Here is a 72,089-nt window from a genome sequence, read left to right on the forward strand (position 1 = left end):
GAGCTGAGGGAGATGTTAAACTCACAATATTTTTATACTGAGAACATTTATATTGATGGTGATTTAGATTAGTACCTTTTTCAAACCCAACAACTGGCTTTAGATCCTTTTCACCTTGATAACTATTATTTAGAACTTCAGTTCCCAATATGTCCTTCATCTATACAGGATTAAAGTCTGGGGATCTGTTTGGAGGATTCATGAGTTCCATTCAGATCAAGATAAAGGATTAATCACAACAGAAGACAAAGAGAACTTGTCTTTTGCATCATGGATATTTAATTAGTTACAAAATTATGGGTAAAGTAAATATGTTTAAGAAAAGTTATTTCAAAGCATAGTAAATATATAAGAGAAGGTAAGTTCAAAATAACCATCGTTCAGGAATTTTTCCCTGTATTTGATAACTTTTAGGTGAATAAACACATTTTTGTGTCTCTATCTCTGACTTTTGTTTTGGACTGAGATTTGGATATGACCCAAATTTCAGGATGTATTTTTATCCTTTTAGTGTATCTTGTGTCATGTTCAGACCTTGTTCTGCTTTAAAATCACTTTTCCTAAAATTCTCAGGTCTTATGTAGTTGATGGAGACCAGAGAGTCAATATGCAAATGAGTCCATGGCATGGCTCTATAAGTGTAGCTGATAAAGGCTTATTGAGACACTTTCCCAAGAGCCTTAGCACCTAAAAGACACTTGGAGATAAAATGCTACATTTGTGATTACAGAATTTGTGAAAAGTGGGTCCAGAAAGTAATGGAAATCATGACCTCATAAACTACCTTTTACTTAAGTAAGCTTTAGCTTTCTTTTCTTCATTATTATACATTTATTTTCCTAATTTCTTCATCCTTTTAAAATTTCCATTTTAATTTTGTTTAGTTCTTCTTTTTTCCTGAATCTTTTTCTCTTTCAGAATCCGTTGTTTTTTATCTTCTCTGTTGCTTAGGAACTATGCAGTCTCTTTACCCATATTCCTTATATAATTGGACAAATTTTTTAAATCATCCAAATATATCTTCTTCTTTCAGCAAATATTTATTTCCTGAAATATTTACAAATTCCTATTCTGTAGCTGGTGTGGTTTTGGGATACACGGGACAACAAGACAGATGAAGTTCTTTACTCTGTGGGGGTTGCAGTAACATCAGGAAGGAGAACAAACAAACAAAAATCAATGAGTTACATTTGTGGAAAGTACTATAAAGAAATACAGTGATTTTTTTTTAAAGATTTTTTTATTCATTTGACAGACAGAGATCACAAGTAGGCAGAGAGGTGGGCAGAGAGAGAGGAGGAAGCAGGGTCCCTGCGGAGCAGAGAGCCCAATGAGGGGCTCGATCCCAGGACCCTGAGCCAAAGGCAGAGGCTTTAACCCACTGAGCCACCCAGGCGCCCCAAGAAATACAGTGATTTTTGAGAGCAAATATATTTAATCTACACAGGATGGTATTTATCTTGATCTCTAAAAGATTATGACTATTATGTCTGTTATGTGAAAGGAGATAATCATGATGTATTATTGGAATACTCTGGGAAACAAACTGAGGGTTACAGAAGGGAGGGGCATGGGAGGATGGGGTAACTGGGTGATGAGTATTAAGGAGGGCATGTATTGTGATGAGCACTGGGTGTTACATGCAACTAATGAATCATTGAACACTACATCAAAAACTAATGATGTATTATATGTTGGCTAATTGAACATAATAATAATAAAGAAATATCTTTAGATATGAAATTTTGATGCTAGTGCTGGCCAGTGCCATTTTATTTTTACATTCATTCATTTATCTCATGTGTTGAATACTATTAAGGACAAGCAAAATAAAGGGAAGTAAAATCAACATTTGCTAAATATTTACACATTGAATACATGATGGCAAATTTATCTTTACAACTTACTCGGAGAAATTAATATTAACTCAATTTCTTAGATAAACTGAGGTTCAAGGATTTAATCAACTTGCTCAATATCAATGCAATGTCTGAACCAGAGCATAACTCTTAGTTTTGTGAATCCAAAATCAATGTTCTTTCCACTATGTTATGTTGCTTCTCTAAATTAAAATCACAAGGTAATGTGATAAGTCCTTACAAAGAGGTTTGAAGAAAATACTTCTCATTGCACCATGATGCCTATGGTTTAGCCTTTTCAGATTATGTGTTCAGTATTCTTGGGCAGTTCTTCTCAAATGGCAAAGACATAAGTTCCTCTCCCCACCCCCATCCTTCATGGAGTGATAGTCTAGTAAATACAAAATTATACATCTGGGTTTTGCTGTGAAATGTGAATTTGATATGAAATTGCTAAGTTTCTTAGCACTCTCAATTTCTGTGCCTAGCATGATGAAAACTCCTAACAGTTTATGGACCTGCACTTCTGTGTGGGCCACTTCTTCATTATTTCAGGGAATCTAAGTGCAAATAAGTCATAATCTCTGCCTTCAAGGAGCTTATAGTCTTTTGGTGAGTTAGAACTATGCTTAGAATACTAAAACACAAGACATAGTAAATTAAATGCTAATGACAAAAAGCAAGATCTCACAGATATAGTTAAAATTTAATAAGCCTTGAAGATAAATATGTTCTAGAGGTGGGGAGTTAGGAGGAAGAGTCTGTTTGTCAGTGTAAGGCTTGTACTTTTGGAAGTGAATGAAATAGTGTAGAAGTGGTGAAGAGTTTTGTGTGACTGGAATCAGGCTCTATGAGTCTTAAACCAAAAATCAAAAGAATTTGGTGCTGAGGGTGCCTGGGTAGCTCATTTAGTTAAGCAACTACCTTTGACTCAGGTCAAGATCCTGGAGTCCCAGGATGGAGTCCGGCATGGGCTCCCTGCTCAGCAGGGAGTCTACTTCTCCCTCTGCCTGCCCCTCTCCCCTCTTGTGTGCTTTTCATTCTTTCTCTCCCTCAAATGTATAAATAAAATCTTAAAAAGAAAAAGAATTTGGTGCTGAATTCTTATTACCCAAGTTGACTAATCTTGTATCTCATGAAAAGCATCATAGTATCTACCCTGGGAGGAAGCAGAGAATTAAAGAGAAAACTTGGTAGCTATGCTACTAATAATAAAACAAGACTTTGTACATGTTGTAAACATTTAAGTAATATTAAAGATGAATATATTCCCTGAGTGGGGGGCTGGGATGGAAGAGAAGAAGGATCTGTCTTCCAGATAAAGCCTTATGGACTTTGAAGGGATTGCAATAGTGATTAGTTCTATGTGAATTGGGCCAGATTGTATTAGTTTTGATCCCAAAATCAAAAGTTTTGGCTCATGTTCACTATGTTATATCTCATGAGTAATCATGGCATCAACCCTGAGAGGAGGCACAGGGTATCAAATGCAGAGACAACCTGGTGGTAGAGAGCAGCTCCACATGACAGCTCTAGTTCTTCTGGGTAATCGCAGTTGAGAGGCCATGAGCATATCAGGTCGGTCCTAATGCTGTAGTAGAAACAGGCTTTCATATTTTTGACTTCTCTCCCAATCTATTAACATAATTAGTATAATTGACATTTTCTCCTATTGTCCTTCTTCAGGGAGCCGTGCCAACAAAGCCAATGGATAGAATGAATCACTCCGTGGTGTCAGAGTTTGTGTTCCTGGGACTCACCAACTCCTGGGAGATCCAACTTCTCCTCTTTGTGTTCTCCTCCACGTTTTATGTGGCAAGCATGATGGGAAACTCCCTCATCATGCTCACTGTGACTTGCGACCCTCACTTGCACTCGCCCATGTACTTTCTGTTGGCCAACCTCTCCTTCATTGACCTGGGAGTTTCTTCAGTCACTTCTCCCAAGATGATTTATGATCTTTTCAGAAAGCATAAAGTCATCTCCTTTGGTGGTTGCATCGCTCAAATCTTCTTTATCCACGTCATTGGTGGTGTGGAGATGGTGCTGCTCATTGCCATGGCCTTTGACAGATATGTTGCCATATGTAAGCCTCTCCACTACCTGACCATCATGAGCCCAGGAATGTGCATCTTCTTTTTAGTGGCTGCCTGGATGACTGGCCTCATCCACTCTGTGGTGCAGTTGGCTTTTGTGGTAAACTTGCCCTTCTGTGGTCCTAACATATTGGACAGTTTTTACTGTGACCTGCCTCGGTTCATCAAACTTGCCTGCACAGATACCTACCAACTAGAGTTTATGGTCACAGCCAATAGTGGATTCATCTCTGTTGGCTCCTTCTTCTTACTGATCATTTCCTATATCATCATCATTCTCAGTGTTCAGAAACACTCTTCAGCTGGTTCATCCAAGGCTCTGTCCACACTCTCAGCTCACATCACTGTGGTGTTCTTGTTCTTTGGTCCTTTGATATTTGTCTATATGTGGCCATCTCCCACCACACACCTGGATAAGTTTCTGGCCATCTTTGATGCTGTTCTCACTCCCTTCTTGAATCCAGTCATCTATACATTCAGGAATCAAGAAATGAAGGTGGCAATGAGGAGAGTATGCAGACAGCTAGTGAATTACAGGAAGATCTCTTAAGTGATGCCAGTATTGTCAATAGCCCTTGTTGATTCCTGATGTTCATTACTGGTGGTCAAACTCAGAGAAAAGCTCTTGTTTGTTCTACCTTGATTTGACTATACATGCTGATATTGAATCTATTTTTATGTTTCATTTAGGAGGGAAAGACATTCACTTTTGAAAATACAGAAAGAGTTACATATGAAGTATTTTAAATCTGATTATAATAATTTGGAGACTTAATTCCAAAGGAATAATATTTGTGTGAAATAATTGTTAGAAATGCAAAAGAGGGTAGACTTCTTTAAGGACTTCAGAATAGGGAGAGCTGTCTCTCTCTCTTCTTAAAGGAATCCCTACTCAATGGGGGGATTTGCTGACAGAAATGAACTAAGTCTTCTTATTGTATGCTGCAGCTTGCCCATGTTCTACCCCTTCTGTGGGTCTCTTGCCAGGGCTGTGCAAGGATGGCAGTATCTTTGAAAGCACACACACAGAATCTGAGAACACACATACTAGAGCCCAGTGGGTGAACATCTGGGTAGTAGCCATGTATTCTTAGAACAAAAGGAACTGAGAAAAGGCTCTTTCTCCTTTGTTAGTATTATACTATTCAAACCCAGGATATTCTCTTTCCCTTTTGTCTTCTACTTCTTCACTTTTCCTCAGTCACTTAGGGCCTCTTGGCTAAGATGTTCCCTAACCTCCTTCCCTCTCATTTTTCAGGCTTTCTTCCTTCTCCTTCTCCCTGTTCCATCATTGCTCCTTTGTCATGTCAAGTTGTATAAGACATGAAACCTGTGGAAGAGGCAATTTATTACAGTTATAATAGAGCCATTTAAAAGAGAGTAATGGGGGTGCCTTCCCTTTTCCCACTTCCCTTCACTTGGTGCTCTGTCCCCTTCTAATTTCCCTTACTGCTGTCCTATTAATTTATTATTTTTTCTTCTTTCTGTTATTGAGTTATAAATAAAATATAATATTGTTAGTTTTGGGCATACAAAATAATTATTCAGTATTTGTATATACTGCAAAATAATAACCACAAAAATGTAGTTAACATCTGTCACCATATATTACTATTTTATTTTTTATTTATTTTTTAAAAGATTTTATTTATTGACAGAGAGAGAGACAGCAAGAGAAGGAACACAAGCAAGGGGGTGGGAGATGGAGAGGCAGGCTTCGCTCCAAGCAGGTAGCCTGGCTCGATCCCAGGACCCTGGGAACAAGACCTGAGCCGAAGGCAGATGCTTAAAGACTGAGTCACCCAATTGCCCACAGTACTCTCTTTTAAATGGCCCTACTATAACTGTGATAAATTGCCTCTTCCACAGGTTTCATGTCTTGAGCAATTTGTTTTGCACAGAAGCTCAGCCATGGAGTGTGAATGAGAGGAGAATATCTAAGTGGCTAGGGTAGAGTCACTTAGAGCAGTGTCTTTCACACTTTTTGATAGTGACCCATAGTAGGGAATACAGTATACATTGCAGCATATATCCTGTCCCATCCCCATAAAGCACTGAAACAAAGTTTCACATAATGACATTTAATTTTGATGAAGTTTTCTGTTATTCTTTCCTTTCCTTTTCTCCTGTCTTCTATTAAAAAGCTTGTCTACAACCTACTTTGTGAACTACAGAAAATCTGCTTACTTAAAAATTAGAGAGAAGATACAGAATTACATGTACTGCTTCTGGTTGAGAACAGAATGAATACACCAAGACAAATGCTATGTTGTTCTAATAGAGAAAAATTCTAGTCTTGGTTTATTTATTTTTATTTATTATTATAATTATGAATTTTTTTAGCCATTAAATATTTTTCTACAACATGATTTTAAAAAAAGTTTTTTATTTATTTTATTTATGAGGGAGGGGGAGAGAGAGAGAATGCACACACATGAGCAGGGGAAGGGGCAGAGGGAGAATCAGATTCCCTGCAGAGCTGGATTTCCGGATACCTGTTTCATGACTTGAGCTGAAGGCAGACGCTTAACCATCTGTGCCACCCAGGCATCCTCTGGTTTTAATGTAGTATTTGATAGCAAAACATTTCTACATTTATTTAAATAAACTCATCATGCTGAGCTGTGCAAAATTTTCACATCTATCATTGCTCTTTTTTGGACTCATTATTTAAAGTTACAGACACACACATATATTTTCCTTCCAAGATTTTTAAAATTCCAGTTAGTTCACATACAGTGTAATATTATTATTTTGAAAAAAACTTCATTTATTTATTTCAGAGAGAGAGAGAGAGTGAATGAGAATGAGAAAGAATCTGAAAAAGACTGCACTGAGCACAAGGCCCAATGCAAGGCTCGATCCTACAACCAAGATATGATCTGTGCTGAAACCAAGAATTGGATGCTTAACAAACTGAGCCACCCAGGTGCCCCTACAGTGTAATATTAGTTTCAGATGTATATAGTGATTTAACATTTCCATGCAATACCTAGTGCTCATCGCAAATGCACTCCTTAATCCCCATCACTCATTTCACCCACCCTCCTCCCCCCAATCTCAGTTCTGGTAACCATCAGTTTGTTCTCTACAGTTAAGAGTTTGTTTCTTGGTTTTACTCTTTGATTTATCCCTCATTTTCATTTGTTTTGTTCCTTAAATTCCACATTTGAGTGAAATCATTTGATACTTGTCTTTATCCAACTTATTTCACCCAGCATAATCCCCTTTAGCTCCCTCCACGTTGTTACAAATGGCAAGATTTCATTCTTTTTTATAGCTGAGTAACATTCCACTGTGTATATATATTACATCTATATATAACATCTTCTTTACCCATTCATCAGTTGATGGACATTTGGGCTCTCTCCATAATTTGGCTATTGCTGATAATGCTGCTATAGACAACAGGGTGTGTATCCCTTCCAATTAGTATTTAAATAAATTAAAAATAAAGTTTTATATATAACCAAAGCTAATAAATTTATTTCCTGAAAATCATCTACAGCTTTCTGTATCTATTTGGTTTTATTTTTTACTATTTCTTTTCACATTCTGGAATAACATTTTATCATAAGGTAAATATACATTTTTCCCCCTTGATAAAACAGATTCTATTACTTGCATAGTCAGTGATACTTTTCGGTAATGTTACTTCTGTTATATTCTCAGTCAGCCATATTAATTGTGACTTTTAACCAACATAGCTAATATCTATTTTATTGAGAGTTTGAAGGTAATTGAGAATTGTCTGTCATATACAATCATTTTAGTAAACTAGCAAAGCTCATGAGCACATTAATTATAATGCCCAACACCACACATATCCTACTTATACCTTCCTATGGGCAATAAATATTATTCTTAAATGAGCACACTAACTTGGTCAAAATGTACAGATATTCTATAAAGACAAGTCACACACTGTGACCAATTGTTCAATATTTAACCTTATTTTAAAATTATCCAAAGAATATTCATTAATAACTTTACATTAAATCAAAGTATTAAAATTGCTAAGGATATTAGACATTATGTTTAGGTGGACACACTACAGAATTGTCAGAAGTGTAACAAATTGACTGGACATGTAATTTTACATTTTTTTCTCGTTTTACTTATTTATTTTTTAAATTAAATTTTTTTATTTGTTTATTTTCAGCGTAACAGTGTTCATTGTTTTTGCACCACACCCACTGTTCCATGCAGTACGTGCCCACCCTATTACCCACCACTTGGTTCCTCAACCTCTCACCCCCCCGCCCCTTCAAAACCCTCTGGTTGTTTTTCAGAATCCATAGTCTCTTATGGTAAATGCTTGTTTTATGCTCTGTACTGCAAAGATCAGGGAGAAAATGTATAGCTGTTCTGTAAAAAATATCAAATTTGTCTGTATTGTCCTAGAATTTATTTAGATTATATAATCTTATGATCTCATATAAAAATGTTTCTGAAGTTAGTATATTCTACGAAAATTTGTTTCTGAAGAAGCTAATTAATTCATTAACTAATTAGTTAATTAAGTGAGAGGAAGAGAGTGCTTACAAGCAGGGGAGGGACAGAGGAGAGGGAGAGAGGATCTAAAGCAGATTCCATACTCAGCATGGACCCCGCTGTGGAGCTCGGTCTGATGACAGCGACCATGACCTAACCGAAATTGAGAGTTGGATGCTTAGCCAACTGAGCTGCCCAGGTGACCAGAAAAAGCTAGCTTATTTAAAATAGAAATTCAGGTTTTAAAAATTCTTTGGAATATGGGGTATGTTAGATTCATGTTGGCACTTGTTAATCTCTATAAACCAATTATTACAGAATCTCTTTAGTTTTAAAGGCTTTGCATAAGTGTTATTAGAAAAACGTTTCATATTCATACAATGAGAGTGAAAGTTTTATTTATTACAGAAATATAACCATCATAAAGCTCCTAGATTCCGTTTTACCATCTTACCTACAGTCAAAATAGAATCAGATTTACCAAGATATCAAAAGTAGAGATACACAGACATAGGAGCTCAAAGAACTTTCTGTTTCCATGGAAAAAGACATATTTTTACCCAAATAGATTAAAAAACACCTTACAAATCAAATTCTCCGTCATCTCTCATCTGAGAGATCCTGTATTAATTTGCTAATGTTGCTGCAACAAAGCCCCACAAACTAGGTATCATAAACAACAGAAATTATTGCCTCACAGTTCTGGAAACCAGAAGTTCAAAATCAAGGTAGTGGCAGGGTTAGTTCCTTCTAAGAGCTGTGAGGGAAGGATCAGTTCCAAGTCTTTCTCCATGACTTGTAGATGGCTGTCCCCTCCCTGTTTTTTTCCCCACATTATTTTTCCTCTGGTCAAGTCTGCTGGTGTCCAAATTTCCCCTATTTAAAAGGACACCAGTCAAATTGGATTAGAGCTCACTCTAATCTTAACTCATTACATTTATAATGGCCTTATTTCCAAACTAAGTTCACATTCTGAATTATTGGGGGTTAAGACTTCAACATGAATTTTGGTGGGGGAGGGGGCACAATTCAATCCATGATGGATCCTCACCATCCAACAGAGATTGACAAATTATCAAATCATGAAACCAAATTTACAATCTCTGTTGTCACCAATGAGGAATAATATATTAGTCATTGCAAACCAGCTTTGGAAAAAAACTTGGCAAGAGCCAGAAACCAACCAATCAATAAACAAAAACTACCAAAGCAGAAAGATAAAGCAGAGATCAGACTCTCAGTGAAGGTAAAGTTTTCATGCTGGTTTGAATTCTCTATGAGAACTCAGAAGAGACATACCCAGGTATAAACATTTCATGAAGCACATTGCTTAGGAAACACAGTTTAGTGGCCCCAGAAGGTGAGCTAACTTAGATATCTTGGTGGGCCTCCCAAATGGTGGAAGCATAATTTTCAAAAAGTTAAGAACATGGGGAGTTAAGATGGTGGGGAAGTAGGAGGAGGCGCCGTTTCAACCTGTACCCTAAAGTCAGCTTATTACCTACCAAAGAACTCTGATCACCCATGAAATCAGCCTGAGATCAGAATTATACACGTCTAGATCTCTACAAGAGCAGAAGACACCAGTGGGCAGGTAAAGTGGAGTGGGAACATTGGACTGATATCGGAAGATAAACAAAAGGGGGAGGGAGCCACCAGAGGCGACCGATTAGAAAGTAATACCCCAACACGAGAGTGCCCTGTGTCTGGGGACCAGCATTAGCTTGGAGTCTGGTTGAAAGCACTCAAAAAAAAAAAAAAAAAAAAAAGAGCAAAGGGTTGCGGGGGGAAATTGTGGGAATTGGGGCAGTTAGGGACAGGGGCTTAAGTCCCTGGGCCCAGGACAGCCTCCCCTGGTGCTGAGCCAGAGAGAGTTTGGCGGAGAAACCAGGTCTTGGTCCCTGAGCAGCCAGCGCACCTGAGCCGCCAGCGCGTCCAAAAACACATGGGGTCCGGCTCCGGTGAGGGGCTGGGAGCCTGGCCAGACGGCATTCCCAAAACACGTGCAACCCACACCCGCCCTGGGAGAGGTGCTCACAGGCACCAACCCGGAGGTCTGGGACCCAGAAAAACCAGGCATTCCCAGCCCAGGCCAGCGGGAAAATTTCAGTGTGCGATCACTGCTTGGAACCTCTCTGGCGGTCTGGAGCGGCCCAGACAGCCGCCGCTGCAGTGGTTTTGGGTACAAGGAGGAGCTCCTGCATCCCCAGGGACTGTGACTCAGAACCGACTCTGCCAGCAGCTCTGCAGAGCCTTCAGAGGCTTCTCTCTGAGAGGGAAGTCTGGGTGCAGTTTGCTCTCCTCTAAACCTCCAAAAATCATCAAAAGCTGTCAAGGCAAGAGAAAACAGATGAACAAACATAAAAACCTCCAGAGAACAAAAGCCTGAAAAAAAATGGTTTCCTCAGAGCCCACCTCCTTGAGGGGGGCGGGACGACCTAACTCAGGGAACATCATTGACTGAAAACCCACGTGGCAGGCCCCTCCCCCAGAAAACCAACCAGGAAGGAAGAAAAAAAAAAAAAAAGAAGACGACAAGAGAACAACCACCACTACTTCATAAATACAACGTTTATTTTTAACTCTTTACCAATATTCTGGTTCTTTTTTTTATACATATAGATAATTTTTTAACCTATTTACCATCACAGTGGATGTCCAGTGCATCAAATTCCTTAATAACCTTCTAACCTGAACTTTTTGATACATACACCTGTGTTTTTCTTTTGCTTTTCCATTTTTAAAATTTTTAAAAAACTTTTAATTTAGTTTAGTCTAGTTTACTCTTTTTAAATTTTTATTTCCTAATATACATATAGAGTTAAACGTCAAGGTAATCCCCTTTCCCCAATCAATGCTACCCCTATAGGCAAACCAATGTTTAATCCCCCTTTATCTTAGGAAAGTTGAGTCCCTTAACAAAGACATCAAGATCCGTCTAGGAAGAATCAAAATAACCTTCCTCTCCCACACTGAGAATTTATAACCACTCTCCCATCTTTTCCTTCCGCCAGTGTTTCTGTGGATCTGTCTTTGTCCTGATAGTATATAAATCTTATACATGGGGTTCTTTTGACGAGGTTCTTCCTTTTTTTGCTTATATATATATTTTTTTCTCTTGTCATATACATTTATCAGTCTTTTTGTTTGTCTGTTTTTGTTTGTATACTTCATAAATCTTACCTTGGGGTCTACTTGGGCTGAGTCTTCTCTTTTATCTTCCCTTTTTTTCCTGTCTCTCTCTCCTTTCTTTTTTTTTTTTTCTCTATTTCTTTTTCTTTTCTTTTTTTCTCTCATTTGGGTGGGGAATCTGGATTCCACAGAAGCGTTCCAGGGTGCACCTTGACTGCACCACAGTTGATACATCCAGCTGCATCCATTCAGTCATCTCTTACCAAAATGACTAGGAGGAGGAATGCCCAACTGAAGAAAAATACAGAGTATGGACCTTCTGCAACAGAGCTAATGGCTATCGACATAGACAATATGTCAGAAAAGGAATTCAGGCTAACAATTATCCAGGAAATAGCTAGGTTAGAGAAAGCCATGGAGGACCAAATGGAATTGATTAGGGCAGAACTGAAAGCCACCAGGGATGATGTTCAAAATGCTGTCAGTGAATTCCAATCTAATCTAAATTCTCTAAAAGCTAGGGTAACTGAGGCAGAAGACAGAATTAGTGATCTGGAGGACAAACAGAGAGAAAGGATCAGGAGGAAGCCTGGAACAAACAGCTCAGAAGCCACAAAAACAGAATCAGGGAAATAAATGATGTCATGAAACATTCCAACGTCAGAATTATTGGAATCCCTGAAGGGGAGGAAAAAGAAAGGAGTCTAGAAGATATAGTGGAAGAAGTTGTCTATGAAAATTTCCCCAATCTCACGAATGGAAACAACGTTCATGTACTAGAGGCAGAGCAGTTTCCCCCCAAGATTTTAGATTCTCGAAAGGCCTCATGACACCTGATAGCTAGAATGAAGAATTACAATTCTAGACAGACACTCTTGAAAGTAGCTAGGACAAAGAGGCTCCTTAAATATAGAGGAAAGCCCATTAGAATAACGTCAGACCTGTCCACAGAGACCTGGCAAGCCAGAAAGGGCTGGCAAAATATATTCAGAGTAGTAAATGAGAAGAACATGCAGCCAAGAATACTTTATCCAGCAAGACTGACATTTAAAATGGATGGAGAGATAAAGAGTTTCCAAGACGGGCAATGCTTAAAAGACTATGCAACCACCAAGCCGATGCTGCAGGAAATACTAAGGGGGTTCCTATAAAAGAGAAAAAAATCCTAAGAATATCATTGAACAGAAACATAGAGACAATCTACAGACAGAAAGAAATTAAAAAAAAAAACTAAATAAATAAAATCTTAAAAAAAAGAGTCACTTATGGTTTGTCTCCCTCCCAATCCCATCTTGTTTCATTTATTCTTCTCCTACCCCCTTAACCCCCCCATGTTGCATCTCCACTTCCTCATATCAGGGAGATCATATGATAGTTGTCTGTCTCTGAAGTTTCAATCAAATTTTGATGGAGTCGTTTTCTAAGACTGAATGAATCTCCCTTTAAACGGTCTTCATGGTGCACCTGGGTGGCTCAGTGGGTTAAAGCCTCTGCCTTCAGCTCAGGTCATGATCCTAGGGTCATGGGATTAAGCCCCACATCGGGCTCTCTGCTCAGCAGGAAGCCTGCTTCCCTTCCTCTCTCTCTGCCTCCCTCTCTGCCTACTTATGATCTCTGTCTGTCAAATAAATAAATAAAAATCTTAAAATGGTCTTCATAACTCTTAATTTCACCATTTCCATGATTCTGACCTGTGTTATAATTGGGCACTGTGACATTAGAATTTTAAGAAGCCAACCCCAAGGAAAAAAAAGCACTAGTCAGACTGATTCTTATTTGCACAACTAATATCCTGAGAGACCTAAGAGCCAAGAGATTTGTGAATTAAATGACAAATATTGGTTAGATATTTTTGAGACTTTAAAACACAGAAAGTGTTGCATTTTAAGACATTTAAGAAGTTTAAGATAAAGAAGCAGTCAATATGAATAATGTCCAGCTTCACTAGTAATCACAGAAATCCAAATTAAAAACCAATCTCTAGGCTGAAAAGTCCAAATGCTATGGGTAGATACACTGTTTTTAAGACCTGGGTTTGAAAGTTCCTCAACTCTGTGACATAGTGAGTGATTCCATTTTTGAAACCTGGAAAGAAGGTCCAAGTGATATGGCAGGGTGTAGGCTTATGGGCTACGATGTTGATGAGGTGTTCCTGGATTCATAAGAGAAACAAATCCTAGAATGATACACACAATGCTTCTCTTATGGTAATTCCATTCCTTACAGGTCATGAATCCACTGGGCAAGAGAAAAGAAGGAATCATTAGGCTGTGTCCCTTCAGTGATGTAGTATCTTTTGATCTAATCAGTAAGTATCTAATTCAAGTAAATATTGAAATGTATTCTTTTTATTTACTTATTTATTTGTTTTAAAGATTTTATTTATTTATTTGACAGACAGAGATCACAAGTAGGCAGAGAGGCAGGCAGAGAGAGACGAAGGGAAGCAGGCTCCCTGCCAAGCAGAGAGCCCAATGTGGGGCATGATCCCAGGACCCTGGGATCATGACCTAAGCCGAAGGCAGATGCTTTAATCCACTGAGCCACCCAGGTGCCCCAAAATGTATTCTTTCAAATAAAGAGTTGTGCTCATGAGACTTCCATATAGGACTATTTAACAGTGTATATTAAAATGAAACTGTGCATATAATATTTAAGGGATGCTGGTCAGCTATCTTTTTATGATAGATGATAATATTCTAAAAAGTAAGAGCTTGGAATTCTGTGGTCTTTTGACTCCATCATGATTTGGATAGTGATTCAGGTAGGTTAGATGGATAGAAACTCTTCATGAAGCAAGAGAGCAGGCAGAGATGAATCTAAGGAGTCAGAAATGAATTAATTCTGTAATTCAATAGGGAAATTGGAACAGATAAATTCACAACCAAATATAAAAAATAGCAGATCGAGCGGAGTCAAATCATGATTTCATGGTACTTATTAGAGAAATTATTCACTAGAGTTGTGCAGCTGTGTCAAGTGTTGGCCTCCAGATGAAGGATAAAGTAGGAGCTGAAAATTTGAGATCCCTGGAGTAAGTGTGAAGACATGGACTATGCGGAAGAAACTAGCTTTGCTATATTATGATTTCCTGGGCCATCACCTAGATGCAGTGGTTGAACCATGACAGAAAAAGAAGCATGCAATAGTAGAAATAACCAGACTGACTGGAAACCAAGGGTCAAATGTATTAATTCTGGGTTTGCCACCAACTTGTTCCTAATCTTCAGCAATGCCATTTATCTTTTCTGTACCTTGGTTTCCTTAACTCTAAAAAGAAAGAATTTTACAGTCACTAGCAAAATTTATTTAGGTCCTAGCAACAACAGCTTTCTACAAGGCTTGTTGCACTGATAGCACTCAAAACAACCACTTGGGAGCATGCAGCTCTCATGCCCATACCTGTATATCTTTCTGCTGTCCTGAATAGTGTCCAAAGCTCTTTCTACCCATCTCAGGAAGAATAAACAAGTGGATTCTTTCCATAGTTTGGCTATTGTAGACATTGCTGCTATAAACATTCGGGTACATGTGCCCCTTCGGATCACTGCGTTTGTATCTTTAGGGTAAATACCCAGTAGTGCAACTGCTGGGTCATGGTAGTTCTATTTTCAACATTTTGAGGAACCTCCATGCTGTTTTCCAGAGTGGTTGCACCAGCTTGCATTCCCACCAATAGTGTAGGAGGGTTCCCCTTTCTCCGCATCCTCGCCAGCATCTGTCATTTCCTGACTTGTTAATTTTAGCCATTCTGACTGGTGTGAGGTGATATCTCATTGTGGTTTTGATTTGTATTTCCCTGATGCCGAGTGACGTGGAGCACTTTTTCATGTGTCTGTTGGCCATCTGGATGTCTTCTTTGCAGAAATGTCTGTTCATGTCCTCTGCCCATTTCTTGATTGGATTGTTTGTTCTTTGGGTGTTGAGTTTGCTAAGTTCCTTATAAATTTTGGATACTAGCCCTTTATCTGATATGTCGTTTGCAAATATTATCTCCCATTCTGTCAGTTGTCTTTTGGTTTTGTGAACTGTTTCCTTTGCTGTGCAAAAGTTTTGATCTTGATGAAGTCCCAATAGTTCATTTTGCCTTTGCTTCCCTTGCCTTTGCCGTGTTCCTAGGAAGATGTTGCTGTGGCTGAGGTCGAAGAGGTTGCTGCCTGCGTTCTCCTCAAGGATTTTGATGGATTCCTTTCTCACATTGAGGTCCTTCATCCATTTTGAGAACCTGGATGTCCATCAACAGATGAATGGATAAAGAAGATGTGGTATAAAATCAAAACCACAATGAGATATCACCTCACACCAGTCAGAATGGCTAAAATTAACAAGTCAGGAAATGACAGATGCTGGAGAGGATGTGGAGAAAGGGGAACCCTCCTCCACTGTTGGTGGGAATGCAAGCTGGTCCAACCACTCTGGAAAACAGCATGGAGGTTCCTCAAAATGTTGAAAATAGAACTACCCTATGACCCAGCAATTGCACTACTGGGTATTTACCCTAAAGATACAAACATAGTGATCCGAAGGGGCACGTGTACCCGAATGTTTATAGCAGCAATGTCTACAATAGCCAGACTATGGAAAGAACCTAGATGTCCATCCACAGATGAATGGATCAAGAAGATGTGGTATATATACACAATGGAATACTATGCAGCCATCAAAAGAAATGAAATCTTGCCATTTGCGACGACGTGGATGGAACTAGAGCGTATCATGCTTAGTGAAATAAGTCAATCGGAGAAAGACAACTATCATATGATCTCCCTGATATGAGGACATGGAGAAGCAACATGGGGGGGGAGGGGGATAGGAGAAGAATAAATGAAACAAGATGGGATTGGGAGGGAGACAAACCATAAATGACTCTTAATCTCACAAAACAAACTGGGGGTTGCTGGGGGGAGGTGGGATTGGGAGAGGGGGAGCGGGCTATGGACATTGGGGAGGGGAGGCGAACCATAAGAGACTATGGACTCTGAAAAACAACCTGAGGGTTTTGAAGGGTCAGGGGTGGGAGGTTGGGGGAACAGGTGGTGGGTGATGGGGAGGGCACGTTTTGCATGGAGCACTGGGTGTTGTGCAAAAAGAATGAATACTGTTACGCTGAAAAAATTAATAAAAGGGGGAAAAAAAAAAAAAAAAAAAAAAAAAAAAAAAGAAGATGTGGTATATATACACAATGGAATACTATGCAGCCATCAAAAGAAATGAAATCTTGCCATTTGCGATGACATGGATGGAACTAGAGGGTATCATGCTTAGTGAAATAAGTCAATCGGAGAAAGACAACTATCATATGATCTCCCTGATATGAGGACATGGAGATGCAATGTAGGGGGTTAGGGGGATAGGAGAAGAATAAATGAAACAAGATGGGATTGGGAGGGAGACAAACCATAAATGACTCTTAATCTCACAAAACAAACTGGGGGTTGCTGGGGGGAGGTGGGGTTGGGAGAGGGGGAGGGGGTTATGGACATTGGGGAGGGTATGTGCTATCGTGAGTGCTGTGAAGTGTGTAAACCTGGCAATTCACAGACCTGTACCCCTGGGGATAAAAATACATTATATGTTTAAAAAAAAATTGGAAGGGGAGGCGAACCATAAGAGACTATGGACTCTGAAAAACAACCTGAGGGTTTTGAAGGGGCAGGGGTGGGAGGTTAGTGGAACCAGGTGGTGGGTAATAGGGAGGGCACGTATTGCATGGAGCACTGGATGTTGTGAAAAAACAATGAATACTGTTACACTGAAAAAAAAATAAATTAATTAAAATAAAATAAATAAATAAAAATTCTGCTCTAGCAACAATACCACCATTAGTACATCAACTGCAATTGAGGCTACTACTGGGTTGAGTTTACAGTAGTCCACTGTCATTTTCTAAGATCTGCCTGACTTTTGTAGGGGCCATAGTGGTGAATTAAATAGAGGATGGCGATCACCATTCCTATATTGTTGGGTATCTCATTGCCACCCCATCCCTGCAGAATATAATGTCCCTTTTTTTTTTTTTAATACTGTCTGAGTGTGTGGATGTGACAGGCTCAGTAGCTTCTGAGCAAGGGCAAGGAAACAGTATGGGAGTTGTACCAACAACCAAGTGTGTCCATTCAAATTATACATCCAAGAAATGGCATAATGATCACAGGGTGGGAGGGTGTCATTTGGTGGACCCACTGGCAGATCCACCAGATCTAGACAGGGACTCTGTATATAGTTAACTCCCACATGCCTCCCTTCAAATAAAGGACCACAATGAGCCTTTAGGGATTTGAGTGTCCATTGCAACTCAGACTGTGCCCAACAGTCCTCAGAATGTTGTGATATTCCTTTATTTGTATATGATTATGCAAGCACATGGTCAAGGGTACCTTTGGAGAAAGTAGAGAGGATCATCGTCATGTATACTCACTGAGATATCACACAGCCCTTCCTACTGGCATTTTTGTTAAAGCAATCTTGGTGATGCCATGCCCCCCAGCCCCTCCCAGAAGGATACAGCTAGGGGTTATTTAAGTAGGTTACACATAATAGATCCATTCAGATATCTTCTTGAGCCTTTAGGCTCCTTCCTCTACATTATATCAAGGAAAATCTGGCATTTCAATTTCCTGATAGTAGTGAGTGTGTTGTACAAAATGCCCCATTGGTTTTATATACACAAAAAAAATTTGTGAATTTACTAACCCCATAAATACTGGGTTTTGATGGTGAGGAGGTCTCCAGAGGAAGCCCACAAGTAGGGATTGTTTCCAAGTAAAGGAGTTATTCTGTTATCTTTTATTACCAGAGATGAATTATAGTGCAAGAGTTAAGATTACAGATCCTGCATCAAAACCACAAGGCTTTGTATCCAGTCTGATTACTTAATGCAACTTGAGACTATTTAACATCTTCGTGCCTCAGAGCCCTCCTGTGTAAAAATGGGGATAGTGAGAGTATCTACTCCATAAGAGTCAAGGTAAATCCCTGAGAACAATACCTAGTTTGTAACAATCACCATTTGAGTCACCTCACTTATTACCTCCCCTAGAACCCAAATGATGACAATAATAATTTCATTGTCTCATGAAGGAAACTTCAATTGGTGTGTGCACACCATTACATTGTCTAGTAATTTTGTTAAATAGCAAGCTGCTCAAGATATGGGGGGGATGCTTCATGGATACCTATAAATATTTCATTTTGTTGAAATATTTTAATTTCTCTTTCTGGGAGAGGTACAATGATCTTAGTGTCACTTCCTTAAGCAGAGTAAAAGTTAATCAATGACTTCTTTCCCACAAAAGAAATACCATAATTAGTTGTAAGTATCTGGGGGGACTTCAGGCCTACAAAATAGAACTTATAGACAAAAGAATCCTGCTTAATGAATTCTGAACGTGTTTTTCATAACTAATGCAATAGTTTAAGATTCAGCTTTAGTAGGACCTGAACAAGAAACATATGGTCATGGTAGAAAGTAAGAAAATATTTAGAAATGATAAGGAAGAGCTCAGTGCTCACTGAGAAATCTACAAGAAAAAAGCAATACACATAAGTGGTGTAAACTCTTACATTAGAGAGACCTATAGGAAAAAGCTGACAGAGTAGAATATATTCAGAAATTCAAAATGCAAAACTGATTTGAAAGTGAATGGAACAAGATGGGATTGGGAGGGAGACAAACCATAAATGACTCTTAATCTCACAAAACAAACTGGGGGTTCCTGGGGGGAGGTGGGATTGGGAGAGGGGGAGCGAGCTATGGACATTGGGGAGGGGAGGCGAACCATAAGAGACTATGGACTCTGAAAAACAACCTGAGGGTTTTGAAGGGTCAGGGGTGGGAGGTTGGGGCAACCTGAGGGTTTTGAAGGGTCAAGGGTGGGAGGTTGGGGGAACAGGTGGTGGGTAATGGGGAGGGCACGTTTTGCATGGAGCCCTGGGTGTTGTGCAAAAAGAATGAATACTGTTACGCTGAAAAAATAAATAAAATGGTAAATATTAAAAAAAAAAAAAAAGAAAGTGAATGGACACTGACATGCAAACAAGGTCAAGGTTTCCAGTGCCTGGCTCTCTGATAAATTCTGTTCTAACATTGTGCTAAATGCTATCACCCCTCATCTCCTGGGTTATAGCTAGTGCAACAGAAGGGATTAAAGGCAATGATGTTGGGGCACCTGGGTGGCTCAGTGGGTTAACCTTCTGCCTTCAGCTCAGGTCATGATCTCAGGGTCCTGGGATCCAGCCCTGCATTGGGCTCTCTCCACCTGCTTGTTATCTCTCTCTCTGTCAAATAAATAAATAAAATCTTTTTTAAAATAGGCAATGAGGTTGGTAAGCCAATCTAGCTTTAAAATCTATAATTTTCACAAAGGATTAAAAATTTCTTACACTGCCATATAGAGAAGACAATCTAGCAAGAAAGATAATTAAAATCAAGGTATAAACTCAAGCAAGCAGAAGGAGGATAATATAAATGTATAATTTGTCTATCAATAGAACAATCTGTTTAATATAGGAAAAACATCAAACTTTATTATTTACGCAATTACATGATGGCAATCTCCTAACCATGTAGGTTTCAAAACATATATTATTCACTTTTTAGCACTTTGACATACAGAATATCAAAGAAAAACATGACTTCTAACTTAATGGTGAAATAGATACCATAATATCATAGATAGTAGATTTCTAGACATATAACATGTCCTAAGTGTAATGGATTTTTCTGAAATTGCATAATGTCTTTTCTACAACCAGCATGAGGGAAAATCTGTGATTTTGTATCTTCAAAGCCATCCGTTCATGAAATCCTGTAACGCACAAGACGACCACACAGTCTCCTCATTGCCACTTTCATCTCTTTGTTCCTGAATGTGTAGATGACTGGATTCAGAAAAGGAGTGATAACTGCATCAAAAATAGCAAGATACTTATCCAGGTGTGATGTGGGAGAAGGCCATGTGTAGAAAAACATCAGTGGCCCAAAGAACAAAACCACTACAGTGATATGAGCCGACAGCGTGGAGATAGCCTTGGATGAGCCACCAGAGGAATGTTTCCAAACAGTAAACAAAATGAAGATATATGAAAAGACCAGCAGGATAAAAGACCCCACAGAAATGAGCCCACTACTGACAGTAACCATGAACTCCAATTCTTGAGTGTTTGTGCAGGCAAGCCTGAGGAGCCGGGGAAGGTCACAATAAAAACTATCCAATACATTAGGGCCACAAAAAGGCAAATCTACCACAAAAACTAATTGAACCAATGAATGGATGAGACCAATTACCCAAGAAGTTACTAAAAAGAATAGACACATCTTTGGGCTCATGATGCTCAAGTAGTGCAGAGGCTTACATATGGCCACATATCTGTCAAAGGCCATGGCTATAAGCAGCACCATCTCTGTCCCCCCAACTGCATGGCTAAAGAAGATCTGCATAATACATCCACAAAAAGAGATGGCTTTGTGCTTCTTAAAAATATCACAAATCATTTTAGGGGCTGTGATTGAGCAAAACAACATATCAATGACAGAGAGGTTAGCCAGGAGGAAATACATAGGGGAATGCAGATGAGCATCCAAGGTTACAGTGAACACAATGACAAGGTTTCCCATCATGCTTGCCAAGTAAAACAAAAAGGAGAAAATGAAAAGGAGAAGTTGGATCTCCCATGAATTCGTGAGTCCAAGGAACACAAAGTCTGATACTACCGACTTGTTCATTCTGTCCATTGCCTCAGACATCAGGATCAGTTTTCATGTTTCCCTAAAGGAAGACAGAAAATGGAAAACAATTGCCTAGGCAAGTATTAGTGTTCACAAAAGGAAGTCTCCAGCCCATGAAAACAGTCATATTAACAACTCCCATAACCAAATAATCTTCATTACATGTTCATTGGACTTCTACTTATAGGAGCCAGCTGGTTCCCAATACCCTCATGGATTCAAAACTGCTACAACTAAATGAATTTTATCCCTGGACCTGTTTTGCTTCTGTTTTCTTCACTATCACATGGCTATTTCATATTTCCTCCTGCCCTGCATTCTACTTCAGTAACATGCAAGGTCAACTTCAAATACTTTTGAATATGATTTCTTCTGAATGGATAGGATTTCAGCCACTTATATGAACCACCTAACAATTCATACACAGCACATAGCCTTCAAAGTCTCTGTCCCATTAATCCTAGTGCTTGCTTAGACTTTAAACATCTTCCTTCTTTCAGCTTTCAAAATTTCTCATTCTATTCTCTACTGTCCCATTTTCAATGTCCCAGTTCAAATCCTCCCTCCCTTGTGAAATTTTCCAAATCTGCTTCAGTCTCTCTACTCTCTCTGCACTGTTAGCATTGATTTCATTCTGCCTCTCTTGATTATATAAGTTTCCATTTCTCAAATTAATTGGTAGTTTCTTGGGTACAGGAATCATCTAAGTTCATATGAGTATCCCCAACCTACATCACAGTCACCAGTGGTGACTAACACAATGAGTTATTTAATGAGTGCTTCACACTAGCTGAATGAAGGAAGAGATTAAAGGGACTGAAGAATGACTCCTGCAGTTAAGAGAGTTTATCTTAATCCACCAAAGTTCACATTAATCATGTATTTTGTGGTACCAGTCAGGAATTATCATAGGATCCCAAGGCTCATCATGCAATTGTTTAACTACACAACATAATTATTTCACAAGAGAACTCTGTCACCAAATGAAATAGGGAGTCTCAACTGTTAATTTAAAATAGCCAATAGAAAGACTTTTATATACTTTTCAAATGGAAAAAATATTTTATCTTTTAATTATACTTACTTTCCAAAAAAATTCACAATTTCTAACATAACACATGAGTTGACCTGAGACAAATAATCTCCACTAGTAGACAGATAAAGATAGGCAATGAATCCCCAAAGATTAAAACTCTGCCACATAACAGTCTTTTTTCCTTTTCAAAATACATTTGGAATGGATAAAAGAATAACGGGAAAAGAAAACTGGTGAAAACAGCCAGACAGTATCTGTGTTTGCAATTGAGAGAGGGTCACAATTAGTTGGAGGGATAATGGGCACAAAAAAGAACTGAGGGACATTAACTGAATTGCAGCAGGGGTAGCTAAAACACAATTATAGTTCTTTAAGAATTTAAAAAAAAAAACAGAAATAAATCCAGAACTTGCCAGAAATAAATCATCAGAGGTCCACTGCTCAGTGGCTGTTTCTGATTTAGTACAACTCCATGACTCCATGTTATACCAATGAAATAATTTATATAGAAAGAAGTATACAAGGTGACCTCCTCATTATCCCAAAGTCAGTTAGTGGGAGGGTTTACAGAGGATCAAGAACCCATGGCGCCCACTGAATGTTCTTTGCCCAAAAAAGAAATTCGTATTAGTTCTATATGTATTCATTCTCTGTTTCTGCAGTAACAGATTACTGGGAATTTAGTGGCTTACCAAAACACAAATGTGTGATCTCACAGTTCTAAAGATAAGAAGGCCAAAATGGGTCTTCTAAGCTAGAATTGAAGTGTCAGCAGACCTGTCTTTCTTCTGAAGGACCAAGGGGAGGATCCGGTATCTTCCTCTTCCAAGTTTGCCTGAATTCTTTGCTTTATGACCCCTTCCTCCCTCTTCAAAGTACATCATTCCAAATTCTGCCAACTATCATCACATATCCACTCTGACTCTGACCACCCTGCCTCCGACTTGTAAGGTGAGATTCATATGACTACAATATCCAGATAATCCAGGATAATTTGGCCACCTCAAAGTTCTTAATCACATTGACAAAGTCCCTTGTGCCATGTAAAGTAATATATTCATAGACATGGATATTTTGGGGCCACTATTTTGTAACACCACAACTTCTCACAAGTGAACAAATGTTTTAGGGGGAGAAGAAAACCATATCACTAAGCAATGAATCTGACAGAGGAACTTTCAGAGAGCCTGTCAGGTAGATGGAAGAGATATTGAAGGAGGAAGAACTGGTAGTGCATTGGGACCTTCTCACAGAAACTACGCCTTAGACACTACTGACTCCTGTTACATCCAGGACCAAGTCTAGCCAACTAATATCCACTAATGGTGAGGAACCCATGCTGGGATTATCCCAAGATAATCAGCCAACTAATATGTTCTTAGACAACTAGGTATACAACTTAGTCCTGAGTGCTTCTCCAAATGATTTTTAAATGACTTTTGTTCATTAAGTCAGTAAATATTGTTGAGTGCCCAGAATGCCAAGCATCAATCTGGGCAATGAGGATACAACATGGACAAGAATTCCTGCCTTTGGACAAGCATTCCTGCCTTTGTGAAATCCATATTCATGACAGAAAATGCAATTCTGGTCTGTTACATACAAATTTCCTTTCCTAGAAAGGGTAAGAACACTTGAAGAAATGCTGTAATTCATCAAATACTAAGGAGTCACAAACACTCTGCTGCATTTTAGTTCAATTTCCACACTCACAGAGTCTCCTCTCAATATTCTGACTGATTTTTTATCTGAATTTTTGCATCTATGATTTCTATCACAGTAATTTTTAATGGCTTTCTGATAAATATGCATGGATTTTATCTCCCCAAATATGATACAAGACACTTGGGGCAGAATTGGGTACCGTAGTTGTTTGTTCTTATTGGAAAGCAGCTCAGAAATGATGCTGGCTGGATTTCTTGGCTAATTCACTCATTCATTCAACAAATATTTACATAGCAGTTATCAGGACAATTTTAAGTAAAAGTTGTTTAAGCCATTTTATGACTTAAAACCAAACCTCCATATCATGAAATATGAACTAACTAATCAAAAATTTCTCTAGGAATGGGCAGAAAATTAAGGCAAAAAACATTCTTATCATTAAAGGGAATAGTGTGTTATCCAAAACTCTTCCAAGGTCTCCATGAAGTGGAAATAGCAGTGAGAATATACTATGACCTAAAAATATAAGTGGTGTTTATTTGAAATGTGAAGAGAAAATTGAAATGTGAAGAGCAAAAACAAAACAAAAAACAAAAATACAAGCCGCCATCCCTGGGTGGCTCAGTCAGTTAAACATCCAGCCGTTGATTTCAGCACAGGTCATGTCTCAGGATCATGAGATAGAGTCACAGGTCGGACTCCACAGTGAGCGTGTGGAACCTGCTTACGATTCTCCCTCTCCCTTTCCCTCTGTTCCATCACCCATCTCACTTGCTCGCTCACTCTATTTCTCTCTAAAAAAAGAAAAGAAGTGAGAAGAAAAAAGAAATACTGAGAAAACTGTTAATAAGTTTGAAAGAAATAAGGTTAACAAAATCAGAAAATGATTTATTGAGCCATTTATTTATTTATTTATTTATTTATGTGTAAAGCTTCCATAAAAACAGTCTAGCCAGAAGGCAAAAAGGACAATTTTGGAGAAAAAGAAAAATACATTTTTAAACTCAGAAGGGAAATTGATAAAAAGATGGCAAGAAGGAAGAGAGCAGGACACTGGGTTTTTGAATGCAACAGGAGTCCAAGATGATCAGTTAGGAGAAAAATTGTGATGAACAGTAGAAATGGCAGACTGGAAGCTCATTCAGATAACACAATCTCAAAAGTCATCTCAGAATTGTTCCTTAGAGCATTGGAGTTGCTTTCTTGTTAACTAACGTACTGCATCCCCTAGTTTTACTTGCATTGCTTGAGGGAAAGGTGCCACATTACGCTATTATAGACAAACAAATAAGTTGCCAGATGGCTCTCCTTCACTGAGATCTTATGTGGGGAAGAAATGATGATTTATACAATGAAGAAATAACTGATTCATTTTAAACATGACTCATCACTCAAGAAGGATGAGCTTGAGTTTGTTGCTGCCGAAAATAGGGCAAGAAGAGATGAGCTGAGGAGGAGAGAGCCAGACTCCAGGAATGAGAGCAAAATCTGACAACAGAAGGGTAAATGGGACAAAGACAAAAGATACCTACTTTACATCCCGAAAAGAACAACAACAACAAAAAAAAAAAAAAAAAACCCACAAAATACCACAACTAATAAAAGGGAGATCTGGAAACTTACCCAGCTCCTATCTTTAACTCTTGAGTGTCTCTCCAGTGCCTCTGAGATACAGTCTCAACAGCTTCTAGAAGGAGACAGTAGGTTCTGGGTGCCCAATCAACTTGAGACCTTGCAAACTTCCATGGAAAAGAGTGCTGCTCCTTTAAGGCCATTGCCTTTAGAAGATATTCCACTCTGAGTTCTCTAATTCTGGTCTAGATATTACACTCAAGAATTATGACACGAATTACAGCCATTATGTAGACTATGTAAATGATCATGATATGCAGAAAATCCAGATTCTGCAGCATTTAATGGAATCATCATTTATTTTTAAAATTCTTAAAATTTAAATTCAAGTTAGTTAGCATATAGTGTATTATTGGTTTCAGGGGTAGATTTAGTGATTCATCAGTTGTATTTAACACCCAGTGCTCATTCCATCAAGTGCCCTCATTATGAAATCATCATTTAAATGTCTTGATTTAGGGCACCTGGGTGGCTCAATTGGTTAAGCTTTGGCTCAGGTCATGATCCTGGAGTCCTGGGATGGAGCCCCATATCCATCAGGATACCTGCTCAGCAGAGAGCCTGTTTTCTTTCTTCTCTTTCTGCCCTTCCCCCTCCCTCATATGCTCCATTTCTCTCTCTCTCTCAAATAAGTAAATTAAAATCTTAAATAAATAAATAAATATCTTGATTTATGTGGAATCAGTATTTGGGAACCCCTTAGAATAGATTCATGGGAATTTTACATATTAAAATATTCTGGGGGAAAAAAGAGTGAAAGCTGCTCATTATCCCCAATTAATAAAATCATTCAGTTGGAAGAGATCTAAAACTATGTTCTGACACAGTTCCTTTCTTTAGTTTCTCCATCCTGGATATGTCACTTTCTCTACAGTTTAAATGGTTTGAAAATTCATTTTCTTCCTTGGCATCCCACTATTTATTAACGTAATAGAGCAAAGGTTCATCCTTACAAAAAAAAAGCTTTCAAGTAAGCTGATGGCCACTTGATTCTTTCTCTGTGAACATAAAGACATTGTCAGCAATTCCTTCAGATAAATATTTATATGCTTGAACCTGATACAAGCAAATAAAGATCACTCATCTGTGCCCTCTAGTTTTAACCACCTCAATTCCTTTAGTCTTCCTTCATAGGATCATCTTCTATCCCTTCATCCTTGGCACTCTGCCTAACCACCCTCATTTCACCACTAAACATCTCACTGCAGTGACCTAGAAAAATTCTAACAAATGTTTAAAGAATGCAAACAAAAGCAGGAGGCTTGATTACAGGTTATGAGACATTACATATTTAGTTCCCTACTTTTTCTCCACCCTTCCAACACTTAATTTTAACCTACACTACATTAGTTTAGTTTAGAGTGATTTAGTTCCCTAGATATTTTTCTTCTAAGCAGGTTTTAAATTATTCTTTCTCCGTCGTGAATCTATGAAATTGGGGTTTTATTTTTTTATTTCATTTATCACTTATACCTACTTAAGGTTAATTCAGTTCTTTGTGTTGACAATCATTTGTATTTATTCTCCTACTCTACTTGTCATCTCCCCACCACCACCTGTTTCTTTCTGACTCTGAGCCAAAACATAATTGAAATAGACAAATAACAAACCATTACCGGGGTTCTTCTTATCGCTGAAGTTTATCTAGTTTAATACCTTCATCCTCTTGTCAAGTCATTCCATCCTTCCCTTGGAGCTATTCCCAGACTATTATCACAAATGCACAGAGGTATATAAAATATTTCTAAAAATGGAAAATATAGCTAATTACTTGAACCAAGGGATAGTGACCAATTAATCAAGAAAAATGTCTCCTAAAAATATATTCATTGTGATCATAGCAACAAAGGAAAGTGTTCTAAATGAGTCATAGGAGGGAGGAATGACACTTCTCTTTAAGAAGTGTAGATTATGGGACACCTGGGTGGCTCAGTTGGTTAAGCAGCTGCCTTTGGCTCAGGTCATGATCCCAGCGTCCTGGGATCAAGTCCCACATCAGGCTCCTTGCTCAGCAGGGAGCCCGCTTCTCCCTCTGCCTCTGCCTGCCACTCTGTCTGCCTATGGACGCTTTCTCTCTCTCTCTCTCTATCTCTCTAAATAAGAAGTGTTGATTATGGGGAACCTGGGTGGCTCAGTGGGTTAAAGCCTCTGGCTTCAGCTCAGGTCATGATCCCATGGTCCTGGGATCCAGCCCCACATTGGGCTCTCTACTTGGCAGGGAGCCTGCTTCCCCCTCTTTCTCTCTGCCTGCCTCTCTGCCTACTTGTGATCTCTTTTTGTCAAATAAATAAAATCTTTAAAAAAAAGTGTTGATTATTTCTCTTTCGATTTTTTCAATCTCTTGATTATTATCTCTGCCACTTTAAATCCTATGATGAATAATAAAAGCAATCTTAGATAATTTGATAATATTCACTTTCTGAGAAATTAATACAAATTACTTGGAATAGCCTGATAAATACCAAATTTCTCTGTATATAAGTAGGAAGTAGGAAACTGAAAGAAAAAAAACTAAAAATTTATAAGTAAAAAATAGCTGCAGGGCACCTGGGTGGCTCAGTGGGTTAAAGCCTCTGCCTTCGGCTCAGGTCATGATCCCAGGGTCCTGGGATCGAGTCCCACATCGGGCTCTCTGCTCAGCAGGGAGCCTGCTTCTCCCCCTCCCCTCTCTGCCTGCCTCTCTGCCTACTTCTAATCTGTCTGTCAAATAAATAAATAAAATCTTTAAAAAAAAATAGCTGCAGAAGTAAGACGTTGTGAGTCACTTCTCTTTCATTAAGGTCACATAATAAATGAATTGAACATGTTTAACATCACTAGGGATGGCATGTATGTATTATATACCCCCGGTATGACTAAATTAAAAGGCCACTTCATCCTTATAGCATTCTTTACAAAAAACAAAAATCCCAGTCTAATTCTGAGGGAAAATTTCAAACAAACCCAAATTGAGGGACATTTATAAAATGCCTTACCAATATCCCCAAAAGCTGTCATAGCCATAAATAAGGTCAGACTGAGACATCCTCAAACCAGACTATGCTAAGGAATCATAACAAAATGCTGTGTGCTTTACTACATTGAACCTGGAAAAGAAAAGGACATTAAAGGAAACACTGGTGAAATCTGAATACAGTCTAGCACTGAGTTAACAGGAATGTACCAGTGTTGATCTCTCAGTGTATGGACCACAGAAATGTAAGAAATGTAAGATGTAAGATGATAACATTAGAAGAAACAGTTGAAACTAAAGCTGCCAAGGGCTATATAGGGACTCCATGGAACACCTTTGCAACTTCTTGGTAGCCCTGAAACTGTCCAAAATGAAAGCTCTATTTAAACGAAACAAGAAATCAGAAAAGAAATGTAAAAATAGGGCCAAATAGATTTATTAAGTGAAAATCATTCATGAACACGTGTTGAAGCTCTGCTGTATGACAAACATTCAAGAGACAAGGTGAACAATATAGCGGTACCCATCAGTGACAGCTTAACAGCCCAATGGAGACATGATACTTAGCCACTGAGGAAACAAGATCTAAAGTGACAGAATGCAGCAAAGGACCAGGAGCCTGGTAACCTGGACTCTGGATTTAAATCTTCCATATAGTCCCTTTAGGATCTTGAGCTAATTAACTAATTTTCCAGCACCTGAAACTTTTTAAAATAGGGAGACTCTATGAGATGATTTACCTTAAAATTAAAAACCCATGAGAACCTCCCTAATTTAATTTTAATAATTTTCTAAGTAACTGTGTGTGCTCTATGAACTATTATCTTTCAGATCTAAGCTATCCTTCATACTCTGCCAGGATGCAGGAGCTAAGGCTCTACAAACTCATTTCTTTTTGGCCAACTCTGTCATTAGGGGGCACTAAAAGGAGACTACAAGGTGGAAGAGGAAGGAGGGACTTCCTTGCTCCTTCCTGTTTGCTGCCTGTGGGCTTCCTTTCTGTTCACCATGCCTGTGAGCATCACCCAACCACACTGTTCACCTCAACAACCTTGGTTTCTTTCCAGGCAACAGCTGCAATCCAACCTTAGAAGAGCCCATCTTCTCAGAAACACCTGTGTTACCAGCAGTATCCTTGCCTCAGGGTGGTGTCCCTGCCCTTCTCTAAACTCAGAGACCCTAGCACCAAGCAAGCAGCAGCCCTTCCTCAGATATGTGAGTTTCAACTCCACGGGTCCTTCCTCCAAGATTTTAATAGCTTTTTACTTTTAAGTTTTAGTAATTCTGACTTCGTCCTTTCCTTTTCCATCCCAAGGACTGAGAGCTGCTTCCTACAAATGCTATGTCTGTGATACCTCACCGTTCATCCACTTTCAAAAACTAGTTAAAAGCTTTTAATTAGCTAACCATTCTTTACACTAAATTTTTCCTTTCAAATTAACTGGTGTGGTTAATTTGTCTCCTTACTGGACCCTGGAAAAGACAAATTAGCAATGGAACAATGAGGGAAGCTAACAGATAATCAGCTGCAAAAATAGAAAACTAAAATCAGCTGTATAGTAAGGCAAATCAGATGAAGGAAAAATAAATATTTATCTTTAAAGTAAGAGAGTCTACTGACATGGGGAAAATAGAAAATGAACAGTGAGCCACATATTGCCTTTCAAAGGGGATTGTTTCACATTTATAATAATTCTGTTTGGCACCATATCGAGGTAAGACCACTGGTGAGATAAGAAAACCATGACCATGGTGCCTGGTGGCTCAGTCAGTGTGTGACTTCCCCTCAGGTCATGATCTTGGGGTTTTGAATCCAGCCCTGCTTCCAGCTCCCCCCTCAGGGTGGAGTCTGCTTCTGCCTCTCCCTCTGTCCGTCTCCCTGCTTGTGTTCTCTCTCTCTCTCTCTCTCATAAACAAGCAAATGCAAGAAAACCATGACCTGTAAGTCTCTTATAGAAGCAGAGTCCAGAGAACGACATCACCATGCAATCCTCTGCATGTTTAAGAGACTTTACTCTAATTCACAAACTGAGAACATAGTCTCCTCATTGCCACCTTCATCTCCTTATTCCTAAAAGTGTAGATTACTGGATTCAGAAAGGGAGTAAGAACTGCATCAAAGATGGCAAGGAACTTATCCAGATGTGATGTGGGAAATGGCCACACATAGAAGAAAATTAATGGCACAAAGAACAAAACAACTACAGTGACATGAGCTGCCAGAGTGGAGAGGGCCTTGGACATACTCCCCAAAGATTTTTTCTGAACAGTCACCAAAATAAAGGTGTAAGAGATGATTAGAATTAAAAAGGAGGCCACAGATATAAAGCCACTATTGGCAGTAACCATGAATCCCAATGTGTTTGTCTCTGTGCAAGCAAGTTTGATAAACCGAGGAAGGTCACAAAAAAAGCTGTCTAATTCATTAGGCCCACAGAAAGGCAAGTCCACAACAAAAGCCAGTTGAGTCACTGAATGAATAAGGCCAATGATCCAGGATGCGACCAGAAATAAAATGCACCTCCGTGGGGTCATGATGGTCAGGTAATGGAGAGGCTTACATATGGCAACATATCGGTCAAAGGCCATGGCGATGAGCAGCACCATCTCACTGCCCCCAACTGCGTGGATAAAGAAGATCTGAACTACACAGCCCCTAAAAGAGATGGTTTTGCACTCTCTCAAAAGATCATAAATCATCTTGGGAGCTGTGGAAGAGCAAAATATCAAGTCGATGATGGAAAGGTTGGCCAGCAGGAAGTACATGGGGGACTGTAAACGAGGGTCAGAGGTCACAGTTAGCACAATGAGGAGGTTTCCCATCAGGCTGGCCACATAGAAGACACAGGAAAAGAGGAAGAGAAGGAGCTGGATCTCCGGTGAGGTGGAGAGTCCCAGGAACACAAACTCCAACACTACTGAGTGGTTGCCTTCATCCATGGTCTCTGTCAGCAGTGACACCTCTCATGCCACCTGAAAGAGGACAGTAAGGAGAAGCTGCTGTAGGAAAAAGGCACAGAACTTAATCTTGGGTGATTCAGTCATTGTCAGAAAAGTAGACCAAGGCTCATGTGTGCTCTTGGAGACCATTGTCACAAAGCAATTCAGATATCTTTTTCATGTGTTTCATAACCACAATGCAAAGCAAAGAATAAGGATCCTTTGCTTACTTAGATTGGTAGTTCTGTTGTATTTTTTCTGGCATTGTTTCATAATCATATCTGATAGATGACTATGAATTAACAGGCTTTCAGAAATTACCTAACTACATGAAATAATGCAGTGACGGTACATTTCATAATTTGGACATATCGCACTGTAATGTTACCACATCCATGACCACATTGGCAACTCTATGAAAATCTTATAAGTTTTCTTTGAAGACATGATCTGTAAATTTTTCATATCTGTAAATTAGCAAGACAAGATGAGTTATTTAGGGAAAAGAAGGAAAGAGAGGCATAGAGAATGCCAGAGCATGGCACTCACCATCCCATAGAAGAATAAGTTCTAGTGAGAGGGACACTACTACGGGTTCTATGGAGGGGATTCTGCATAGGGGCCAAGAGAAGAAGGAATGTGAGACCAGAATGACAAGGATAAGTCATAAATGCCAGTGGAAGTCAAAAAGTAAAAGTGAAAATATCAGTCTTTGCACATGGCTCTCTTGACATATATAAAAAACTTAACCTCATTCTGAATTAAATAAATGTATGCTAAAACAGCAAGACACTAGTTTTTCTTATGACATGGGCAGGGATTTAAACACTTGACAATATTCAGAGTTTGATAGGAAATGAGGAAACAGTCTCATAACTGGTGGTGGTAGAATAAACTGATAAAACATTTGCCAAGCTGGTGATACCTTCCAAAATTTTCAATGCTCAAATACTTTGACTCGGCGATTCTACTTCTCAGAAAAGATATCTGGATATATGTGTGTGTGTGCACAGTAACAAAGTGAACAAAGAAGAGACACAGACTGGCGGTTACCAGAGGGTAGGGGGGTTGAAAGGGTGGATGAAATAGGTGGTGGCAGTCAAGAAATAAAATTATAAAATCAAGAAGTCATGAGGATGTAATGCATAGCATGGTGGCTAGAAGTCCGTAGGAATGTATTGGCTATTTGCAAGTTGCTAAGAGAGTAAATCTTGAAAGTTCTTATTGTGGCAATCATTTTGCTACGTATACAAATATTGAGTTATTATCTTCTACACCTGGAATTGATATAATATATCAATTACACCTCAATTTTTAAAAGGTACAAAGAGTTAAAGGGCCCACTCTTGGTTTTGGCTCAGGTCCTGACCACAGGGTCTTGAGATTAAGCCCCAGATGGGCCACAGGCTCAGCACAGACTCTGCTTAAGACACTCTCTCACTCTCCCTCTGCCCCTGCCCCCGCAATGTGCACCATCACTCTCTCTAAAATAAAGAAAAAATCCTTTTTTAAAAAGATACAGAGATGTTTACTGAAGCATTGCTGCTTATAAAAGCAAAAGCCTGAGAATAACTTCAATGTGTAGAAATAAGGGACTAATTAAATAATTTCTACTAGATCCCATCTATGGAATACTGTGTAGCCACTTATTTTGCTGAAGTTGATCTAAATTTACTTAAACAGGATAGACAGGAGGGAAGGGGGCAGTTTCTTACATTCATCTTATCCTATCTAGTTTTCTAATATTTATACAAAAAAAATATATACATAAAATTACATAAATTACAAAACAGATTAACAATGCAAAAAGAAAAGGTAATAATAATTACCTCTAAGAAGTACAAAATTATCCAGGAAAAGGGATCTTTTGCTTTTCACTTATAAGCTCTTACCTACTTACATTCTTGCAGTAAACATGTCAATTTCACCTTTACAAAAAAGTCAGTGTATGTGGATCTGAAAAATTATACAATTTGTATCTTCGGGATTTGAAACTTCCAAAGATGACTTCATAATGTATCTTCCAGCAAAGATCAAAGCTACACCTAAGATATTTGTTAACTTTGTTACTATACTCCTTCCTATCCCTCCCACTCTTAGCTGAACAGCCTCCTCTTCCCCAGGCAGACACTCAAATGGTATTTACCCCTCCCTCACAGACACTCAAATATTCCAGCCCATGGCTTCCCTCCACGTTTTTCCCTCAGCCTGCAGTGCCCAGGCCTTCATTACATCTCTCCAGTTCACCCCGTTCTTCTTCACCTGCTCACTCTGCAAAAATCCTTCCTCTATGAAGTCCTCTTTGATCCTCCTACTTTACATACATGGGGAAAAGACAAATTTTCTTACAGTCTCGTGACAAAACCAGACACATTAACAATTATAGCATTCTGTTACTGCTCTAACAAAGACTACTATCTAATTCTCCAATGCTATACATAAAGGTTTCTAAATCTATGTTTGAAAAATACCCTTTTTAGACTTTTTCTTGATGCTGGTGTTAATGATATTCACATTGATAAAAAGCAGTTCAGCTCAGAAAAAGATTCCTTTCACAGGGATCATCACCAGGAACCTCCTCCCTGATGCAATTCATCCAAGAAAATGATTGATCCTAAATTACCCTCCCGGAAGCTGACAGTTATTCCATCAACGCTTCCAAATTTCACTCCATCCCAAACTCTTGTTAGTTTTACACAAGACCTTATTTTATCTTCCCCATTTGGGGAAGATAAAATATAATATCATATTACATATGATATATATTATATATGATACATATGAAATATATATAATATATATATATAGAGAGAGAGAGAGATAAATAGTAGATAATTCCTAATATAGGCAAAAAGTTGGAAAACAGGCTGGTACACTCATTGGTGGCCCAGCTTCCTAGCCAGTCTTTCACTTTCTGCCTAACTGAAAACTTGAGGTCTCTAGGGGCCATACCTCGTATCAATCTTCACTTTTAAACAAAGGCAGAATAGTGGTTTAAATCTGATTTTTCCATGCGGGCAAGTGAAATTGGCCCCTTAACTCCTCTGCAAAAGGAAAACACAGTGTCAGTGGTGATCAGCAACTAAATTCCAGGGTGCCTTTGTAGTGTCCCGAGTGTCACAACTGTTCAACATGCAGCATTGACCACTGCCCACACCCCCACCACAAGCCCACAATGTAAGAAAGTAGAGATTCCTCAGAGATCATCTAGGGACCAGTTGACTCTCTTCTCTCCTCAGGTCTGCTCATCCTTGTGCTGGCCGGCACAGATAGCAAAAAAATTAGAAGTGATATGGGCTCACCTCCAACTCAAGCAAGGATGAGGATTCTGGAGTATTTTGAAAGTAGATCAATGTTGAGGTCACTCAAAGACTGGTAGTCCTCTCCTTCTGAACCTGAGTCTCAAATTACTCACAAGGTTAAGTGTTTTTTTTTTTTAATATTTTATTTATTTGACAGAGAGAAATCACAACTAGGCAGAGAGGCAGGTAGAGAGAGAAGGAAGCAGGCTCCCTGCGGAGCAGAGAGCCCGATGCAGGGCTCCATCCCAGGACGCTGGGATCATGACCTGAGCTAAAGGCAGAGGCTTTAATCCACTGAGCCACCCAGGCACCCCAAAAGGTTAAGTTTAAATTAGAGTTACTGGAAAAGAATAAAATTCACAGATGGGCGCCTGGGTGGCTCAGTGGGTTAAAGCCTCTGCCTTCGGCTCAGGTCATGATCCCAGGATCCTGGGATGGAGCCCCGCATTAGGCTCTCTACTCAGCAGGGAGCCTGCTTCTCCCTCTCTCTGCCTGCCTCTCTGCCTACTTGTGATCTGAGTCTGTCAATTAAATAAATAAAATCTTTTAAAAAAAGAATAAAATTCACAGAGAAACATCTCAATCTCATTATCCTATGGGTTTCTCCACCAGCTTGATTCTCTGGAGATGTGTAAAGAGTGCTCAGGACAGGATAGTACAAAATGTACAGAAATGCGCACTGGGGCTGCAAGCTGTCAGAGTGATTGTTTCTACTGTTATCAATGCAGCAAGCCCTGCAGAAGACTGTCATTGCACGGACTGGAATGAAACTGCTAATGATTGTAAAATCTGTTTATTTTAGAGTTAGGAAAAACCAGGTATAGGGAGGATAAACAGCATTACTGAAGCTAAGGAACAAGCCGGTGGTTGACCCAGAATCAGTACAGTTGACTCTTGGTTTCTAGACAATGCAGGGAATCTCCACTACACCACACTTCTTTTTGTGGAATGGTCAAACTGGGCCTCGAGTGTGTGGCCAGGAAATCATAATATAGCAAAGCTACTTTTTTCAGCACTGTCCAACATTCTTCTGGCTTTATTCCCATTGGACTCAGATATTCTGCTCCTACTATATTCTGGGGTCCAACACGCAAGGCACATCTGCAAATGTCACTAGAATAACTCCTCCAATACAGATCATGAAGTGGTGGTTTGACTCCACTCATCTTGCTGTCTTCTCTATTTTGGTTGTGAGTTTATCTGCTATAATCTCCCTGTTGAGTAACAGAGTAACAGAATTGATTCATTTCTCCTAGTTGTTTAGATCTCCCTTCTCATTGCTCTGTGTATTTCCACTTGAAGTTCTCATTTGCATCAAAGACTGCATCCACCACTCTAACTCACCTGGACCCATGTCAAAATGACCATGGACTCAGATGACCTCAGAATGCTGAGCTCTTGCCTTTGGAATGTTATTATCAGCTGGCATAAAAAGCCCTGTGTAATGCCTCCAAGCAGAAAACACAGATAATTAGCAACACTGGAACATTACTTGAGCATTACTGTAGAGACCTGGGATTGCCACTGTAGTACATTTAGCCAAGGGAGTTGTGTTCTAGAACCACAGAAATTTGGCCACAGCAACCAAAGGGAAAAGTTTGTAATAGGTCACTTGAGAGGAGAAGGAAAGGAGCCTAAATGAAAAATATACACCTTCAAACAAGTGAAAATAATGCTAATCATCTCCATAGGCAGGAAGAGAGAGGGAAAGAGGAGGTAATGCAGGGATCCAATGTGGCACTGACCGTCACCTGTGTCCCACTAGAAAGAATAACTAACATAGAGGTAAGAAGATATGCAGATGTTCCATCAAAAGTTAGCTAGTCCTTTATTATGTGTGTGATATGGAGAAATGAAGAGGGTGCTCTCACAGCAACCCAAGGGGATGAACCCAGATGATAGTGGAGCTGGGGTGAGGCAAATCACTAACGGTTTAATCTATCATAGGTCAGCTTCTTAAAAAGAAGCATCAACAAAACAGAAAATCTCCTCCAGTTATATAGTCTGTCTTTACATAGAAAGTAAGCAGAGAGTCAGTGATGTGGCCACTGATAAACTATAATTACATAGAGCACTCTGTCACTTACCTATTTCTGTACGACAAAGTAGCTTAAGGCAAGGACATTCACCTGCTCCTGACTCTGCAGTTACTGCTGAGCTCAGCTGGTCAGGTCCCATGCTGATCTCACCTGGCTTTTCTCATGAGGCATCAGTTATCTGGCAGCTTGGGATTGGGGGTTTAAGGTGGCCTCATTCACATGTCAAGGGCCATGGTGCCTGTGAGCTGCGCCTCTCTCTCCAAGGGGTCTTTTATTATTCAGGAGTCTTGCACAATTTCCTTTCATGGTGGTAGGAACATTGCAGGACAACAAAGGCAAAAGGTGCAAAGCAAACTATGTCTCAGTTCTGGAATTCATGCAATATCGTCTTTGCCACATTCCATTGGTCACAGCAAGGCAGGAGACCAGGCCAGATTTCAGTTTGGGAAATAGACTCTACCGCTTGACAAGAGAAGGTGTAAAATATTGTAACCATGTTCTTCAATTAACTAGAGGCTCCCTAACTGCTCATTGTGAGTTATGTTGATTGGCTAAGTCTCAGTGAATCTTAATATAAGGAACTGGTATGTGTTCTGTAGAGTTTCATGGTGCTTTTGCTCCAAATTTTACTAACTCAAAGTAATTAACTCAGCAGCTCTCTCCCATTCCTGTATTTGTTTTCGATTTAACTGGTTTAGAATAAGTAATTGCAATGTCATAATGAGTTTATATCCTGATATTATATATGAGACTAGGTTAAGCCACATGACTTTCTAGAGTCTCCTGTGTACAGGACAGGTTAGCCTCCTAATGGTCAAAGAATATTCAAAACACTGAGGCAGAGACACAGCCATTTTACTTGATTGGAAAGAAGCCTAGAGTTCCTGTGGGATAGAAATTTCTCGCCATCAACATGTAAGAACTGGATGATGGGTTTGAGTTGTCCTAAAGAGGGCAATTGAATGCATCTGAGAGAAAGTCCTTATGAAAGCAAAAAATATCTGGTAAAGTAGGCAAGACTAAGCAGGCAAGTCCCGTTGTTAGAGCAGGCAGTAATCCCAGGCACAGAGCTAGTGTATGCATGACCAGCCTTCCAACACAGCCTCTCCACCATGTCCCTGTGCTCTCTGGGTATGATAGGGCTGTGAAACAAAGAAAAGGCCTATGATACTAGAACCCAGATCTCTTCTGTGGGAATCCCTTCACAGAAGAGGCTGTGAGGAGCAGCATAAATTAAGGCAAGGCTAAAAGTCCAGGGCATTCCTCCAGAGGTTCAGACCTCAGCTTCTGGGCAACTGGCCATCAGCCTTTTGGGAGAGGTGGGCAATGACCTAAGCAGAGAACTGTATGCCACATTTCCTCTGTCCCTGAAGCAGAGAATGGTTACGGCCTGGCCAACAGAACGCAGTCTGTGCTGGTAGGAGAATCTTCCCACCAAGTACTCTTGAGAGAACATTTAGTGGGGAGAACCCAGGAAAAGATTTAATTTCTGCTTCAGAAGCAGGTCAAAGAAATGAGACTTGGAATGTCGTGGTAAATATGACACATTCACATATGGCAAATATGACACAGGTCCTGCACCTGGTGTTTCGATTATCTCATTTTTACTTTTTTAACTTGATTGTGTGTCTGCTTATTAAAGAGCATGTGTAGATATAAAATGTTGGATGCCTAGATAAATATTTTACTTAAACCAAACATTGTCTTTTTACCAAGTGAAAGATATTCAAGCCTAGGTTTATGAAATTAATGAATCTCTTTCCTTTCACCTAGAGATAGTCTCTATAATAAATGGTGTTGGGAAAAGTGGATATCCATGTGCAAGAGAATGAAATTGGACCCTTAGCTTACACCATTTACAAAATCAACTCAAAGTGGATTAAGGACTTTAAACATTTAAACATAAGACCTGAAATTGTTAAACTCCTAGAAAAAACATAGGGAAAATCTCCTTGACATTGTTCTGAGAGATGATTTTTTTGATTTGACACCAAAAGCACAGGCACAAAATCAAAAGTAAAAAAGTAGGACTGAATCAAACTCAGAAACTCTCCACAGCAAGGGAAACAATCAATACAGTGAAAAGGTACCCTACAGAATGACAGAAATATTTACAAATGATATATATGATAAGGAGTTAACATCCAGAATATGCAAATAACTCATACAACTGCATGGCAAAATAATAATAATCTGGTTAAAATGAGCAAAGGGCCTAATAGATATTTCTCCAAAGACATTAAAATGGCCAACAGGTATATGAAAAGATGCTCAAAATCAGTAACCATCCAGGAAATGCAAATTAAAACCACAACAAGATATTATCTCACATCTACTAGGACAACTATTACCAAAAAGTCAAAAGATAACAAGTGTTGGCAAGAATGTGGAAAGAGAGGGAGCCCTTGTACACTGTTGGTAGGAAGATAATACAGTATAATCCCTGGAGAAATAATATGGAGATCCCTCAAAAAATTAAAAATAGAACTACCATATGATCTAGCAAATCCCACTCCTGGATATATATCCAAATGAAATAAAAATCACTATCTCAAAAAGATATCCACAATCCCATGTCCACTATAACACAGAAGGGCAAGTATTCCATGATCTCACTTATATACAGAATCTAAAAAAATAAGTAACAGAGTACCAGAGGATAGAATGGTTGTTACTAGGGGCCAGGAGGTGTGGTGAAAGGGAGATACTGGTTAGAGTATAAGGTTTCAGTTGTTAAATGAGTAAGTAAGTTCCTTAGACTTAAAGTACACCATGGTGACTATTGTTAATAATAATGTATATTTGAAATTTCCTAAGAGTAGATTTTAGGTGTTCTCACATAAAAAGGAGGGGAGGAGGCATTAACAATTTGAGGTGATGGATATGTTAATTACTGATTGGGAGGTAATCATTTCACAATGTATACATAGATCAAACCATCACATTGTACAACTTAATGTGTACGATTTTTATTTGTCATCATACCTTAATAAAGATGGGGAAAATAAATAAAAATAAATCCCTGTCCACTAACTGTTAAAATATAGACACGTTTTATTTGATACTTACTAATGTGATGCAGAAACCACCTCAAAATAACCTCATACTAGTTAACTAAGAAAAGAAGCTTTGTGTATACCAGAAAGAGCTGTACTTGAAGTTTAGTGTTCATTTTTTTTTTCTTTACGTTCTTGTTCAAGTACTTTGGAGGAGCCCAATGGTATTGAATTAGTAAGCAGTTTATCATTTGTTAAGTCATTTCCAGCCTTTAATAGAACAGTCTTATTAAAATTGCCTCATCCTCTGCCGGGACTACTGCAAAGTGTCTGGTTCTATAAGAATGAAGTAACCCCAGGAGGTGTGCACTCAGGCTTCAATTTTCTCTTCAGATAACATGACTCCGTTGTGGACTATCTCCAAGGAGTAGATGGTGCAGTGCCCTCCTCTCATCCATAATTTTGTATGAGTATAAGGGAGTTATAAAGTTATTTTATTATATAAATTACCTCTGAATCTCGGTCCCTTTGAATAGTAAATACATCTATATTTTTGAATGATAGATTTAAAAGACAGGACACAATAACATATTTTATTGAATCAATGCATGTTTTATATTTATTTTGTGTTATTAAGTGGAGAGAGAAAAATATGTTCAGATTTTAGAAGGACGGGTAAGAGACACGCACCAAGTTGGATGTGTGGTGATTAAGAGCAGGGATACTAGAGTTGAAGTTGTGTGGTTTTGCAACCAAACTCTACCACTTACCACCCCTTTGTCCCTGGGCAAGTTGGTATATCTTTCTGTGCCTCAGTTAAATCATCTATAAAATAAGAATGATAATATTACCTACCTCATTGCTGTAAGCATTAAATGAATTAATGTATGTTAACAAGTTAAGAGAGTACCTGCCATATAAATGCTCAATAAATGTTGGTGATAGTGGAGGTGGTGATAGTTGGACAAAATGATGAATGGGCTTTAAAATGCCAGTAAGAATCCTTTTGGAGGACAGAGGAGCTATGACAATTTCAACTAAGTTTATAAATGACACAGTTAAGAGCAACCAAAATGATGATAAATCTGTACTGAATTTTATTTGGAGTGATTGCACATCTAAGTTTCCATTTATCAAATAGAAAGTCAAAGAAACACATAATATTTTTAAGTACTCTATGAGGTCATGAGAAGAAAAAGAAGTATAAACAAAACTTATCAAGAGGGGAAAAGGAACAATTTCATACATAGAACAATTATCAGCCAAAGGCTAACTGTGCCAAAAAGAAATATCTCTTACTTGATTAAGCTAAGGTCTTAACATGTAATTATCCTAATAAATATATATTTTACAAATAAAGAAGTCCAAAATAACATCAGAAGAAAAATGAAGATAGAAGAATGAAATAAGTCTGAAACTAATGTAACGCTGTATGTTAACTAACTGGAATTAAAATAAAAACTATTAAAAAAATGGGTAAACTGAAAATAAAAGAAGTCTGAAACCTGTCGGTGGTTTAAGAAGATAGATCCAGGGGCATCTGGGTGGCTCAGTGATTAAGCATCTGCAATTGGCTCAGGACATGATTCCAGGGTCCTGGAATCTAACGCCATGTCAGACTCCCTGCTCAGTGGGGAGCCTGCTTCTCTGCCCCTCCCCACTGCTCATGCTCACTTTCTTTCTCTTTTTTGGATAAATAAGTAACGTCTTTAAAAACAAAGATAGATTCATCACAAAGATCTACCAAAAATTGCTAACTAACAGGAACATGAGTATAGATGTGGTATTTTAAAAGACTCTTTAAAAAAAAGCAGGCATTAATATAATTTTATCATAGTTATTAATTTCTAAATCAACACTTTAGTTCACTTAAAGATCAGAAAAATTTGTCTCTAGCCTATATTATCTTTGGGTCCCAAAAGTTCTAAAGTGCCTGAGCTGTTCAGTCTTAGAAACCATCACCCACTAACAGAAACAGATAAAGGAATGCAGTAACAGTCACCCATGAGATTCTTGAAGCCCACATAAGATAACTTCCAATCCTTGGTACCAATAAGAAAAGTTATGGTAAACACCCTTTAGAGTGTTCATTAGAGTAAAAAAGCAATACAGAAGGGGGAATACTGTTCAATTGTTAATTTTTAGTAATTGATATAAATAAAAGCCATGAATGAGACCATGGGTGATTGATGAGGTAATCATGCAGTTGTAAAATAATGAGAAACTTCTTGTTAGCCTGCAAATAAAGAACTTGGAAACAACAAATAATCATACAAAACTCATACCAATGAAGAGAGTTATGATGTCAGTTGTGCTGCTTCTGCTATCATCAAGGTCAAAAATAGCAGGCCAGAGGAGTTGTTTATTAATGAAAAGCTCAAGAACCCAAATTAATAAGTGAGCCTAGATTTTTTTTAAGTCTAAATTACAGAGAAAAGAGTTCACTATGTGAGGTGTTAGATGTGTTAATTATCTTGATCTTGGTAATAACTTCACAGTGTATGTGTATATCAAATTACCACATTGTGCACTTTAAATGTATACAATTCTATTTGACAATTATTCCTCAATAAATTTGGGCAGGGGGAAGTGTGGAGATCTGATTTTCACCTTGAATCTATCACTTAACATCTCTATGCCTATTATATCCGTAAAATAAATAAGTTGGAACAAATGATCTCAAATTCCAGTTCTAAAATTCCACAATTCCACTATATAATGAACAGTTTTCCAGGTAACCAAAGAAATGGGTTAGTAGGAAACAAACTGATACCTTAGAGGAAAAAAAAAAGTAAAACCAATTGGCATTATGGCAGTTTGATAGTTTAAGTAAAGGATGTTAGCCAATTCAAAGAAGGGAAAGTATAATAGTGAAAAAGAATAATGTGCTTAATTTCCAGCACGAAATTGCTGAACACATTCTCTGTTTGGCACCTTTTGAGGGGTAAGACAATTGGAAATAGTGGATTAAGGTGGTGATAACTTTGGTTTGACATATTTTCCTTAGTAATTAAAGAGGGATGAACAGGAAGCATTTCTTAATTTACCCCCCCAAATCAAGATAAAAAATATTCACTACACAGAGTTTTCATAAATATTAAATAAAATAATGTACATAAAACATCCACCACAGGGTCTGAAACACAGAAGTCCCAAAATTAGCTCAAACAAATTTATCATTTGTTAGGGTACTAGAAATACAGGGCAACATGGTAAATGCCTAAAGGTAACCTAGTACATGAAATTAATAGAGATCTAAAACTTCAATCACTTTATTTTTTCTGTTGTTATTGAGTGTAGAGTTAAATTTTATTTAAGTATTTACTACATCTTCCTGTAACTCACAAGCTGATGACAGAGTTTCTTCATTGCTGCCTTCATCTCCTTGTTCCTGAATGTGTAGATGACCGGATTCAGAAAAGGGGTGAGAACTGCATCAAAGATAGCAAGAAATTTATCCAAGTGTGATGAGGGGAAGGGCCAGGTATAGAAGAAGATTAATGGTCCAAAGAATAAAACCACCACAGTGACATGAGCTGACAAAGTAGAGAGGGCCTTGGATAACCCACCTGAAGAGTGTTTCCAAACTGTGGTCAGAATGATGATGTAAGAAATAATCAATATAAAGAAGGAACCCACAGAGATGAGTCCACTATTGGCTGTGACCATGAACTCCAGTCTATTGGTCTCTGTGCAAGCAAGTTTAATGAGTTGAGGAAGGTCACAATAAAAGCTGTCCAGTACATTAGGACCACAGAAGGGCAAGTCTACAACAAAAGCCAATTGGGCCACTGAGTGGATAAGGCCAAGGACCCAGGCTGCAGCCAGAATCAAAATGCACATTCGTGGGCTCATGATGGTCAGGTAGTGGAGAGGCTTACAAATGGCAACATATCTGTCAAAGGCCATGGCAATGAGCAGCACCATTTCTGTGCCCCCAATAGCATGAATAAAGAAGATCTGAGATATACAACCTCCAAAAGAGATGGCTTTGCATTTTCTGAAAAGGTCATAAATCATTTTGGGAGCTGCAATAGAGCAAACTCCCACATCAAGAAAGGAGAGGTTGGCCAGCAGGAAGTACATAGGAGAGTGCAAGGTAGGGTCAGTGCTCACAGAGAACACAATGAGGAGATTTCCCAGTAGGCTTGCCATGTAGAACACAGAGGAAAAGAGAAATAGGAGAAGCTGGACCTCCCATGAATTGGAGAGTCCCAGGAACACAAACTCAGATACCACAGACTCGTTGGCTCCATCCATTAGCTCTGCAAGCAGAGGTGACACAAATTTTACCTGCAAGAAGGAGTAAAGAGAAAATCAACTTTGTGGGAGTCACTGACTGCATGAGTTTCAGGTCATAAAGAAAAAACATTACCTTACTTCACAAAGTCCAAACACATCTAATATGACCCCTACACTGTAATTGCAGAAAATAGGCAGTAACTCATTGCTACAAAGCGTATTTCTAACTCCCTAGTCTCCTTAAAATTCCCTCAGTTTTGCAAGAGAAGATTAAGCAAAATCTGCTAAATCAAAAGAGTTGTAAGAGGCATACCAGGAATGCCCTGGAATAACATGAGAGAACAAAGAAGAAATGGAAATGAGCTCATTGATTTTTCCCTCAGAGTTTGTTACTCCTGCTCATGGAGTTCCCGAAAACTCGGGCAATTTATGATGATCTTTGTTTTCCCTACCCCTTTGATTGCCTTCTACATGCAATGCTATCAGTCTCATTAATGTTCCTTTGTGTTTAGCCCCATGCTTTTGCATTTTATCAAATCATATTCACCTTTTCCTCCTTAAGAAAAAAGATAATATAGAAATTCTGAAGTTTTTGAGCTACTGTAGCACAGCTCAGGGAGTGGAAGTGATCATGGAGCTTGAGCTATGAGAACATATAATGAAATTCTAACAAGCCAGAAGAGAGATTTTCCCTGAAGAATCTAAACATATTGAGCTAATGTGATACAGAAAAAAAAAATATATGTGATTTATATTTGTAGAACTTTGCCCATACCATGTTTACTTTTCATGGTTCATGGAATGGCAAAAAGAATACAGCACTTGGAATTAGAAAACTGTGATAAGATCCTAGCTTTAACTCTATGAGAACTTAAGTTCTTTTTCCCATCCCTTCTACAACTTGACTCACTTTTTTTTAATGTGACGTCATTCACGATATAGTACACCATTAGTTTTTGATGTAGTGTTCCATGATTCATTGTTAAACTCAGTTTCATCATTTGTAAAATAAAGGGGCTGAGGTGAGTGATGCTAAGTAATCTAACATTTCTATGATTTTATAACACAGTGCCACTTCAGAATTTAATGAAGCCCATCATAATGATAGTATTTTCTGCATCGGACTGCTACCATATTCACTATCTTTTCCCTATCTGCAGTTAGTTATAAGTCCCATATTCCAGAGAAATCCCTCTCCTTGTAGCTCCCTCTTCTCTAATTCCTTTTGGATTACTTACATGACTCAATTAGCATATTATTATAAATTTGCTATATCATTCATTTTGCCCTTTATCATAATCATCGGTAATCAATCAACAAACATTTGCTAGATGCCTATTAAGCACAGTGCATTGTTACAGTAAATTGCAGACTTACTGAACTGTTAAAATATCCACTACCCTTTAAGAGAGGGAAAAATGAAACAAGACAAATTCAGGGAGGGAGACAATCCATAAGAGACTCTTAATCTCGAGAAACAAATTGAGGGTTGCTGGAGTGAAGGGGAGGAGGGATAGAGTGGCTGGGTGATGAACATTGGGGAGGCTATGTGCTCTGGTGAGCACTGTGAATTGTGTAAGACCGACAAATCACAGACCTGTAACCCTGACATTATATGTTATACATTATATGTTAATTTAAATTTTTTTAATTAATAAAATAAAATATCCACTATCCTTAAGGCTTTTACATTTTAGCTCATACACAAATATATAAATAATTAAAAAGTACTATATAATAAATGTCAAATAAGTAATATGATCATAGAATTTGTGAAGCAAAAAAGATACCGAGAGTGTTAGAGTGCTCGGAGCTTTCTTAGAAAGAAATCAAGTCCTAGGGGCACCTGGGTGGCTCAGTCGGTTAAGCATCTGATTTCAGCTCAGGTCATGATCCCAGGGTCCTGGGATCCAGCTGGCATTGGGCTCCCTGCTCAGTGAGGAGTCTGCTTCTCCCTTTCCCTCTGCTTTTTCCCCTGCTCATCCTTTCTCTCTCTCTCTCTCCCTCTGTCTCTAATAAATAAAATCTTTTTTAAAATAAATATTGTAAAGGTGGTAAGTTTTCTTTTTTAAAAAATATTTTATTTATTTATTTGACAGAGAGAGATAGTGAGAAAGGGAACACAGGCATCAAGGGAGCTGGAGAGGGAGAAGCAGGCTCCAGGGATCATGATCTGAGCAGAAGGCAGACACTTAACTGCCAGACACTTAACTGAGCCACCCAGACCCCTCAAATAAATAAATAAAATCTTTAAAAAAAAATCTAAACCTACACCACATAAGATATGGATATAATTTATTTAGATAGCTTCATATGTGGGCTTAAAGAATTTATATAATACATAATATAATTAAGAAATATAAGCAGGGGGACACTTAGGTGGCTTAGTCTGTTGAGCATCCAACTCTTGGTTTCAGCTGGGGTCGTGATCTCAGGGTCATGGGATTGAGCCCCCATGAGGTTCCATGCTTGATGGGGAGGCTGCTTGAGAGTCTCCCTCTTCCTCTGCTCCTCCACCTGCTCTCTCTCTCTCTCTCTCCCTCTCTCTTTCAAACAAATAAATAAAACTTTTTTCAAAAAAGGAAATATAATCAGGATTATATATATAAAATCAAGAAATATCTCCCAAACTGGAGCAATGTTTGATGAATTATTTATGAATTTAATGGTAACAGTCAAAATGAAAACAAAAACAGGGACTACCATGTGTAACACACCATAATAACTTCTTTAAATGCATAATGTTGTTTGGTATTTATAAAAACCATAAAGTTGGCATTATCAGCTTTCTTTGCAATGAAGGAAATCTAAACCAAGAGGAAACCAACAAATTAGAACAATTAAGTGATAGAACCGAAATTGATTCCCTCATCCGCCTCTCAACCAGTATATAGAGAACACTTCTCTTTTCTCATGATTTTCTGATGTTGACACACCTCAGGGTGACACAGCCCTTTCTGGATGTCCCATGCTCTTCAGTCAGCATCTTAGCCAGACTGAAATGAGAAAGAATGAAGCGTTGTCCTCAACTGTTCAAAAGCATATGGGCTTCTTAGCTACTTCAAACACATCTATAATTTTCCATGCTATTTAAATAACCATGGTAGGAGAAGGCAAATTCTATATAATACCTGCATCTCGGAGCAGTCTGATTGAGTTCCTGGCCCATTCTGTCTTGATCCATATGTACTCCTTTTAGCTTCCCATAGAAGAGACCCAGATCTCACCAGTCTGATTAATAGAGAAAACAAAGATGTTCTGTCTCCATATCAAGAAATGAAATAAAGTCCAGGATTAAACCAAGTCATATTTTATTCCCTCTTCAAATATGGCCTCCTCACCATTTGAAATCTTTTTTTTGGTTCTCAGACTTAGATACTAATGGAGGAATAAAAGGTAATTTCTGTTTCTGACTACATGTCCTTTTTCTTCTCATTTGTATTCGTTCTTGCTCATTAAGCTCAACTGAAGCTGCTTCTATTGTACAAAATAACATATTATTGATCTCTGTACAAAACAATCTTGTCACCATAAAAATCTATTCAATGCTGATCTTTGGGGACTTAAACACTGTACACCAGTATCCCTTGGATATTTCTATATTTGTCACCCACCCGCTCATTTAAAAACCTAACATGTGACTGTTTCCAAAGAGTTAAACATATTTAACATTCCCTGGTTAAAACTAACATTACTTCATCCACAGATAACTATAAAAATGTTATTATTTTAAGAGATATGGCTAATTGGCACAGAGGAGAATACTGACCGTATGACACTGCAGAGATTTGGGATCACCAGTATGAGTTCATTTATTCAAGGGAATTTTCATTCAGAATCCTGGCAACAGAGGAGACTATTAATGAGTCACCAAAGAGAGGACAAAGTGACCCCCAAAATTTAAGAAAACACACAATTTTCTTTACTTAATTTGAAATATTTATTTCATAAGTAAGGCTAAAGAAGGATTCCTGAGGAACATGTGAATATACACTATCTTATATTTATGTTAAACTCAACTCTGCCAAAGAACCATGGCAGTTAAAAAGGGAACCTTCAGAGAAATTCCCAGGTTAGTGTGCGTGTGTGTGTGTGTGTGTGTGTGTGTTAATTATTCGTAAATCTGCTCTGCTCTACAATGAAAAGCTACCACATCCATAGTATGGAAATGTTCAGCTGCATATTCTACTATATGATCTACAACTTCACATTAAAAATATTACTTTTAAGTCAGAAACAACCACATTGTGTTTAAAACTGGTTATGAGGGCGCCTGGGTGGCTCAGTGGGTTGGGCCGCTGCCTTCGGCTCAGGTCATGATCTCAGAGTCCTGGGATCGAGCCCCGCATCGGGCTCTCTGCTCCGCAGGGAGCCTGCTTCCTCCTTCTCTCTCTGCCTGCCTCTCTCTCTACTTGTGATCTCTCTCTCTGTCAAATAAATAAATAATAAAATCTTTAAAAAAAAAAAAGAAGAACTGGTTTTGAATTAGGAATCAGAAGAGAGATCAATTCTATTCTAATCTAGCCAGTAACTCACCCTATATCTTCAGATAACTCACTTCATATCTCTATAGTGTCATTTCCTCAACTGTAAAATGAACAAGCTCTAGAAAATGATTCCTACAGTCCCCTCCAGTTCCAAAACTTCTTATGTCATATGCAACTGTAGTATTTTCATTGATTAAGGGGAAAGAGAAAGAGAGTACCAAAAAAGGAGATAAGTATCAAAGAAAAAGTATCAGATACAAGGTTTTTTTGCATCTGACTTAAAAACTTGAGAGAGAAAATTCAGAAAATAAGTATAAATCAATCCTGCAATTTTTTACTACTTATGATAGAAGTAGAAATGCAAATTATAAGAAATAGTTTATCTGTTCAGTATTAAGGAGAGGGGAAAAAAAATCTTTTTGTGTTATACAGCCCTATAATAACCTTGTGGAGGCCAAGAAAAATAAGACTGTACCCACCTCTAGTCTAGTCCTAACATCGCCCTCCCCTCCATAAAACTGAAGGAGGCTGAGGCAGAAGAAAATGGAAATAGAGTTAAACATAAATCTCACTAACAAGAACACTTGATAGGAAAAATGTGACATTCCACCAGGAAACTCCCAATTGTCGTCATGTTAGTGCCTCCTCAGTGGAAGAAACGGCCTTGACTTGATAATAACCAGGCCTCCAATGTCCTGACAGTCTTCTTTACCCTGATAGCCCTTCTGAACATCCCCTTTGTCCTCACCTGAGCCAGCAGTCTTGGCCCAATTATCTACTGCCAAGTACACTCCCACTCTGCCTTTAAAAACTCTGACTGTAATCCGGTTCGGGGTCCAAGTCCCTACTCCACTGTGTCGGGTATACTTGGGCCCAAGCTTAACCTTGTCAAATAAACCCTCGTGTGATTGCATTGGTGTTGGCTCCTTGGTGGTCTCTCGGACACAAAAACTTGGGCATAACAACCTGACTAACTCCAATGGCTTATAGAGGTAAAGAGGAATAAAAGCTTCACACAAATGAAGAAAAAAGAATTATCTGATGAGGAAAAAAAAATCCTACCAAATGAAACACTGTTCCATATGCTCACTGACATGAAACTCCTACAAAGCAAATTAAAAATTTTTAATAAAAAAGAGTATAAGATTACCACAGACAAACTTTATGCTTTCTAAGCTATAAAATACTAAATAAGTGTGAGGTAACTTTTAAAAGAAAAAAAATTAAAATTAAAGAAATTAGAAATAAAAAGAGCCAGTGCAAGATCTACACAGTTTAAAAAGAGAAAATAAGCTTGAAAACAAATGGCAAGAAACAGACTCCAGAAAAATATTGCCCTAGAACAGATGAAAATTAGGACCAAATATTTTACCATGGATTTTTTAACTTACAGGACTGATTGACTTTAATTTTTTAAAGGATACATAATTAGTAATTTAAAATCTCAAAAAGATATGACAAAATAACAGAAAGACATTAAATTTAAAAGGCATATCTCAAGAAAGAAATAGTAGAAAAGATTATTTTTTACAGATAGGTAGAATTGTAAAGAGACCAAGGGAAAGCAGATACTGCTGAAAACACAGTAAGGAGAGATAAAGATAAGGACAAGAACCCAATGAAATGGAAATGCACTAAGAGATTAAAAAGCAAGGAAGAAGAATATGACAGATTCAATATGCATATAATTGGGGTCCCAAAGAAAATACAAATGAAACAGAATACATCTTTAAGGCTCTCATTTTAAAAGCTTTGCAGAGTGCTGTCTGGGGGGCTCACCCAGAGGTCTGTGATCAATCCCCACATCAGGCACCATGCTTAGCAGGGAGTCTGCTTGAGATTCTCTCTTCCTTTTCCTCTGCCCCTCCTTTCCTTCTCATTTTCTCTTTCTCTCTTAAATAAATAATAAATAAATAAATAAATAAATAAAATTTTTTTTAACTTTGCAGAAATAAAAGAAGACTTGACTTTCCAGATTGAAAGTGCATCCCATCCAAAATCTATTTATTTATTTACTTATTGGAGAGAGAGAGACAGAGATTGTGACAGAAGGCAGGAGCAGGGAGCAGAGGAAAAAGCAGACTACCCACCGAGCAGGGAACCCAATACAGGATTCTATCAGGGTACTCCAGGATCATGACCTGAGCCAAAGACAGTTGCTTAACCAACTGGGCCACCCAGGCATCCTTAACTAACATCTTCTGTCATTAAGATATGTGTCAGTAAACTTATTAAAAAGTATACACACACACAAACACACACACACACACACACACACATTAGGAATAAATGAATATCTGTGGGCCAAATAACTCTGGGTTTCTTTTGTTTAACAGCGTCTGCCTTCAGATCAGGTCATGATCCTGGGGTCCCAGAATTGAGCCCCATCTCGGGCTCCCTGCTCAGTGGGGAGCCTGCTTCTCCCTCTCCCTCTCCCACTGCTTGTGTTCCCTCTCTTGCTGTGTCTCTCTGTCAAATAAATAAAATCTTAAAAAAAAAAGAAAGAAAGAATAAAAGTAAAGAGAAAAACAAGGAGAAAGTCAATAAAATCAAAAGCTTGTGTTTAAAAAGCTCAACAGAACTGATAAACTTCTCACCAAACTGATCAGGAAAAAAAAAAGAGAGAAAATTATCAACATCAAGAATGAAAAGGGATACATCACTGCAGATCGTACAAGTTTTAGAAGAATAAGGAATATTATGGACAAATTTATGCCAGTAAACTCAACAGCTTAGATGAAATAGACAGAAATGTTTAAAAGAGAGACAGACAAACAAACCAAGAAACAGACTCTTAACTATACAGAACAAACTGATGGTTATCAGAGAGGTGGTGGGGGTGGAATGGATGAAATAGGATCACGGGATCAAAGACTGCAGTAGGATGAGCTCTGAATTCCTTTTCAGTAGGGAGTCTGTTTCTCTCTCTTTCTCTCTGCCCCTTCCTACTGTTTGTTCATAACAAGTCACCTAGCACACACATGAATAATAATGTCTTCACTCAACACCCACTCCTATTTATTTGGCAACACAGAAAAAATAGTGAGATAGTCTTTGGATAGTTATTTATACCACTTCTGAACAATATATTTATTTTTTAAATAATTATATATAATATTTTTATCACATGGAAAGTTAATACATGTCTTCATTATAGTCAGTTCATTAACATACCTCTTATTTGTAGACAGCTTTGTAATAAATTTTCTTTTGTAATGTCTATACTTTGTATTTGCTATTTATATAGTTATAAACCTGATCCATATAATATAGAAATGTTTTGCATTTGTTATTTATTTATAAACCAGTGCCACCTATCCTTAGATCCAAAATATTCAATCCATTTATAATCTTTTAATTTTCACATAGTTTTCCTTACCATTTAAAAATTATTTAAGAAATAGTTGGGGTAAAATATAATTATGATACATACTGAGTGGCGTAGGAATTTACATCTTCTGTTTCAAAACATTGGATTAAGTAATAATATTAAAACTTCCTGAGTTGTCACTCTGATTTATCCCAAATTTCACCTTTCAATCCCAACTAAATCTAAAAAGCTCAGTATTAGGGCACCTGGGATGCTCAGTTGGTTAAGCATCCAACTTTTGATCTCAGCTCAGGTCTTGATCTCAGGGTTCTGAATTCAAGCCCCACATTGGACTCCATGCTGGGCATGGGACCTACTTTTTAAAAAAAAAAAGTTTTTTAATAAAAAACTTAGTATTAACTAAATCTGAGTGTGGCTAGTCAAATCTAGTTAGAAGCCTCAAATTCTGAAAGCTATCTAAGCAACTTCTTCAATTTGTGTACACCTTCAAGCATAGTAAACATGAGAAACTCGGAGGGCATGAATATCAGTACACAAATAGATTGGAAGAGACATGTCTTTGAGAATCACTACCAAAGAGAAGAGTATCCAACATTTTGTTTTAAAGGAAAATGTACCCAGTATGTGAGATTTCATATTCTTCTATAATAAACAAGAAAGACACTTCATTTAAAGGCTGAATTCATTCTTCTTCAATACTTCCAGGATCCACAGGGTAAGGGTCCTTATGAAAAACTGATCAGATCAGAATAGAGTTCTTGAGGAGGATTTTCACAGTGGATATTAAAACTATTAAATAAAATGGAAAAAAATTTATGAAAAGTTTAATTAAAGACATTAATTTCCAAGAATAGTCAAGATGAATCTGAATGTCTTTGATTGGTCATGGAAAAACTCTTCCTGAAACTTAGAACCTTGCCAAATAGTCTCCTCATTGCCATTTTCATCTCCTTATTTCTGAATGTATAGATAATAGGATTCATAAAAGGAGTGATAAGGGCATCAAAGATGGCTAAAAATTTATCTATGGGTAATGTAGGGAATGGCCACACATAGACAGTAATACAGGGGCCAAAGAAAAAGACTACCACAGTGATGTGAGCAGAGAGAGTGGAGAGGGCCTTAGATGAACCACCTGAAGAGTGTTTGCGAACTGTGACCAGGATGAAAATGTAAGACACAATCAAGATGAAGAAAGTGCCCATGGAGATGAAACCACTGTTGGCCGTGACCAGAAATTCCAGTCTGTATGTGTCTATACATGCAAGTTTGATAAACCGAGGAAAATCACAATAAAAACTGTCCATTTTGTTGGGACCACAAAAGGGTAAGTTTACAACAAAAGCCAGTTGGGCCACAGAATGGATGAGTCCAATGGTCCAAGCAACAGCCAAAAGAGAAATGCACATTCTTAGGCTCATAAGGGTCAGGTAGTGGAGGGGCTTACAGATAGCAATGTATCGGTCATAGGCCATTACTATAAGCAGCACCATCTCCGTACCCCCAACTGTGTGAATAAAGAACATCTGAGTAATGCACCCTGTCAAGGAGATGACTTTATGTTTTCTGAAAAGATCATAAATCATCTTTGGGCTTGCAATGCTGGAAACACCTGTATCGATGATGGAAAGATTTGCCAGCAAAAAGTACATGGGGGAATGTAAGTGATGGTCTGAGATGATCGTGAGCACAATGAGAAGGTTTCCTAGCATACTTGCTATGTAAAATAGAGTAAAAAACAAAAAAAGAAGAATCTGAATCTCCCAAGAACTGCTGAGTCCCAGCAACAAAAATTCAGACACCACAGAGTGATTTCCTCCGCCCATCAACTTCTTGTGCTAGGCCAATCCTGAAGATACCTGCAGAGCATAAGAGGGAGAAATACACGATTTTTACATTAAAAGGGACGCCTGGCTATAAGGGTTACACAAATGTCAAAAACAAAAGATCGCTTAGCCATTGTACACAGTTACATAGAGTTTACATAGTACAAAAATCACAGAGAGCCAGCACCAAAACTTTTCCCATGCCTAGATCTTTGTTATCATTTAATCATATGCCTCAAATTTAGTTTGGTCTTCAGTGTGTGATGAAATAGGGAAAATGTAGACAAATTCACCTATGAATTTAAGGAACTACATCAGGAGATAGACATACTTTCTAATTTGTACACTGAAATATGCCACAGAATTGAAACGTGCAGAAAGGCACATAGAACTCTCTAGAGAGGTGTCTAATTTATTCTTTTAAATGGCTACCCAATATTCAGTGTGGATGGACCATAATTTATTTACCAATTTCCCTATTAATAAGCATTTAACTTATTTCTAATTTATTGGCCCCTACAGATAATGCTATAAATAACTATCCATATATATATACATCTTTGTGTATTAATGCTTTCCTTTCTGTGTCACAGATTGCCAGAAATTACATCACTGGGTCAAAGTGCACATATTTTTGAATAGTAGTGTTGCCCAACAGCTTTCAAAAAAAACTGGAATAGCACATATTTCTATATTAATACTTTCTTTAATTGTTGCCAGAATAGTGGGTGTAAAGTGATAGCTCACTGTTATTCTGGTTTTCATTTCTCTCACAACCAATAAATTTGAATATTATTGCAGTTTGAATCTGTACTTCTGTAAGTGCCTATTTATGCCTTTTCCTATTTCCTACTGTGCTTTTTTTTTACAAATTTGTAAGTGCTCTTTTTATATTACAGATATTAAGCATTTGTCATTTGTTTTATCTTTTCTATCTGTCATTTTCTGTCATTTGTTTTCTCTTTTATCTTTATCAATTCTCTATTAATTTTGTTTCATTATACCCAAGTTTGCAATTGTTAAACAATTAAATACAGCTATTACTTTTTTAACGTACTGCTTTTAAGATCTCCTTTGCTCCTGAATCATACATGTACATCCTTGGATTTTCTTTCATTTATTTATTTATTTGACAGAGATCACAGGTAGGCAGAAAGGCAGGCAGAGAGAATGGAAGGGAAGCAAGCTCCCTGCTGAGCAGAGAGCCCGATGTGGGGCTCGATCCCAGGACCCTGGAATCATGACCTAAGCTGAAGGCAGAGGCTTTAACCCACTGAGCCACCCAGGCACCCCATACATCCTTGGATTCTCTTTCAATGCTTTGTTTTGTTTTCTATTTAGGACTGTGCTCTATTATTTTATATATATATTTTAAAATATAAGTTCACTTTTAATTTCTTCCAGTGAATAAAATAGTAATGACACTGTGTGTTAAATGACCCATTCTTCCCTCTTTCAATTTAACTATTATTTTTTTGCATTACACTTAATTATCAGATATTTGGGGATCTGTTTCTGAATTCTTTATTTTGATTTCACTGATACATTTGTCTCATTCTGTAGAAATATTAGGGTAACTGGACGCCTGGGTGGTTCAGTTGGTTAAGCATCTGCCTTTGGTTCAGCTCATGATCCCAGGGTTCTGGGATGGAGTCCCACATCAGGCTCCTTGCTCAACAAGGAACCTGCTTCTCCCTCACCGTGCTGCTCCCCCTGCTTATGCTCCTTTTCTGACAAATAAATAAATAAAATCTTTGAAAAGGAAAAAAAAAAGAAATTCAGGGTAATACTACATCACTATGTCTAATCAAGCACATCTCTCCTTCAGTGTCCTTATTTTTCATACTTCCTTGGCTATTCATAAGCATATATTATAGCATATAAATTTTAAATTCATTTTCTCCAATGCCCCCAAAATTCCATTGAACTTCTGATTTGAGTTGCAATAAATTTGTATATTAACTTTGAATGAAGTAGCATGGTTATGATAGTGTCTTTCCATTCAAGAACATAGTACATCCACCCATTTGTTCATTTTTTTTTAAGATTTTATTTATTTGAGAGAGAGAGAGAAAGCATGAGAAGGAGGGGAGGAGCAGAGGGAAAAGGAGAAGCAAACTCCCTTTAAGCAGGAAGCCCAACACAGGACTTGACCCCAGCACTCTGGGATCATGACCTGAGCTGAAGGCAGACGCTTAACCAACTGAACCACTGAGGAATCCCCATCCATTTGTTCAAACCTTGTTTCATCTCCTTCAATATGATTTTGCCATTTTCTTTACATCTGTTCTATGTTCTCTTTGTTAAAATTGTTCTTATGTATTTTATAGCTTTTTTCCTTGGCATTATAAATGAAATATCTTTTCTCACTTCCATTTCTAGGTTCTTTTTGCTAGAATGGGAAAAAGTTATTTCTTTTGATATGTTATGTGTAGTCACCTAACTACCTTCTGTTATTGGGTGAATAATTTTTTACTGAAATAGCTTGGGTTCTCTAGGTTTATGATGTCACCAGCAGAAAGATACAACTTTTTCATACTTAATTTTTGCTGGTTTGGTTAAAATCGTATCCACTTCATCATCCCCTTATTAACATGAAAGTCCTACTATACTTTCCTTTTTTTTTTCATGTCTATTGTCCCTTTTCTAGTGATACATTTCTCTATTCTTATTTTATTTTTTCTTAAAGATTTATTTATGTATTTAGATGACAGAGAGAGTGAGAGAGGGACCACAAGAAGGGGGAGTGGGAGAGGGAGAAGCAGGCTTCCCACTGAGCAAGGAGCCTGATGGAGGACAGACTCCCAATAGACTGAGCCACCCAGTGCCCCATTTCTCTATTCCTATTTTAAAATAAGATGCCAGTGGGGCACCTGGGTGGCTCAGACAGTTAGGCTACCAACTTGATTTCAGCTTGGCTAATGATCTCAGGATTGTGAGATGGAGCCCCATGTCAGATTCCATACGGGGCATGAAGCCTGTTTGGGACTCTCTCTCTCTCCCTGTCCCTCTGCCCCTCCTTCCCCCCAACCAAAAATAATAATAATAATAATAATAATTTTAAAATTAAACATAAATAAAATACAATGCCAACTATTTTCCCTACCAATATGTTCTATTTCCTTCCTGCCTTTCCCCAACACCAGTTAAGATAAGAACTTTAAAATACCTTTCTCCCCCACTTCTTACCTCCTCCCTCCCATTTAAATAAAATTAGTTTCTTTTTGTGTTTCTTGAACTTCTAATTATTTTATATATTATGCCTCCTGAGTCAATCCCCCCTGTTTGGTTTCCCTTCATGATTTCCCTCTCATTATCTTTATTGTATATGCTTTAAAGTATCCATTGCTCCTAACCTTCTAGTCTCAAATTATTGCCAGTGAATTCCTTTGCATATTAACATTACTTTTTATTGAAATTAGCATCTGCTTCTTACAACACTCTTGTGTCCAACATCAGTCTAGTATCACATATACTTAATATATGCTTTATACATATAAATTCTAATATCTGAAATGAAATTTCAGAAATCATCTATATCAGTCTCTCTGATTTCAAGATTTACTTAATATATCTAGTCTAATCTCATACTGTTATTACTCTTCTAAACTTTCAGGGTTGTAAATGCCACCTAATACATAGTGTTAGACTCCTTGTTAATTGTTGTTGGAATAGTAACTTGACAATAGAAAGTGCCTAAAAATCTGAAGTAAGTAAACATCATGTCATTGGTCATTTAAAGTAAACTATAACTCTCAGTTACAATATTCTTATGTGTTGCTTTATGATAAAGTGATTAAAGAAAAGCCAACTTGAGAGTTTTTTTTTAATTTGATTTTTTTAAGCTCCAAACTATGAATTAATCTCATCCCAAATATTTTCTGTCACAGTGAATGTTGATCTTGAAGACAAGTGAAATTTTCTCTACAAGATAACAAGAACTAGAATTTAAAATAAATATCCAATCCTGTTAATCTTTCTTTATATATACAGATTTGGGTACTATGTAGTTTATTTAAATTGGTTCATTCATTTTCTTCCTATGTTTCTTGTTCTGGAGAGACAGATCTAAAATATTGGTTAAAAGTGAACAATCACAAACCATACTACTAGGTTTAAACTTGCCGTCACCACTTGCCTTACCACTAACCCTTGAGAGAGGATTTCAGCTCCCTCCATGTTGACCTCAGTCTGTACTTTCTTCCCCCCAAACACCCTCCCCCCGCCTCCCTGGCTGTGCTTTCTAATTGATTAAATTATTCTTTCTAGCTTATCTCTGAATTTAGACAACAGACCCTGCAGGCAAAGCAACCCCTGATGGGAACCAAATTTATCCCCTTTAAGCAACAGGGACTACCCTGACACCACGCATGATCTTGCATGATTGACCTCAGGAGGATAATCTAGGGGACCTTTACTGACCACCTGCGGGTACCCACTGACCTTTGTCCCACATTTGCCTTACTTAAACCTAGAAGCTTTTTCAGCGCTTTTGAGACAGGCTTTGAGACGCTAGTCTGCTGTCTTCCCAGTGTGGGCCTTACTGAAACAAATTTCTTTCTTGTTTCAGCAAGCACTCATCCCTCCGCCTTTGGATTTTGTCAGTGGTGAGTGGCCAAACATAGTCTGAATAGGACCCCCAGAGTCAAGTGCTCTTGCACCCCTATGCCCCACTTACACCCTGACCTCAGATAATTTACTTAATCTTATTGTGTCTAAGTTTACCCATGTGTTAAATTGAAGTAATAATAGTCTGGCCTCAAAAATTGCCATGAATAAAGAGCTTAGTAAAGATCTTAGAATACTTAGCAAGAATTCAATAACTTTTAGCTATAATGATTTATTATAACAGTTCTTATAACAGTGAATTAGTTCACTAAACTCTCCTGGTAGTCTTAATTCTCACTTGTCTCCCTCATTTTTTGTCCTCTGTTCATTAGATACATTGTTTAAGATCTTGTCTTATTCTCCTCCTAACCGGCTTCTTCTATATTCTAATTATACCCTCCCCAAAAGCTTGACCACTGTGGGAAAGGCAGCATATATGAAATACTTAATACTTTCATTGGAGTACAAATGCCAGCTGAATCCAAATGGGTATATCACTCATTCCCTGATTCTATCCTAAACAGTATAGTCATATTTCCCATAGTCTACTAAACACTGTCACCTAAATGTTTATATATCAGTCTTGTGCATGTGGAATTTCACATGACTACCATAAAGCTAATAATCATCTCTCTCCTCCCCATGCAGCTTTTCTTTCAGATCTAGTATAACATTACAAGCATCTTATCCACTCAGCTCTTCTCAAATCCTCCACTTGCTTTCACTAGGTTACCAAAACCCTACTATACAGGACAACGGGTCTCTCTCCCTTTCTAACCTGAATATGGCCATCAGATTACTCTTTCTAAGCACTTTGGTTATGTAACTAGCACCACCAAAATATGTTCAGTAGTTTTCATTGCCTCTGAAAGTACAAAATCCTAATTTAGAAGGTACTGCTATAATTTGTCTCCATACCATCTTTCTAGGATGCTTCTATTTGCAAGAAATATTTATTCCTCCTTAATACTATGTGCTCGATTGCCTATAGAGGACTTCCTCTTTAACTCCCTGCATTCTGACAGCTGTGCCCTGGACTTTTATACTGGTCTCGTTGTTGTGGGGCTACTGAGGGAAGGGTCAAGAAATAATTCTTGAGACATCTTCAGTACAAAAATGTGCTTTTATTATAGCGCAGGGATAGGACCCATGGGGCAGAAAGTGCTGCACTGGGATTGTGAGGAGTAACTGATTATATACTTTTTAGGTAGTGAGGGTTAGAAAAAACATAGTCTTTAAGGAATTTGTGTATGCTGAAAGCAAGGTCTCCAAGACCTTGGAAGGTCAGCTATTATCCAGTTAGGGTTATTCTTTATTGTTTTAGTAAAGCATTATTCATGAGACTGTTTAGATATGTGTTAGTGGGCCACATGTTGAAAGATGATTGTTATCATATCCCGGAAGTTTGCAGTTATCAGATTGAAATTACACTAACCAAAGCAAAGCTGTATTGGTCAAACATTAAAGAAAATCCTTGAAGGAGTTGTAGGAGTGTTACACCCTATATGTCTCAGGGACTTATCAGTGGGCTACAAGTTGTAAGGAGACTTCATTTTAGCTATGATTCTCTTGCTTTTGTTCCCGTTATCATCATGAAGATCATCACTAAATACCTTGGAGTGGCTAAATCTTCAACCTTATGATCTCTCTGCATCGCTTCATACTGTTCACCATTTCCTACTTTCTGAGAAATATTATAAATAGTGGGATGTATAGAGACTTTCTCATTTTTCTCCCTATTGGTAATGTCTAGTCTATAAACTGGATCTAATAAGATAATTCTTCAAGTAAGAATTTTATCTAGTCATTAACATAGAAAAGACTTAAATCTGCATGGATTTACATTTTCATTATGTTGTACACCTGAAACTAATATACTGTTACATGTCAATTATACTTCAATTTTGAAAAAGACAAAAAAAGGGATGCCTGGGTGGATCAGTCCTTAAGCGTCTGCCTTCGGCTCAAGTCATGATCCCAGTGTCTTAGTATCTAGCCTAGCATCAGACTCCCTGCTCAGTGGGAAGCCTGCTTCTCCTCTCCCACTCCCCCTGCTTGTGTTCTCTCTCCCACTGTCTCTCTCTCTCTGTGTCAAATAAATAAATAAAATCTTTAAAAAAAAACAATAAAGAAAGAAAAAAGAGGAATACTTAGACAAAGAACAGAGAAGAACTGAAAGTAGCAGATGAAGAACAGTGTGAACATTATTGGAGACTTGAATTGTCACTTCATGGGGAAAATTGGGTTAATTTTTTTTTTCTACCTGGTTTACAGTTGATGAGAAAGATCAAAAGTTATTCCCGGTACAGGGGCCAGAGACATTTCTGTTCATTGAACTTACAGAAAGATTCATAAATGAAAAGTAAGTGATCCAAGAGCGTAGGTAGTAGAATCTATGATAATAATATAATATTATTTTAAAAGATTCACTTTCAGATAGCTAACAAGATCATCTTATTTAATTTTCCTCTTTCTGAGCATTCTTTGTGGGCACAATTGGTGGGGGGAAGACTTCTAACTAGAGTCATTAACATTTAAAAGGACTTAAATGTCAAAGCTTAGAGGCCAAGGGCAGAATGTGTCTAAACACGTGCATAACTTAACTTTAAATATATGCAAATGTGTAAATTCTAAAACCCACTTTGGGCATCCTTTTGAGTGTTTCCTAAATGATTTTCTTCACTCCTCTCCAAACCCTCAGATAAAATTTTCTTAAGATGATGACTTAGGAGCAATTACTTTTGTTGGATCCTCAGTATAGATGGAAACTCTTATTATCCACCAGATATTGATTTTTTTTAATATTTTATTTATTTATTTGACAGAGAAAGAGGTGACAAGTAGGCAGAGAGGCCGGCAGAGAGAGAGGGAGAAACAGGCTCCCCACTGAGCAGAGAGCCCGATGCGGGGCTCGATCCCAGGACCCTGAGATCATGACCTGAGCCGAAAGCAGAGGCTTAAACCACTGAGCCACCCAGGCGCCCCTACAATTATTTCCTAAATGTTATGTCAGACTTCTCTTAATTCTGATCTAATATTGGCTTCAGAAAACACTAATGTTATATATTATATTAGTATTATATATAATAGCTATACTATATCCTCTGGAAATAAAGATACTCTATGTGAGAATATCATTAGTCCTCATGACTAACCAATGAGTTATAAATTCATCTGAATTAAGAATGTTTCTATTGTCTCACATAATTACAACTAAGACAATTTCTTCAAGTTCTGCCCTACCATGAACACTGCTATCTTGACCTTATTTCATTAATTATTTCCTACAGGATATGAATACCAAAATTTATAACATCATTTTGCTTTTTTCTAAAAGTTTACAGCCTCTAAAAACTTTCACATCTTTTATTGTACAACACACAGGGAAGAGTGGAAAGAGAATATGATCTACATTTTACAGATTAGAAAACAAGAACTCAAAGAGATTAAATGGATCACCTAATTTTGCACAACTAAATGTCAAATTCAAGCCCAATTCTTGTAACTGTTGTAAAGATGCAAGTGAATAAAAGAAGTATGTAAAGAAAATGCTAAAATTTTAACAGTTGCTATTTTCCCATGAAGGGGCTGTCTGTGATTTTTTTCCCTTCTTTATACTTCTATAAATTTTCTATTTTACACATCTATTTCTCTTTTTAAAAAATATATTAATTTAAAAAATAAGTGGAGGGTGCCTGGGTGGCTCCATCAATTAAGAATCTCCCTTCAGGGCGCCTGGGTGGCTCAGTGGATTAAAGCCTCTGCCTTCGGCTCAGGTCATGATCCCAGGGTCCTGGGATCCAGTCTGGCATCAGGGCTCTCCAACCTACAGTCAAAAATAACTTCAAGGACATGAGGAAGTAGCTTCTACTACCAAGGTGCTTGATAGAATTTCATAGAAGATAAAATAGGTTTTTAGTGCCTACCTCCTCATCTCCTGATCCTCTACCATCTACTGTCATACTGCTTTCTACATTAGCTCAGTTATCTACTACCCTCATGCTTTCTCTGGCTGTCCAAGACCTTCACTATGTCATTCTTACCCAGATCTAGTCTCTTCTAAGTTCCCAGCCCCCAGTGTTATCCTTTCCATGTCCTTTTCAATTAAACCACTCACATGTTAAGCCATATCCACATAAAGTGTGTTAAGAAGAAATCAATAGTTACCTGAATTTATATAAATTTAATTCTCATAAAATTTTCATTTTAGTTCTATATGTTCCTAATTGCACCATCCTTCCTAACTATTCCACGCTACTCCAACTCTTCCACTCTCAATCTGCACTCCTTGCATATTAGAAAGACACATCAACAGCCTGGCATTCAACCTCTAAAATGTTGACTATACCTAATGTTATATCCCTATGGTGAAATTTTCACACTAGTGTTGTAGTTTACTGCATTCCATTGTCTGTTTCATCTATGTTGCATAAAAAAAACAACACAGAGAAATCTTTTATGAGCCCTGGAAATGGCTCACACTCAATGCTGAAAATGTCATTAATCCTATTTGCAAAGAAAGGCAGTGGGAACCAGACTCTCTCCTACCTGAGTTAGACCAAAGAATCTATTCTTCTCAAATAGTAGTAGATCAATTCCCTCCAAATTTTGTGACAAGATAGAGAGCTTCCATTATGTAAAGACTATAATTTCTAAAAGAGAAAAATAAGAATTAGTTCAACGGATACTGAGAACCAAATGACAGAAATTGGGAGTATATAAAACACAGAAATGGAAAATACAACTTAGGAATTTATCTATCACAAAAACAAACAAACAAAACAAAACAAAAAAACTAAAAGAAAATACGGAATAGGGGCGTCTGGGTGGCTCAGTGGGTTAAGCCTCTGCCTTCAGCTCAGGTCATGATCTCAGGGTGCTGGGATCAAGTCCCACATCAGGCTCTCTGCTCAGCAGGGAGCCTGCTCCCCACTTGTGATCTTTCTCTCTGTTGAATAAATAAATAAAATCTTAAAAAAAAAGAATGAATACTGTTACACTGAAAAGAAATTTAAAAAGAAAGAAAGAAAGAAAATAGAGAATAGGGGAATAGAAAAGAATAAGAAATAGAAAAGATGAAATATGCAGTGTCCTCCTCCTGGAACATCCTCTTCTAGTCAAAATTCCACCCTTGATTCATGATCCAGCTTATTGTCCTCCAAATACCCTTAGCAATACCTTCCCCAGTACCCTTGGCAAGAGCCATAGTCCATTCATCTTGATACTCCTCCCCATGCCTTGCCCATAATACATATATCACAAATATGTGGACTAGCAATTTAACTGTGTATTAGGTTAAAAGAGGAAATAATTACTGAGGAATCATTGGAGAGAGACCCAAGAGTAGGTTAGATTAATATTCAGTCTGCTAAACAGTATAACATTTGTTTTGCATACATTTTACATGATGATACTTGAAATAAGAGCATTTTTCTAGGCTCAGGGGAGGATAATTTCACATTCTGATTGGGACTGTAACCTTTTCCAAAACAAAGAGCTTAATATTGTTTTCCTCAAGTAGAAAGGATTCTAATTAGCAACCTTGAATACTGGTGACCAAATGAAGCTGTGAGTCTTGGGAATAGCCAATTTTTCCTTGATTAGATTTTCCTGGAATTATTCCTTAGATTCCACACTGATTTTGCTCCTGGGGAATTAAAAAGGCCAAAAGGACTGAAGAAAGAAAAGTACCTCTGGCTACTGGATTTAATGGTGATTTAGAAGGATGTACAGAAATATTTTTGCTTTAAAATGAATCCATAGAGGGGCGCCTGGATGGCTCAGTTGTTAAGCATCTTCCTTTGGCTCAGGTCATGATCATGAGGTCCTGGGATTGAGCTCTGCTTCGGGCTCCTGTAAGGACCTATTTTATATTTCTATTTTAGCCAGAAGCTTCCATTGAGGTTAAACAATAACTTTGTTGTTTAACCCTTAAACTGTCCCTGCACCCCTTCCCCCAGGGGAATTAAAAACAAGTCCCAGAAACCAGCTCCAGGTGTGGAGGCCAAGAAAAACAAGGCTGTACCCACCTGAGTCTAGCCCGAACATAAGTACAGCCATCTTGGCAAAGCAAAAGCTGGCACCTTGCACTGTAAGAGTGGGTTAGCATAAGAATGGCCATCCTGAAGGCCGGGAAGCCATTTTACTGAGCGTCCCTAACTGGCCCACACTGTGTATGTGACTTGAGATAAGAGGAACCAGCTAGAGGAGTCAAGATGGTGGAGAAGTAGCAAGCTGAGACCACATCAGGTAGCAGGAGATCAGCTAGATACCTTATCTAACCATTGAAAACACCTACAAATCCAATGGGAAATCGAAGAGAAGAAGAACAGCAATTATAGAAACAGAAAATCAACCACTTTCTGAAAGGTAGAACTGGGGGAGAAGTGAATCCAAAAAGACGGGAAGATAGATCGTGGGGGGAGGGGCCAGCTCCCGGCAAGCGGTGGAGCAACAGAGCACAAAATCAGGACTTTTGAAAGTCTGTTCCACTGAGGGACATTGCTCCAGAGGCTAAACCGGGGTGAAGCCCACGCGGGGTCAGCGTGGCCCCAGGTCCTGCAGGGTCACAGAAGGATCGGGGGTGTTGGAGTGTCACAGAGTTGCAAGTATTAGAACAGGGAAGCCAGCTATAGAGACAGAGCCAAGGAGTGAGCTCCCAGGTCAGGGTTACCTTGAACTGGTCACAGGCTGGGTGAGCTCGGAGTGCGGCGGGAGGCCGGGGATGTGGGAGTGACTGGGCGCTGTTCTCTGGGGCCGCACTGAGGAGTGGGGCCCCGGGCTCTCGGCTCCTCCAGGCCAGAGACTGGGAGACTGCCATTTTCATTCCCATCCTCTGGAACTATACGGAAAGCGTTCAGGGAACAAAGCTCCACAAAGCGAACCCAAGCAGATTACTTTTCCGGCCCCCAGTGCGGGCGGTACAATTCCACCTCCGGCAAAGACACTTGAGAGTCACTAATACAGGCCCCTCCCCTAGAAGATCAACAAAAAAATCCAGCCAGGACGAAGTTCACCTACCAAGGAAAGCAGGTTCAATACCAAGGACAACAGCGGAATTCCAGAAGAGGAGAAAGCAAAGCACGGAACTCATGGCTTTCTCCCCAAGATTCTTTAGTCCTGTGGTTAATTTAATTTTCTTTTTTTTTTCAATTTTTTTTCTTCTTCTGCTAAATTTCTTTAAACTTTTACCCTTTTCTTTTTTAATGTTTTTTAACTAGTTTATCTAATATATATAGATAGAGAGAGATATATATATACTTTCTTTCTTTTTTATATTTTTTCTTTATTTGTTTTATTTTTTAATTTTTTCTGAACTGTTTTTATCCCCTTTCTCCCCCCCCCCCCCACAATTTGGGGTCTCTTCTGATTTGGTTAAAGCACATTTTTCTGTGGTCTTTGCCACCCTTTTAGTATTTTATTTGCTCCTTCATATACTCTTATCTGGACAAAATGACAAGGCGGAAAAATTCACCACAAAAAAAGAACAAGAGGCAGTACCGAAGGCTAGGGACCTAATCAATGCAGATATTGGTAATATGTCAGATCTAGAGTTCAGACTGACGATTCTCAAGGTTCTAGCTGGGCTGGAAAAAGGCATGGAAAAAACAAATGATAAGATTAGAGAAACCCTCTCTGGAGATATAAAAGCCCTTTCTGGAGAAATTAAAGAACTAAAATCTAACCATGTTGAAATCAAAAAAGCTATTAATGAGGTGCAATCAATGATGGAGGCTCTCACTGCTAGGATAAATAAGGCAGAAGAAAGAATTAGTGATATAGAAGACCAAATGACAGAGAATAAAGAAGCTGAGCAAAAGAGGGACAAACAGCTACTGTACCACGAGGGGAGAATTTGAGAGATAAGTGACACCATAAGATGAAACAACATTAGAATAATTGGGATTCCAGAAGAAGAAGAAAGAGAGAGGGGAGCAGAAGGTCTATTGGAGTGAATTTTTGGAGAGAATTTCCCTAATATGGCAAAGGTAACAATCATCAAAATCCAGGAGGTGCAGAGAACCCCCCTCAAAGTCAACAAGAATAGGTCCACACCCCGTCACCTAATAGTAAAATTTACAAGTCTTAGTGACAAAGAGAAAATCCTGAAAGCAGCCCGGGAAAAGAAGTCTGTAACATAAAATGGTAAAAATATTAGATTGGCAGCAGACTTATCCACAGAGACCTGGCAGGCCAGAAAGAGCTGGCATGATATATTCAGAGCACTAAACGAGAAAAACATGCAGCCAAGAATACTCTATCCAGCTAAGCTATCATTGAAAATAGAAGGAGAGATTAAAAAGCTTCCAGGACAAACAAAAACTGAAAGAATTTGCAAACACCAAACCCGCTCTACAGGAAATATTGAAAGGGGTCCTCTAAGCAAAGAGAGAGCCTAAAAGTAGTAGATCAGAAAGGAACAGAGACAATATACAATAACAATCACCTTACAGGCAATACAATGGCACTAAATTCATATCTTTCAATAGTTACCCTGAATGTTAATGGGCTAAATGCCCCAATCAAAAGGCAGAGAGTATCAGAATGGATAAAAAGACAAAACCCATATATATGTTGCCTACAAGAAACTTCATTTTAGACCCGAAGACACCTCCAGATTTAAAGTGAGGGGGTAGAAAACAATGTACCATGCTAATGGGCATCAGAAGAAAGCTGGGATGGCAATCCTTATATCAGATCAATTAGATTTTAAGCCAAAGACTATAATAAGAGATGAGGAAGGACACTATATCCTACTCAAAGTGTCTGTCCAACAAGAAGATCTAACAGTTTCAAATATCTATGCCCCTAACGTGGGAGCAGCCAACTATATAAACCAATTAATAACAAAATCAAAGAAATACATCAATAATAATACAATAATAGTAGGGGACTTTAACACTGCCCTCGCTGAAATGGACAGATCATCCAAGCAAAAGATCAACAAGGAAATAAAGGCCTTAAATGACACACTGGACCAGATGGACATCACAGATATATTCAGAACATTTCATTCCAAAGCAACAGAATACACATTCTTCTCTAGTGCACATGGAACATTCTCCAGAATAGATCACATCCTGGGTCCTAAATCAGGTCTCAACCAGTATCAAAAGATTGGGATCATTCCCTGCATATTTTCAGACCACAGTGCTCTGAAGCTAGAACTCAATCACAAGAGGAAAGCTGGAAAGAACCCAAATACATGGAGACTAAACAGCATCCTTCTAAAGAATGAATGGGTCGACCAGGAAATTAAAGAACAATTGAAAAAATTCATGGAAACAAATGATAATGAAAACACAATGGTTCAAAATCTGTGGGACACAGTGAAGGCAGTCCTGAGAGGAAAATATATAGCGGTACAAGCCTTTCACAAGAAACAAGAAAGGTCTCAAGTACACAACCTAACTCTACACCTAAAGGAGCTGGAGAAAGAACAAGAAAGAAACCCTAAACCCAGCAGGAGAAGTAAAATCATAAAGATCAGAGCAGAAATCAATGAAATAGAAACTAAAAGAACAGTAGAACAAATCAATGAAACTAGGAGCTGGTTCTTTGAAAGAATTAATAAGATTGATAAACCCCTGGCCAGACTCATCAAAAAGAAAAGAGAAAGGACCCAAATAAATAAAATCATGAATGAAAGAGGAGAGATCACAACTAACACCAAAGAAATACAGACAATTATAAGAACATACTATGAGCAACTCTACGCCAACAAATTTGACAATCTGGAAGAAATGGATGCATTCCTAGAGACATATAAACTACCACAACTGAACCAGGAAGAAATAGAAAACCTGAAAAGGCCCATAACCAGTAAGGAGATTGAAACAGTCATCAAAAATCTCCAAACAAACAAAAGCCCAGGGCCAGACAGCTTCCCAGGGGAATTCTACCAAACATTTTAAGAAGAACTAATTCCTATTCTCCTGAAACTGTTCCAAAAACTTCCAAACTCATTTTATGAGGCAAGCATTGCATTGATCCCAAAACCAGACAAGGATCCCACCAAATAGAGAACTACAGACCAATATCCTTGATGAACACAGATGCAAAAATTCTCACCAAAATACTAGCCAATAGGATTCAACAGTACATTAAAAGGATTAATCACCATGACCAAGTGGGATTTATTCCAGGGCTGCAAGGTGGTTCAACATCTGCAAATCAATCAATGTGATACAACACATTAATAAAAGAAAGAACAAGAACCAAATGATACTCTCCATAGATGCTGAAAAAGCATTTGACAAAGTACAGCATCCCTTCCTGATCAAAACACTTCAAAGTGTAGGGACAGAGGGCACATACCTCAATATTATCAAAGCCATCTATGAAAAACCCACCGCAAATATCATTCTCAATGGAGAAAAACTGAAAGTTTTTATGCTAAGGTCAGGAACATGGCAGGGAAGTCCATTATCACCACTGCTATTAAACATAGTACTAGAAGTCCTAGCCTCAGCAATCAGACAAAAAAAGGAAATTAAAGGCATCCAAATCGGCAAAGAAGAAGTCAAACTATCACTCTTCACAGATGATATGATACTATATGTGGAAAACCCAAAAGACTCCACTCCAAAACTGCTAGAATGTGCAGGAATTCAGTAAAGTGTCAGGATATAAAATCAAGGCACAGAAATCAGTTGCATTTCTCTACACCAACAACAAGACAGAAGAAAGAGAAATTAAGGAGTCAATCCCATTTACAATTACACCCAAAACTATAAGATACCTAGGAATAAACCTAACCAAAGAGGTTAAGAATCTATATGCAGAAAACTATAAAGTACTCATGACAGAAATTGAGGAAGGCACAAAGAAATGGAAAAATATTCCATGCTCCTGGATTGGAAGAATATATATTGTGAAAATGTCTATGCTACCTAAAGCAATCTACACATTTAATGCAATCCCTATCAAAATCCCACCCATTTTTTTCAAAGAAATGGAACAGATAATCCTAAAACTTATATGGAACCAGAAAAGACCTCGAATAGCCAAAGGAATATTGAAAAAGAAAGCCAAAGTTGGTGGCATCACAATTCCAGACTTCAAGCTCTATTACAAAGCTGTCATCATCAACACAGCATGGTACTGGCACAAAAACAGACACATAGATCAGTGGAACAGAATAGAGAGCCCAGAAATAGACCCTCAACTCTATGCTCAACTAATCTTCGACAAAGCAAGAAGGAATGTCCAATGGAAAAAAGACAGCCTCTTCAATAAATGGTGCTGGGAAAATTGGACAGCCACATGCAGAAAAATGAAATTGGACCACTTCCTTACACCACACACAAAAATAGACTCAAAATAGATAAAGGACCTCAACGTGAGAAAGGAATCCATCAAAATCCTTGAGGAGAACGCAGGCAGCAACCTCTTTGACCTCAGCTGCAACAACATCTTCCTAGGAACATCGGCAAAGGCAAGGGAAGCAAGGGCAAAAATGAACTATTGGGATTTCATCAAGATCAAAAGCTTTTGCACAGCAAAGGAAACAGTTAACAAAACCAAAAGACAACTGACAGAATGGGAGAAGATATTTGCAAACGACATATCAGATAAAGGACTAGTGTCCAAAATCTATAAGGAACTCAGCAATTTCAACACCCAAAGAACAAACAATCCAATCAAGAAAGGGCAGAGGACATGAACAGACATTTCTGCAAAGAAGACATCCAGGTGGCCAACAGACACATGAAAAAGTGCTCCCCGTCACTCGGCATCAGGGAAATACAAATCAAAACCACGATGAGATATCACCTCACACCAGTCAGAATGGCTAAAATTAACAAGTCAGGAAATGACTGATGCTGGCAAGGATGTGGAGAAAGGGGAACCCTCCTACACTGTTGGTGGGAACACAAGCTTGTGCAACCACTCTGGAAAACAGCATGGAGGTTCCTCAAAATGTTGAAAATAGAACTACCCTATGACCAGCAATTGCACTCCTGGGTATTTACCCTAAAGATACAAACGTAGTGATCCGAAGGGGCATGTGCACCCGAATGTTTATAGCAGCAATGTCTACAATAGCCAAACTATGGAAAGAACCTAGATGTCCATCAACAGATGAATGGATAAAGAAGAAGTGGTATATATACACAATGGAATGCTATACAGCCATCAAAAGAAATGAAATCTTGCCATTTGCGACGACGTGGATGGAACTAGAGGGTATCATGCTTAGTGAAATAAGTCAATTGGCGAAAGACAACTATCATATGATCTCCCTGATATGAGGAAGTGGAGATGCAACATCGGGGGTTAGGGGGATAGGAGAAGAATAAATGAAACAAGATGGGATTGGGAGGTAGACAAACCATAAGTGACTCTTAATCTCACAAAACAAACTGAGGGTTGCTGGGGGGAGGGGGGGTTGGGAGAGGGGGAGTGGGGTTATGGACATTGGGGAGGGTATGTGCTATGGTGAGTGCTGTGAAGTGTGTAAACCTGGAGATTCACAGACCTGTACCCCTGGGGATAAAAATACATTATATATGTTTTGGTTTTTTTTAAAGGCATTTAAAAAAAAAAAAGAGGAACTAGCTAAAACCTGGAAAAACAACTTAATCCTATACCACCAGGGCGGTTAGGCAGTGGCGCCACAGGGACCAGATGTTAATAAAAAACAAATAGTTAACTTGCAGAGATCACAGAAATCCTGCAAGACAGGAGTCTCCCTTGGTTTACAAATGTCCTAGTGATTTACAACAAAGAAGCCATCTTCTCAATAGCCCAATTTCCAGAGACAAATAGCTCAGTTCCTTGAGGCCTATCGTCACCCTCCCCACCATAAAACTGAAGGAGGCTGAGGCAGAGGGAAAGGTAAATAAAGTTAAATTTCTTCTAAACCTAAATCTCACTTAACCGCCAGGGTGACGCCAGGGTGGCAAAAAGTTAAACAAAGACACAAGATGGGATTGGGAGGGAGACAAACCATAAATGACTCTTAATCTCACAAAACAAACTGGGGGTTGCTGGGGGGAGGTGGGGTTGGGAGAGGGGGAGCGGGCTATGGACATTGGGGAGGCGAGGCGAACCATAAGAGACTATGGACTCTGAAAAACAACCTGAGGGTTTTGAAGGGTCAGGGGTGGGAGGTTGGGGGAACAGGTGGTGGGTAATGGGGAGGGCACGTTTTGCATGGAGCACTGGGTGTTGTGCAAAAAGAATGAATACTGTTACGCTGAAAAAATAAATAAAATGGGAAAAAAAATAAAAAAAATAAAAAAAAAGTTAAACAAAGATAAACTGTCAAAGTGAGGCACAAGATATGTATGTAGCTATGAAAAAGTGCCTTGAAAATGCTATATAAACCCTTGGCTTTGAGTGCTCGGGGTCCTTGCTGAAACCCACTGCCCCGGGCAGATACTTGGACCCCACCTAGCTGGAAATAAACCTCACTGTGTGCCTTGCATTATCGAGAGTGTTCTCTGTCTCATTGAGGGGTGGTCGACTCCATACCCTAACACTCCCGGCTGGGTGGGAAGCTGCTTTTCCCTCTCTCATTCCCCCTGCTTATGTTCCCTCTCTTGCTGTCTCTCTGTCAAATAAATAAATAAAATGTTCTTTCAAAAATAAAAAATTAAATAAAATGAGTCAGTAGAGGGGCACCTGGCTGGATCAGTCAGAAGAGTGTACAACTCTTCATCTCAGGGTCATGAATTCCACCCCCACATTGGGTCTAGAGATTACTTACATAAATACAT

General features: G+C 38.4%; 5 protein-coding genes across 5 annotated transcripts; 1 reads left to right on the top strand and 4 right to left on the bottom strand.

Annotated features, from left to right (window-relative positions):
- Window positions 1–3,566: 3,566 nt before the first annotated feature.
- Window positions 3,567–4,505, top strand: LOC123944366 (olfactory receptor 4F3/4F16/4F29-like). The gene has a single exon (XM_046009434.1). It carries the CDS (start codon window positions 3,567–3,569, stop codon window positions 4,503–4,505), a length of 939 nt encoding a protein of 312 aa, XP_045865390.1.
- A 15,873-nt stretch (window positions 4,506–20,378) lies between these two features.
- Window positions 20,379–21,314, bottom strand: LOC123944396 (olfactory receptor 4F15). The gene has a single exon (XM_046009483.1). It carries the CDS (start codon window positions 21,312–21,314, stop codon window positions 20,379–20,381), a length of 936 nt encoding a protein of 311 aa, XP_045865439.1.
- Window positions 21,315–30,610: 9,296 nt separating this feature from the next.
- On the bottom strand, window positions 30,611–31,715 carry LOC123944359 (olfactory receptor 4F6-like). The gene is made up of 2 exons (XM_046009416.1): window positions 31,682–31,715; window positions 30,611–31,539 (listed from the first exon to the last, which is right to left on the bottom strand). The coding sequence occupies exons 1-2, from the start codon at window positions 31,713–31,715 to the stop codon at window positions 30,611–30,613; spliced, it is 963 nt and encodes a 320-aa protein (XP_045865372.1).
- An 11,480-nt stretch (window positions 31,716–43,195) lies between these two features.
- On the bottom strand, window positions 43,196–44,131 carry LOC123944390 (olfactory receptor 4F3/4F16/4F29-like). The gene has a single exon (XM_046009477.1). The coding sequence runs from the start codon at window positions 44,129–44,131 to the stop codon at window positions 43,196–43,198; it is 936 nt and encodes a 311-aa protein (XP_045865433.1).
- Window positions 44,132–52,785: 8,654 nt separating this feature from the next.
- On the bottom strand, window positions 52,786–53,757 carry LOC123944296 (olfactory receptor 4F3/4F16/4F29-like). Its single transcript, XM_046009261.1, has one exon. It carries the CDS (start codon window positions 53,755–53,757, stop codon window positions 52,786–52,788), a length of 972 nt encoding a protein of 323 aa, XP_045865217.1.
- Between the last annotated feature and the right edge of the window lie 18,332 nt (window positions 53,758–72,089).

Source organism: Meles meles, chromosome 6 (assembly GCF_922984935.1).
Source record: "Meles meles chromosome 6, mMelMel3.1 paternal haplotype, whole genome shotgun sequence".
In the NCBI taxonomy this organism is placed as follows: Eukaryota; Metazoa; Chordata; class Mammalia; order Carnivora; family Mustelidae; genus Meles; species Meles meles.

Bases quoted from the DNA above. Each gene is read 5' to 3' on its own strand.
- LOC123944366 (XM_046009434.1), top strand. From the start codon at position 3,567: ATGGATAGAATGAATCACTCCGTGGTGTCAGAGTTTGTGTTCCTGGGA.
- LOC123944296 (XM_046009261.1), bottom strand. From the start codon at position 53,757: ATGGGCGGAGGAAATCACTCTGTGGTGTCTGAATTTTTGTTGCTGGGA.
- LOC123944390 (XM_046009477.1), bottom strand. From the start codon at position 44,131: ATGGATGGAGCCAACGAGTCTGTGGTATCTGAGTTTGTGTTCCTGGGA.
- LOC123944396 (XM_046009483.1), bottom strand. From the start codon at position 21,314: ATGGACAGAATGAACAAGTCGGTAGTATCAGACTTTGTGTTCCTTGGA.
- LOC123944359 (XM_046009416.1), bottom strand. From the start codon at position 31,715: ATGAAAAAGATATCTGAATTGCTTTGTGACAATG. The intron at 31,540-31,681 runs GTCTCCAAGAGC...CACTGCTGACAG, and splicing joins TGAATTGCTTTGTGACAATG to AGACCATGGATGAAGGCAAC.